The sequence below is a fragment of the Coregonus lavaretus genome, assembly GCF_964263955.1.
Source record: "Coregonus lavaretus genome assembly, contig: HAP1_SCAFFOLD_955, whole genome shotgun sequence".
NCBI lineage: Eukaryota > Metazoa > Chordata > Actinopteri > Salmoniformes > Salmonidae > Coregonus > Coregonus lavaretus.
In genome coordinates this window covers 124,416-191,528 of record NW_028163086.1, presented here as the reverse complement: position 1 = coordinate 191,528, position 67,113 = coordinate 124,416, and the positions used below count along the sequence as shown (strand labels likewise).

Genomic DNA, 67,113 nt, shown 5'->3' with positions numbered 1-67,113 from the left:
TAGCATATCCTTCTCCTGTGTCAAATTGTACTGTACACAGGATTCTCTTGCTACATTGTGACTCCTTCTCAACTTTATTTGTTCTGCAACTTTGGGTCCTGTACTATAGGCTGGCAGAGCAGAAAGCACACACGGGTTCCCGTTATGGATCACTAACACACACACACACACGGGTTCCCGTTATGGATCACTAACACACACACACACACACACACACACACACACACACACACAGGTTCCCGTTATGGATCACACACCATATCTCCTTACACTTCTCAGATGACAGAGCTGCTGTATTCATGCCACAGGGGTTTACTAGGAGGGGAAACCACACTGGCTTTGCCCTTACTAACAGTGATAAAAAAGGTTTCTTGGACCAGTTCAAGAGGGTTAGCTGAAATAACAGCATATTTGACAGCAGAACTAAAACAATATTAAAGTTGTATTCCTACATCATGAAATAAGCTACTCAGCAGTGTTGTGGAAGCTACCAATTACTTCACACTGGAAGAAGTTAAGCTACACTAAAGCTACCCTTAATAAAAATGTAGTTCACTTAACTAAAGTAGTTAACATCCAAACTACTTTGTGAAAAATTACCATATGTAAATCTGAAATGTCAGACTACAAATTGCAAGAACAGATCCCTTTGGGAATGTGTAATTGAGCCTATTAAACACATCAATGGCAGGTCTGATGCCGAAAAAGAATGGACATTCAGCCATATTTTATTTTATTTTTTTGCAAAAAGAGTAGTGTTTAGTTCTAGTAGTTAGCTACACCACTACATGGCAAAAAAAAAGTATGAATTACTGAAAACACTACCTACATTTGAATTTAGTTCAACTACCACCAAGCAACTGCTATATGTAGTTAAATGACTTGTTGAACTACATGTACAGTGCCTTCAGAAAGTATTCATACCCCTTGATGTATTCCACATGTTATTGTTACGGCCTGAATTCAGAATGGATTACATTGTAGTTTTTTTGTCACCCATCTACACACAATACCCCATAAAGACAAAGTGAAAACATGTTTTAGAAATTGTAGCAAAATGTATTGAAAATGAAATACAGAAATATTCACCCCTGAGTCAATACATGTAGAATCACCTTTGGCAGCGATTACAGCTGTGAGTCTTTCTGGGTAAGTCTCTAAGAGCTTTATACACCTGGATTGTACAATATTTACACATTATTCTTTTAAAAAATTCTTCAGCTCTGTCAAGTTGGTTGTTGATCATTGCTAGACAGCCATTTTCAAGTCTTGCCATAGATTTTCAAGCCGATTTAAGTCCAAACTGTAACTTGGCCACTCAGGAACATTCATTGTCTTCTCTGTAAGCAATTCCAGTGTATATTTGGCCTTGTGTTTTAGGTTATTGTCCTGCTGAAAGGTGAATTTGTCTCCAGTGTCTGTTGGAAAGCAGACTGAACCAGGTTTTCCTCTAGGATTTTGCCTGTGCTTAGCTCTATTCCGTTTCTTTTTATCCTAAAAAACTCCCTAGTCCTTGCCGATGACAAGCATACCCATAACATGATGCAGCCACCACCATGCTTGAAAATATGGAGAGTGGTACTCAGTGTCGTGTTGGATTTGCCCCAAACATAACGCTTTGCATTCAGGACATAAAGTTAATTTCTTTGCCACATTTTTTGCAGTTTTACTTTAGTGCCTCATTACAAACAGGATGCATGTTTTAGAATATTTGTTTTCTGTACAGGCTTCCTTCTTTTCACTCTGTCATTTAGGTTAGTATTGTGGAGTAACTACAATGTTGTTGATCCATCCTCAGTTTTCTCCTATCACAGCCATTAAACTCTGTAACTGTTTTAAAATCACCCTTACCCCAACCCAAAGAGAAAAAATAAATAAAAATTGGTTGTCCCACTGGCTATCATAAGGTGAATGCACCAATTTGTATGTTGCTCTGGATAAGAGCGTCTGCTAAATGACGAAAATGTAAAATGAAATCCCTGAGCGGTTTCCTTCCTTTCAGGCAACTGAGTTAGGAAGGACACCTGTATCTATGTAGTGACTGGTGTATTGATACACCATCCAATGTGTCATTAATAACTTCACCATGTCAATGTCTGCTTTTATTTATTTACCCATCTACCAATAGGTGCCCTTCTTTGCAAGGCAATAGAACCCTCCCTGGTCTTTGTGGTTGAATCTGTGTTTGAAATTCACTGCTCGACTGAGGGACCTTACAGATAATTGTATGTGTGGTGTACAGAGATGAGGAAGTCATTCAAAAATCATGTTAAACTATTATTGCAACACATGCAACTTATCATGTGACTTGTTAAGCAAATGTTTACTCCTGAACTTATTTAGGCTTGCCATAACGAAGGGGTTGAATACTTATTGACTGAAGACATTTCAGCTTTTCATTGTTTCATTGTTTTTTTTAATGTTTCAAAACATAATTCCACTTTGACATTATGGTGTATAGTGTGTAGGCCAGTGACACAAAATCTCAATTTAATACATTTTAAATTCAGGGTGTGGAAAAAGTCAAGGTGTGGGGAATACTTTCTGAAGGCACTGTAGTTCACTACTCAGGTCATAGTTTCTTCCCTTAAAACTCCCTTCTGTCTGTTCAACTTCTGACAGACTAGAAAGTCTTTGACGGACTAGAAAGTTTTGTGACAGACTTTGGTCAGGAACCAGTGTTTTGGCAGGGCCCAGCACTACCCCTCTGTGGTAGCAGGGAGTCCCAGCTGGAGAGGGGTTCGGCTGGGGAGCCGCGCCACATGGGGTCCACTGTCCTGTCCGGGGCCTACCCTGGGACTCAGGCCTCAGCTGTGTGTGTGCGTGTGTGTGTGTGTGTCCGACCTGTGTATGTGTGTGTGGATGTGTGTGTTCATGTGTGTACTGCGTGTGTGCATTCATGTGTGTACTGTGTGTGTCTGTGTGTGTGTGTGTGTGTGTGTGTGTGTGTGTGTGTATGTGTGTGTGTGTATGTGTGTGCACCAGGTGCCGACTGGGGATCAGGTGGCCAATGTGTGGGATTGTAGAAACAGTCTGGGGAGAGTGTGATGGAGAATGTCACACACACACATTTCCTCCTCCTTCCAACACACTCCCTCTATCACACTAACATGTGCATCACATTCAATGTGAGGGTTTTGGGAAGGCAGAAATGAACCCAGCTGATTCGCTCTAACATAGAGAAGTTGCCTAAGGGAGATGCTAGCTAGCATTGTATGGAATACTAACCTCTCACTTGCGCATAGAGTATTACCTGTGTACAATCACCCTCTAGGGGACATTTACCATCTATGGGGATTGTCCACACTCATGCCCCGTTTCTTGACCTGGTCGTGCAAAGAACAACAGTTACATCAATGAGCTTTAATTAAACCAATACAATTGAGTAGCTTATACAAGCCAAATTAAGAGACTAATGCTACTAGTGCTTAGAAACTGTATCCATACAAATGCTATGCAGATCATTATGGCTCCTGCTTCAGATCAACATGCGTGCAACTGAATATTTATATGTGACAGAGAGGCGAGCCACAGCACAGTTTAGAATTGTATAGGCTCATATATTAACATTGTGTGTGTGTGTGTGTGTGTGTGTGTGTGTGTGTGTGTGTGTGTGTGTGTGTGTGTGTGGTTTGGGAGGAAGGCAGCACTAACTGGGCACAGTGCCATGGCCACATCAATATGCGCGCTGTTGAAATGTTTTCCCATGCTACACAGCAGACCCCACTGTAGTAGGCTATGGATTGCGTCCCAAATGGCACCCTGTTCCCTATATAGTGCACTACTCAAAAGTAGTGCACTAAATAGGGAACAGGGTGCCACTTTAGACACAGAATATTTCACCGGATATGGAGGTTGGAGATGGAGGACAGTTCTCATAGCAGGGTTAACCTAGCTTAGCAGCCACACCGAGGTCCCTGCCAGACCAGACCAGCGCTGACGACCCGCCCCAGCAACACCCCGGTGGCACCGCGGGCATGCCAGCCAGTCACCACCGCTGCCCTGGATACCATCCAGCCAAGGTATTCTGGGAGCCCGCGGTTGCCATGGAGGCAGCCAAATTGGGGTCCAATAAACGTGAGGAACAGACTGTCAGGGGGGTGGGGGTGGACACGTTGCGGTGGCGAGACAGAGGAGAGGGGGCGGACACGTTAGGGTGGCAAGACAGAGGAGAGGGGGGTAGAGGGGGGTTAGGTGCCATGGCAACCTAGATCATATTGTGGTTCTGATCTGATGCACATACTGCATATTTATTTATTTATTTAATGACTGTTGGTTGAACTAAAAAGATTAAATAGAGCCTAATTGACCGTGTTTAACCAGTGTTTAAGAAGTAGAAGATGAGTCAGAAATAAACTGTTAAAAGCCTCTCCACCTTGGTGTTTCTGTCTCTTTGTGCAGTAGTTGCTAACTGCTTTGGAACCCCATTGACTAATCTATTTATCCCATCTATCTATCCCCTTCCTAATTAAAAACTTTACACTGTGGAAACGCGCAAAAGGACGCATTAGCACCTAGTTTACACCCTGGTCCCTTGGCTCACAGTTCCCGGCATACAGCGACACACACACAACTCACACACACTCAGACTTCAACGCAGGGTGAGTGTCGCACCACTTCACCGTGTTGTCCCTGAGGCCCCAGAGTTCCACTGGCAGTAACCCTGTCTCACTATCAAACTACTGAAAGGACTATCATATAACAAAAAGAGTAACACCAACACCTTGCTTAGAAAAAACCTCCCCGAAAATACACACTTTAACAGTTACATCAGCTACTCCCCCCCCCCCCCCCCCCCCAGTCTGCCTTACAACTAGGCCTACAACACTGCCAAAATTACCCCCCCCACACACACACACCACCCCCTACCAGACAAAACATATACCATATCCAACAAACAATCCCTCCTTAAAACCATCCCACCTGCTCTACCCACTGCCACACACACCCCACCAACCCACACACACACCAAAAAACATACAACCTACTCACCCCCTATACACACACACACAACCTGACTCCCTACCCACCACACACACCACCACCAACAACACCACCCCCACAAACACACCCCTCCACCCCCAGTGTAAAACTCATCCTGTTATCTAAAACAAGTGTTGTCCCCTCCACCCTGCATGGTGTCAGCGGCGTCCTTTCTCTCCCCTCAGAGAAAAGAGCGTCTCTCCTGTTCATCATGAATGGAGCCTTTTGATGAGCCGAGAGCCTTGTTTCCTTCATAATCATGTATCTACCACCGTCCACTGGCCAGGTTGTGGTGTGTATAATCCTCATTGAGGTTGAGGGACAGTAGATGACACACAGAGTGCGATGCACACCACCACGTACACATACTCACGAGCATGCACATTTATGCACACACACACACAACCGACCCACCCCATCCCATGTCGTTCCCTATCCCGTTTCATCCCTCTTTATATCCTGTTTCATCCCTCTTTCTATCCTATTCCATCCCCCTTTCTTCTCCTCTGTCTAGTGTCCTAGATCTGTGTCCAAACTGATTTGAGGCTTACTCTCTTCCACAGACGTACGCCAAATTATGATTCTCTGCATTTTGCTCTGTTGTGGTTCTTTGCTTTTTAGCCCTAGCTAGCTTCCGCCCCCACCCTCTCACTCGGCTCGGCTCAAAACCTCTCTCCTTCTCACGGTGTAACCAACACCAAACGATGCCCTTATCAAGGTTGTCTTCTAAAGTGGATACTGAGAAGGAAGCAAAAGGGACAAGGAGAGAAAACGGCTCCTTGGAGAAAGAGAGATAGATTGAGAGAGAGAAATATACAATTACAGTGGTAATGATACCTGACTATCAGCCAAATCACTATGATACATCATTTATGGTATTTAAATGTAATATAATAACTAGGCCTTTGTTAAAATTCTAAACAATATGAAAGGTTAAAACAGTATTTGCTAATTATGGGAATTCAAATATTTTCACTAATTAACACCCCTCCTTTTCTATAATAACACACCTTGATTGAATGAACAGCTTCCACAGAATATATGAAGGTCAGAGAATGTATCAAAACAAAGGAAAACTAATGACAGTAAAAGCTCCCTATTAACAACAGCAAATTAAAGATGTATAATAAAACCATATTTTCTTTGAGGATTTTTTTAACCAACATTTTTTCATTACCAAAATTGTTGTTGTTCAGATATTTTTTTTGTTGCAACTGACAAACAGTTGAGTCGGTCCATGGTGCTAATGAGCCTTTGAGAGGGCATTCATCTGAACCGCAAGGAAGAATATAAACAAAAGGGGGACAACATAAAGAAACGAAAGAAAGAAAAGAAAGAGAGAGAGGATCAGAAGGACGGAGGTTGGCAAGGATAGTGTGTGAACATTTGGCATCTTTCACAGAGAGCAGCTAAGCTACATGGTGCCAAAAACCAACCGCCGCCGACGACACTACTAGTATTCCTCTCAGTTCTCACCACTAGCCATCGTCCCAGTCCTCCCTCCCTGAATCAGTTCTCACCACTAGCCATCGTCCCAGTCCTCCCTCCCTGAATCAGTTCTCACCACTAGCCATCGTCCCAGTCCTCCCTCCCTGAATCAGGCCTACACTCATTACGCGTCTTCATTCTTTTCTCCACAAATATAAAGCTCATCTTTTCTTTAGTTCTCTCTCTTTTCGTTCAGTAAAAACTGGAGCCCGACCGGTATGTTTTTTTCCCGGGTCCGATACCGATTCAGATTTTTTTGGTGGACAAAACTTACCGATACTGATATAGCTGCCGATATACTGTTTTATAGTGGGGAAATTTAAAAGTTTTCATAAATTGCCATCCAAAAGAGCAATTATCCAATAAATATACTTCAAATGTTGATTTCTAACATTGTGACAATAATGACACATCATGATAATGCCGGCAAGTGTTCAGATAATCATACTTATTGAATATCGATTATCGGTGGAATTATCGGGCGATATCGATATATCGGCAAAAGGCTCTTATCGGCCGATAATATTAGTGAAACGATATATCGGCTGGGCTCTAAAAACATAATATTTTCTATTGTTTTTCTAATATGCAACAAAATAAAATTCTGATAATATCCACTGTGGATCTGATTCTGTATTGTGTAGTATTATCATAGAAAACCTAATGTTATAATAGCTAGCAATGTTAGCTTTAGCCAAGCTGTGTGAGTAGCTAGCTAAGTGGCAGTATTGGGGAACGGGAGACTGCCATAGGTGAACCCACCGAATAGGCCATGTTCCCTGGCTTAACACGCTCAACATGCTCCCTGGCTGGGACTGGGCCTGGACTAGCCTGGAGCTCTGCTCTCCACTCTCCACTCAGTTAGTATCCCTCCATTCCCTCCTTCTGTCTCAGAGGTCAGGGGAACCCTCCTGTGAGGGTATATGGTTTTGGGGACTGGACACATTTCATGCTTGGCTCTGGTACAAAAGCCTGAAAAGAGACCAGGCACAGTGAAGACACATTATTAATACAGACCAACGATACCACCCTCTCACTCTGTTTTTTTATTCTCTCTCTCTCTTTCTCTCTTTCTTTCAATTACCTCTTTATTTTCTCTCTCTCATTCTTTTATTTTTCTCTTTCTCATTGTTTTAACTGCTCTTTCATAATCTCAATTAGGAACCTATTTTTTTTATCTTGATCCTTTTCTCTTTTTCTCTCCATCTTTCTCTCGTTCTCTTACTCAATATTTTTCCAAATAAAACCCAGAAGGGCCTAGTCAGCTGAAGAAAATAATGCTTAGGTAAGTAGCAAGCCTACTACACCCATTTTAATTTAACAACCGTTAATTTGTTCAAACCTAATAGTGTTCACCTAAAAATGCCTGACCAGTCGCTATCAGCCAGTAACTACAATACTGTACAAACACACCTGCTGTTTCTGGGAACGATAAAGACACATTCATAGTAATTCTATTGCAAATGGACTAACTCTCATTATTTCTATAGTACATAACCTGATAAATGAATATATTCATAAAGTGAAAATATCCATGAATTTAAAGTGAATGTACTGCATCTAAGTCTATTTATAGTTTTAAAATGTGGGAAATCTTAAATCCAGCTCCCCTTCCCAGAAAAAGTAGATTTATGTAACCTCAACGTTGAGGAAATATAAATTACAATACTAACAAGGTAAGCAACTGTATCCATAACTCACAACGATACATGTTTTATTAGACTGTGAATAACACACCAATGAAAAGGTAAGTGGGTATTTAGTAATGTAGAAAACATGTGCAGCCATTTATTCTCAGACACGGACTGAAAGAAGATCAGTCTTTTCCTTTGTGAATTTTTAGAACATTTTGGGGCCAAAAAAGCTATTGGTCCGCCGTTGATTCTGAACGGATTAACAGGGATAGTGGTTTTCAAAACGAATTTTATCCAAGGAATAAAGGCGGCTGTTCTGTTTTATTTTTTCAAAACAAATGCCCTTTTCAATTTCTCTAAACACTCTAAATTTCTTTGGACTTCAGAGTCTTGTGAGAGAGAGAGAGAGAGAGAGAGAGAGAGAGAGAGAGAGAGGAGAGAGAGGAGAGAGAGAGAGAGAGAGGAGAGAGAGGAGAGAGAGGAGAGAGGAGAGAGAGGAGAGAGAGGGGAGAGAGGGGAGAGGAGAGAGGAGAGAGGAGAGAGAGGAGAGAGGAGAGAGGAGAGAGGAGAGAGGAGAGAGGAGAGAGAGGAGAGAGGGGAGAGAGGAGAGAGGAGATAGAGGAGAGAGGAGAGAGGAGAGAGAGGAGAGAGGAGAGAGGAGAGAGGAGAGAGGAGAGAGGAGAGAGAGAAAGGGAGCGTGATGGGAGCATAATTAAATAGAAAGGAGATAAGAACAGAGAAACGGCCAAACTGGTTAAAAAACGGCTTCGTTTGTCTCTCAGTTCCGTCACGATTCCGGAATAATCTGTTTACCAGCCAGACATCTCCAACACTCCAACTCCTCACTCACACACTCCAACTCCATCACACAAAGGACGGGGAAGCGGGTATCTAGATAGACAGAGATGCTTTTTTCCTCCGATCCGGACAAAGAGAAGGAGGCTTATGATCGTTATGTAAAACCCAAATTCTGTTTCTAGGACAAAGAGAAGCTGTGAAGGGAACTGCATCACAACCTAGCTACCAGTCAGAGCAATAACAACTTTATTTTATACTGGTCAGTCATTTAACAGGGGAGACCAACCAAAATCCAATGTTAACGGGACACCAAAATACAACTCAAAGGAACACCAAAACCCAACGTTAACAGAACAACAAAAGCCAACGTTATTGGGACACGAAAACACAACGTTGACTTTGAGTCAAAAGCAAACGTTGACGCAACACTGCGTCATTCCTAATCTCTGTCTGGAGTCTCTGTAATAATGTCCTGTTGGATTAATGGAGTCCGTGTTCCTGCTGACCATGTTGGCCTGGTTTATGTCTGTCACACTCAGCCCAGCAAGGGTGTGTGTGTCTTAACGACGGCGGCTTTTGGCTGGCCCGGTTCTGTTAGCGGCGCTCCAGAAACACAGACAGACTATATTCCAAAGATGAGAACACTCTCTGTTAAATAGCGAGGTGTCTTCCTCTCTTAACCCTCCTCGGCTCGGACTCTGTTTCGTATTGGTGTTGTTGTGACAGCCTGTCCCTACTGTTCTGCAGACGTCCCTCTATTCGTCCTGCATGTCCAGCTGAAGACAACACAGGGCCTCAGTCAGTGAGACGCTCCTTGCCAAACCAGCTCTGCATGGGAAGACTGCTTCTACTGGGCCACTGAACACAATAGATCTCCTCAACGGCAACGAGAGCGTCTCACTCTATCCTCCCTTCTCCCTTCTTTTTTTCCCTTCAAGCCTCTTATTTTTTACGTCATGAAACACCAATAAAACCCGACGGTACTTAGCATACTTCACCAATACCGACATAAACACTTGCCCCTCCTGATGATGTCATTCATACGAGACGCGTCGGTTTGGTCAGGGATCCAGGAAGTAATTAACAACAGATTATCTTCATGGGAAAAATAACAAGGAGAACGGAGAACTGGCGGGAACCGAACGGAACCGCAGGAACCTGGTGAATCAATCAACTGGCTGGGTTGGGTTTTGGACCTCGTCAAAACTTGAACATGTCCAGGATCGTTCATCAAGTCTAGCCACAGAACTGAGCTGTCAGGAAGAGCAGAGACACACATAACACACACAGACACACAGATGAACACACTTTTCCCATCTCAGAAACACAAACTTTTTCCTTCATGAATCAAACATTTTGAGCGTTTGGGCGTTTCTGAGACCAAATACCGCTTTTTATTTGAGAATCGTTCCTGTGGTCAGTTTTAGGAACGGAGGGAGAGAGCGAGGGATCAGCGCAGGGAGGGAGAGTCCCAGACTTTCTGGGGTTCTCTCACACTGCCGTCCAAGGCATTACTACTACGATCCTGGACGGGACAGAGTGATGTCTGATGTCTGGCACAAGACAACACACACTTTTCCCGTCCAATGCATTACTACTATCTGTACGGAGCGCTGTCTGCTGTCTGGCACCATGAGGCTCACACACACACACACACACACACACACACACACACACACACACACACACACACACACACACACACACACACACAGGGAGAGGTCATGGCAAAGAAAATGGCAACGCTTTTACTTTTCACACCTCCTTCAGAGTGACTTCAAATTTAATGTGGTGCTGCACTTTGAATTGGAAACACATTGGAAAAATATTTTCATAATCATATTTATAGTGGGAGAAAAAGATAGAGATATGGTTCCAAAATATGATTAATACTCTAAAGAGAATACACACTGGAACTGACACACGTTCTTCTTGAATAAAAGGTATTTTCCAACCGCATATGAATCAGTCTTAAAGAGACATTTTAAATTCAAACAGATCAACCTTGAAAAACATCTAGGTTACATGATGAGGAGTGTGTGTGTGTGTGTGTGTGTGTGTGTGTGTGTGTGTGTGTGTGTGTGTGTGTGTGTGTGTGTGTGTGTATGTGTGTGTGTGTGTGTGTGTGTGTGTGTCTGTATGAACAAGTGGCACAGACAGGGTGCAGCATTGGCAGACCTTTAGCACTTCCGGGGCAAGCGATCGCTATTGCCTGATACGCTCACTAATAAAATGCTAAACACAATGTACCTCAGACAGCACCTTGACCCTTGTCTGCAGTACACTACGCTCCTCTGTTCTCTCCTCCGACCATGTCAATTGCATTGCTTGAAGCGGATGTTTATCTGTCTGATTTTTGGTTGGTTCTATGGCAGCTGTTTGAAACGCAGAGGGAAGGTGGCTTTATTGTGATGCTAGTGAAAAGGGAGCGTTGGTTTGTTTTTCTATACAGTCAGTGTTGAGCTGGCTGGCTGTGCTGGGAGAAACCAGGGAGAACACTCGACAAGGGGATGCAGCTCAGAGCAGAGTTTCACCGTGGTAGCTTTTTCCGCCCTTGTTTCTTTCTTTCTGCCGTAAACAAAACACAAGACGTTGTTGTCGACGTCTTCCCACACCAACGGGGCTGTGGCTCGATCTGGCTGCCAACCCAGAACAGAACAATCAGAGAACGCAAGCCCGCTTCTCTCGCCCGCCTTTTCTCTCTGTCTCTCTATCTCTCTACTGACGTAAACAAAGGGAGATCGGGGGAAGCAGGCTACCTCTGTGAGAGAAGAGGACAATGAGGGCGACGTTTAAGGAGACAAAACAAAGTGTTTGGGTGAGAGAGGAAGAGAGACGTACAGGCTTAAAGACTGACGGAATGCCAAGCTGACAATAAACAAGCAAATAAGCATGTCTCCTCATTCAGGGTACAAAAACACAGACACACACTGTCACACAAAACACACTCAATACCCACACAGAGTACCTACAGTACAGTACTCAAGGTAAGGTAAGTGTCGACCAGAAAGTAGCCAAACTAACATACACACACACACTCTCCTCAAACGACCACAGTAACTACAGTTAAGTACATTCAATGTAATTGTAGTAGAGGATAAACTGCCTACTGCAGTAACTATAGTACAGCTTATTCACCAGTCAATTAAAGGTAAATGTAGAGGAGAACCTAACTAGGTAGGCCCCAGCCTCAGCCCCCAGGGCAGATTGGCACGAGTCGCCCCCCTATAATATCCCAGTATCCCTGTAGTCTCTCACAGTCACACCAGGAGCGCAGGCCTGAGCCCGTCCAGGCCCTTTGGAGGTAGATAAAGCACCGGGGCAACACTGGATTAGCCAGATAAGATAAGCGCACACTGCAGAGTCACATTATGCACGGGCACTGGGCTGGGCAGCCCCGAGCCGTTTAATGCAAACAGAGCCAGTCAGCTAGAGGGGAAATGTGTGTGTGTGTCCACACTGTACCGATGACCGCATAACGACGAGAGGAAATGGACCAAAACTTGGATAGAATAACACCAGATATGGTGCTGAAAAATCACTAATAGCATGTCTGTATCACAAATGTATTTCCGATAATAGTCTGTGAAACATTACTAATTGTAAAAACAAAAATGCTGTAGTGAAATTATATTAGTCTACTCTCCCAACATAAACAAGATATCAACTCTACATTATTCATTGATAAATACAACTTTTGTTTCTCTAATAAAATAGTAATTAAAAAGCAACAATCAAGCCTTTTAAAATATATTTGAAATTACAGACAATAAAATCAAAATTATAAAAAATATATACAGAATGGCATCCTCTTTTATTCCCACACAACATAGTCCCCTACTACCTAGTGGATGTACTGTAGCTAGCTACATACAGAGGCAATCAGAGTGAGAGACTGCCAGTCCAGTGTTTGGCTGGGATAGTGCGTCACTTGAGTGGGTTGAGTTACTGACGTGATCTTCCTGTCTGGGTTGGCGCCCCCCCCCCCCCTTGGTTTGTGCTGTGGTGGAGACCTCTGTGGGCTATACTCGGCCTTGTCTCAGGATTGTAAGTTGGTGGTTGGGGATATCCCTCTAGTGGTGCGGGGGCTGTGCTTTGGCGGAGTGGGTGGGGTTATATCCTTCCTGTTTGGCCCTGTCCGGGGGTTTCTTCGGATGGGGCCACAGTGTCTCCGGACCGCTCCTGTCTCAGCCTCCAGTATTTATGCTGCAGTAGTTTATGTGTCGGGGGGCTGGGGTTAGTTGGTTATACCTGGAGTACTTCTCCTGTCTTATCCAGTGTCCTGTGTGAATTTAAGTATGCTCTCTCTAATTCTCTCGTTCTCTCTTTCTCTCTGAGAACCTGAGCCCTAGGACCATACGTCAGGACTACCGGGCATGATGACACCCTGCTGCCCCCAGTCCGCCTGGCCTTGCTGCTATTCCAGTTTCAACTGTTCTGCCTGCGGCTACGAAACCCCTACCTGTCCCAGACCTGCTGTTTTCAACTCTAAATGATCGGCTATGAAAAGCCAACTGAGAGACCTGAGCCCTAGGACCATACGTCGGGACTACCGGCCGTGGTGACTCCTTGCTATCCCCAGTCCGCCTGGCCTTGCTGCTATTCCAGTTTAAACTGTTCTGCCTGCGGTTATGGAACCCCTACCTGTCCCAGACCTGCTGTTTTAAACTCTAATGATCGGCTATGAAAAGCCAACTGAGATTTATTCCTGATTATTATTTGACCATGCTTGTCACTTATGAACATTTTTGAACATCTTGGCATGGTTCTGTTATAATCTCCACCCGGCACAGCCAGAAGAGGACTGGCCACCCCTCATAGCCTGGTTCCTCTCTAGGTTTCTTCCTAGGTTTTGCCTTTCTAGGGAGTTTTTCCTAGCCACCGTGCTTCTACACCTGCATTACTAGCTGTTTGGGGTTTTAGGCTGGGTTTCTGTACAGCACTTCGAGATATTAGCTGATGTAAGAAGGGCTATATAAAATAAAATTGATTGATTGATTGATTGATTGATTGATAGTTAGAGATGGTGTTTGGCCCAGGCCGAGGAGTGTGTATGCCCGGCCGAGGAGTGTGTGTTCGCTGCCTCGACGGAGAAAGAGTTTGGCTACTTGTGTGTGTCTGCATCTGTGGATGTGGATTGCGGGCAGCGTTGAGTTGTGTGTGTGTCAAAGTGTGTGTCCACGCACAATGTTAGTTAGCTACTAGAGTGTGTGTGCAGTCAATTAATGACAGGGGGTAGTGTGTAGTGGAGTTTTTGGCTGTGTGTGTGTGTGTGTGGCGGCCGCGACAGTGTTTGGCCGTGTGTGAGGAAGCTATGATAGAGACAGTGTTTTGGCCGTGTGTGTGTGCGAATGTGGTTGGACAAATAAGACAATGTTTGTGTGTGTGTGTGTGTGTGTGTGTGTGTGTGTGTGTGTGTGTGTGTGTGTGTGTGTATGCACGATGGTGGCTGAGATACAACAATGTTTGGCTGTATTCAACGCCATCTCAGTTGGTCTTTGGCCGTGTGTCTGTGTGTCTGTGTTTCGTGGCTCTAACAGTAGTGTGTGTGTGTGTGTGTGTGTGTGTGTGTGTGTGTGTGTGTGCGCGACAGCGACTGATACTATGTTTGGCTGTATGTACGAGTGTGTGTGCAACGGTGGCTGAAACGGTGTGTGCGGTCTAGACTACGTTTGGCTTTGTGTGTGTGCAGCATTGACTGTGTGTGTATCTATACGGCGGTGGTGGCGGTGGCTGAGACGGTGTTTGGCAGCCAGGCTCGGCGTGGTGCTGGCGCTCATCGGGCAGACGGAGAAGATGAGGAGGCCTGAGAGGACACCCACACACCGCTCACAACATCCTGGTCCCAGGCCAACCCCAGAGAATCCCAGCAGCAACCAACGGGCCTTCCCAAATACACACACACACACCCTGTCGTAAACACACCCTTTCACTCACATGCACACAATCCCTGTCTCATAAACGCAAAATACATGCTCATATACACACTAGCAAAATAGCTCAGTGTCTCACACACAGAAACACATACTCCCTCTCCAGTGGATGCTGACTAAATTGCTCTTTCAAACACACTAAATTACACACACTCCCATCATTCTCTTTCACATTGCCACTGGAATCTACATTATTAAATTGCATTCAGGTGAAATCAAATTAAATTATAATGTAATGTGTTGGGCTTTATATTTCGTTATTTGTTTATAATCTCTATTAAATCCCCTCTATTTGTACAACACAAATACATTTGCAATTAAGAAGGAACAACTGGTTTAAATAAACATGAGAAAATGACAGCTGTGTGTTTTTCTGTCAGACTGTATGTATGAGAGAGAGAGACAGAGAGAGAGAGAGAGAAAGAGAGAGACAGAGAGAGAGAGAGAAAGAGAAAGAGAAAGAGAAAGAGAGAGAGAGCGAGAGAGCGAGAGAGAGAGAGAGAGAGAGCGAGAGCGAGAGCGAGAGCGAGAGAGAGAGAGAAAGAAAATGTGTGTGTGTGTGTGTGTGTGTGTGTGTGTGCGCGCGCGTTTGTGTATCCACTAACAAACACAGATCACTGACCTGGTGCCTGGACGAAGTAGGCCAGGTAGAGATCCAGCTCTTTGACGGAGACCCCGATGTGATGCGGCTGGACACACAGGCCGTGATTGGAGCACTGGGGCGACTTGGCCAGCCGCTCTCCGTCCGTACTCTCCAGGGGGCTTCCCTTGAATAGGATGACCATCACCAGGTCCAGCCTCCACACCTTGTCAGCCTGGCGGAGACAGTCGATCCTCCTGATCTTGCCCTTCTGGTCGGGGTTGGAGAGCACGCAGCAGGGGGCTTTCTTCCCTGTGATGGTGAGGACAAAGTCCTCCCGGAACTCTGGCCGGATGTCCTTGCGGAGCTTGGCAAGGAGTCTCGACGCCCATTTCTGTTTGATCTCAGATTTTTCTCCCAGCAGTTCGTCTTTGACTGCGCGCTCTTCCTCCTTGGACATCTTCTTCTCGTGCTTCTTGAAGTACTTGCGCTTGCGGGCCTGCAGGTTGAACCATGTGTAGGAGAATGCTCGGACGTGGGGCAGCAGGGCCTCGATGAACGGGTGGAATTCATCCTGGTGGTGGTGGGGGGGGTGGAAACAGGGGGAGGAGGAGGGGGAGAAATTAGGGGGGGAGGAGAAGGAGGGGGAGAGGGGGAGTGGGGGAGAGGGGAAGAGAGAGGAGAGGCAGTTAGCACCGGCGCGCAGCATTGAGGAGCAGCAGCTCCCGCTTTGTGGGAGCGGAGGGAGAGAATGAACGAGAGAGAGGTGCTGGGAGAGAGAGAGAGAGAGAGAGAGAGAGAGAGAGAGAGAGAGAGAGAGAGAGACAGAGAGAGAGAGAAAGAGTGAGAGAGAGAGAGAGAGAGAGAAAGAGAGAGCAGAGAGAGAGAGAGAGAAAGAGAGAGAAAGAGAGAGAGAGAGAGAGAGAGAGAGAGAGAGAGAGAGAGAGAGAGAGAGAGAGAGAGAGAGAGAGAGAGAGAGAGAGAGAGAGAGCAGAGAGGAATCAGACGCACACAGGCTACACACACAATATTATCTACCAGTAATATATAATAATAATACATTGTTGACAATATTTTGATTTGCTGAATTTCATGCCATTCGCCAACATTCATTAACGCGCACATAACAGGCATTTAATTGTGTAGAGTAAAGCTATCCTAACAATACACTAATAATAAAATGACTCAAATAAAATGGTTATTCAAACAGAGCAGGAAATTCAACTTTGCATTAAGTTAAAATCCATGCAGAATACCAACACAAGAGCTAGTACTCTCTTCTGAAACACCCTCATACCTGCTTCCTCTGTTAACACTTACAATAACTCAAATAAAAATAATTCAAGTTCTGAATGAAACATCATTGCCAGTCCTCAATAAAAATCATGTACATGAATGATTTTTGCCAAAGACTGAATTCGCTTCAATACTGAAATTCCATCAACAACAAAAACAGTCATCACAAAACAGAAGAGGATAGACAGAAAAAGAAAACCTTGGTAGTTACCATTTCGCTGTCTCATGATAAATTCACTGCGCCAGACAAAACAGTATCCCAGTTCGATACTGGTTTACTGAGTCAATACACAACTGCCTTCCACAACTACAGTATGTTCGAAATTACTAAACAAATGAAGAAAGGCAGGAAGGGGGAAGAAAATTGTCCAATAAATGCAGGAAGAAGAAAAACAAAGTCAAAAATGAAGGAGAGGCAAAGGAGGGGGTGAGGATGGTGTAATAACAGGACAGAAACACAGGAGGTACTGTAGCAGAAGAGCTGCAAAACGAGGTGATGTTCAAGAACACGAGAGAGAGAGGAGGGAAAGTTAAAAAGTGAATTACAAAACATCAACAAAGGTTGTACGCGTGCAATCAAATATAATACAATTTAAATAAAGGGATGAGATCAGTTTAAAAATGTAAAATAAAATTGCTTCTTTGTTCGCTTTCAAAAAATGAAAATATTTTTTTTGGGGGGGTGAAAAACAAAAAAATATGCTTTGGCAAAGCAGTAGTATCGTGGTATTGGTTCAGATCTGTAGGCTAAGTAAGACTCACGGACAGAGAGAGGAACTGAGAAACGGACGAAGAGAGGGAGGGGGGAGCAGGACAGAGACGAAGAGGAGAAAAAAACAACAAGAGGACTCAAATCAATGTTGGTAGAGTGTGTCCGACCGCTGGCAAACCCGGGCTGCAGCCTTCTTTCTCCCCCCCTCTTTCTCTCCAACTGTCTCTCTCTTTCTCTCTGTTCCTCTCCACTTTCCTTCTCTAACCATTGACTGAGTCTGTGCCAACGCGCACAAGGCCCACCTATTTGGCACAGAGTCCTGCTCAGCCTCAGCCAATACGCACGCTCCCAGCGACTGAAAGGGAGGGAAGATAGAGATATGGCAAAGAGGAGGGGGAGGTTGGGTTGGTCGCTGGTAGTGGAGAGAGTGGAGAGAGATAAAGAGCGAGGGAGCGCAAGAGAGAGAGAGAGAGAGAGAGAGGGAGGGAGGGGGGAGGGAGAGGGATGGAGGAAGGGAGGGAGAGTGGGATTGTGTGTAGAGCAGACAGAAGGCATGTCATTAGCCAAATAGACAAGTCCAATCTAGTGGAAAGGCAAAGTCCAGAGGATATTCATTTTACATGCACCAATCCAGACAGCACCCGCTCCACTCTACTCCCCCCACCCTCCCCCCTCCCTCACCCATCCTGCCTCTTCCGTCACCAGCATGGTCACCACCATCTCATCAAACCAGCACGATCTCTCTGGTTGTCTCCCAAATGGCACCCTCTATTCCCTATATAGTGCACTACTTTTGACCAGAGCCCTATGGGCCAAAGTATTGCAGTAAACAGGGTGCCATTTGGGACGCAGACACCCTCTCCCAGTGCACCCGCCCAGAGCCAATCCTTCCCTCCCCTCTCTCCCCCTCTTTCTCCCTCTCCTCCGCTCTCTGCTCGCGTTTCACCACCTTGGCACAGGATGCCATGAGAAAGCGCAGCCCCAAAATCCCACTAGACCCTCAAACCAAGCAGCTGCTCCTGGATTTACCACACAAACAAAGAGAGTGAGAGGGGGGAAAAGGAGAGAAGAACAACCATTCCTTTCCCCCCTTCTTCCCCCCCAAAATACATCCATCCATCCATCCTCTATCCAAAAACACTCTCCTGCTTTCCTGTTTTAAATCACTCTCTCGCATTTGTTCCAAACTGGACCTTTTTCTATTTGTTCTCTCACATTCATTCCAATTCTAAACTGGCCCTTTTTAGCAGCTGCGTGCTTGACAACAGCGTGTTCGACACACATTAAAAGTTTCTGTTACAAATGTAGAGTGCATTCCAATGAGAGGGGTTTAGTCAGTGGACAATGGGAACTTGGGAACTGAACCGGTCAGCTACGGACTGGACCGTATCTCTGTAAATGTAAATGTAGCCTATTTGCTGTTTATGAATGCAGGGCCGGCAGATACGTGAAACCTTACAAAGGATCCTTTCACTGCAAGTCACAAAAGTATATGGCCTGTCTGTGCCTCCAAAAATACACATCTATCCTTTCTTTGTCATATAAAAACATGCCATTTTTGTTGCTTTATTTTCATACTCCAACATGTAACGTTGGATGTAAAGCATTTCCATCCAGTGACGTAAAGGACATGCAAAACATCAGGTAGGTTAAACTGCAAGGAGTTGGCGACTGACTGCATCACCCTGGCTACCACTTTACTTGCTCTCATTGGCTGTCTGACCCTAGTGAGGAAGGAAGGAGTGTTCAGGAAATAGGACATTTAGGTTCCACAAGGGATATAATTCATACATATACTGTATAATTAATATATATATACTGTATATACAGCATTTCCGAGGGGGGGAAAATGTTAAAAGGATAATTCTCACAGCCATCCCATGATAGTATAATTGTTCATTTTTTTGTGAACACACACACACATACACACAAAATCACAAACCACATAACCCATATCTAAGTGATGTGAAAATAATAAGTAAATTCGGGCCAGGAGGAAATTACAGAGATTGTGTCAAAAATTTGCAAAATGGGAGCAGAATCATGTAGGTCCTCTGGCATGGAAGCGGAACTATTTGATTCCGAGTTCCAACATTTCCAGCCCCCGCTGTGTTCCAGCCCGATGGCCACTCTCTGAACACCCCTACAAAGACCAAGAATCCTCTGGTTCGAGCCCAGGGCCATCAGATCTACACAGCCATCTAGCCCAGCTTGCTCTCTCTGCCTCTGCCTGACAGTGAAGCCACGGCCTGGCTAGCCGGGTGGCTGGCTGCATGGTGCTGGATGGTGGTACTGAGCAAAGACCCAATCTGGACAGGCTGGGCTGGACGGACACTGGTTGACGCACATGCTAATACATAGGCGGGCACCGAATGTGGGAAGGAGAGACAACACAGTTGCTCTGTGGGCACAAAATGTGGGGGAGAGCACCAAATGTAGGGGAGAGAAGTTACAGAGAGAGGAATTTGGGAGAAATAACAAGATGAGAGGATAGATAGAGAGAGAGAGAGAGAGAGAGAGAGAGAGAGAGAGAGAGAGAGAGAGAGAGAGAGAGAATAAGGAATGAGAGAGGTGTGTCTAATAAGATTCTTGTTTAAAAATTATCAGAGAGTATCCATCCAATCTCTTAACTGAGCGTTAGGCATATTGTAATACAAAGAGATGGGGAGAGATGGCTACTTTGCAACCGGTAGTCTACTATTGCCACAAGTATCCATATTGTCATAAATATCATCCATATTGTCACAAGTAGCCTATCATGCTGCAACCACAACCAGACTGGAACAAAAACAGAAAATATAATCAAGTAAATGAATGAAAGCGCTCTATGATTCTGCACAATTAAAAAATAGCCCAGGATTCTATTGCTTACACTATCAATGCAAAATATTCAATCACAGACTGGCCATAACATGTCCATAAATCTGATGAACCAAAGTAAAGAAATCAAGCAAGCTCACATTTTTCATATGTATACTGTATATATATATTTATGTGAATCAATTGATATGACATTAACACTATTTGGTGTCTAAGATTTATTTTATAAAATCCAAAATACCTCAATAAAGCCACACATTTTACAGCTGAAGATTTTTTTCCCAGATTAATCTTAAATGATGCCTTTTATATAGTGCCGGACTGCTGCAGTTACGAACAAACATGGCCTATGTCTGTTTAATATAATTAGCAAAATGCTGAACTTTTATTATTTTGGCCAGGACACCAGTCTATGTGGCACCCTACCATTTATTATGGGGCATTTAATATAATTTTTCAAAAAGTATTTACATGCCTAGTTACAGTGGATCTGTTGGATGCATTTGGCCAATACATACGCTCGCTCGGCAGGCGGTCGGTGAGTGTGTGTCTGCCGCCAACAGCCGCCTGCCATGGGCCTCTTGCCGCGGGCCAGCGGTATAGTTACCGGTATCTCCTGTTCTGCAATCATGTTTTGGTTTTTTTGAGAGAGAGAGCTCATCTTATCTCCGCGTGCCACTCTCTCTTTCTCTAAACCATGACCTTTGTTCGCGAGGCTGCACAGAGACAAGCTCGAGCTCTCTCCTGCGCTTCTGTTTCTCACAAACGAAAAAGAGAGCAAGTGAAGTTAGAGAGACGGGGAAAAAACGAGTGTTTGGGACTGGGAAAGCCGCCTATAGTTTTAACAATGAGTGTATGTATATATGAATGGACAAAGCCATCGATTTTACACAGAAACCGCGGGAAAATACTATACAGAGTATAACAACTGCCAAAAAGGCAGACAAAGGGAAAAGAACGATAACGTTTACCCGAGGCATTATGGTTTGTGTGTGAGCAACACCCACAGTTCCATTGTTGCATTTTTATTTCTAATTGTTTATATAGAATCCTCAACAACCCTGCCCTATAAGCCTACAAGCAAAACACTTGTATATATCCTAGGCCAGCATTTAATAGGCCAGTAGGTCTATTGAGGATATCAGAAGGCCTCTGCACAAACTGCTCTCACACATGAGAAATAGGAAAGGCCTAACATTCCATATGAGGCAATTCAAAGCCTTCTCTCTAAGTTTGATACTATTGAATTATAAATGAATTTAAGTCCTACAAAACGGGTTTCTACTTCATATCTAATCTATAAGTGACATAGAATATAATCCTTTCCTTTATAGGTCTAAACCAATTAGACATTAAATTAAGCTGAAAATTAGCACTAGCAGTCCAGTAAGATACACAAACAAGTCCCCATTAAATTAAAGCTGTAAGGCAAGGACTAAAAATAAACCTTTAAATGTATATAGGCTACTTGAATGTTTAGGCAGACTATCTCTTTATCTTGAAAGGAATACGTAGCCTACTGGCGAAGCCTGCCAAAATGAGTCTCTTTCTTTCAATAGCCAAGGAATAAGCAGGTAGCCTAACGTTGGATGAAAACAGCACTCAGAACAAATGTAGGCTATATTTGCATTGCCAAGATTAACAACGGGCAGAAAAAATAAAATAAAAAGCGTTGCCGAGGGGGAAAATAACTCCTTGCTGTGGGGACCAGTAAATTGTAATCTCTTCCAGAAAACATGTTCTGCTATAGCCGCTTTCTGTGTTTTTGTAGAACTGCTTTAGATGACGACGGCATTTCTGAACTTCTCTCCTCTCTTCTTGTTATATTTGACTCACATAATATAGTCTGTTAAAATAGGAACAAACCTCCTCTCACTTCATCTTTCAATAAAAACAGATCCAAGTGGTGCGAAACTCCGCGTTATCGACTTGCAGGCGCGAGGCTCAACCAAAAGCAGAAACACTTTCAGCCAAATAGGTCAGCTTTTTCTCACAGGAAAATTGAACATTTTACTATTCGTAAACATAAATATAGCCCGTGTGTGTTATCTATAGAGCCAATGTTATACTGCACATAATTTTGCTTTCAGGTTTTTAGTCTGAATAGGCCCCTCTGCAGACATATATAGGCTTAATTACAATGGTTTGTAACAATTTAAACTATCAACCACATATAATAACCCAAATGATAAAGATTGACTACAAATAATCTTTCGGAATAAGATTAATAAAGAAATTGTCTATTTTCATACAGTGGGCCTATGCATTTAGCCTATTTGTAAATTACTTTAATCTTCTGTTTTGTTCTAGTATGGTCTTAAACGAGTAGAGACACATCATGTATGAAAATGGATGCACTCACTAACTGTAAGTCGCTCTGGATAAGAGCGTCTGCAAAATGGCTAAAATGTAAAATGTAAAAATGTAATCATGTAATAACATCAAAATAATCCTAATTAGATAAATGAACCATGAATACACCCCAATAATATATTCAATGTTTCTTTACTGCTTGAAATTACTAAAAAAAGACTTTATTATTTGACAAATTCTGCTACATATTGAGATTTAACAACGGATACATGCAACTAATACACAATACGTCACAATTTCGTTCACATTCTTTGAAATGTCCTTTCAGCCTGGTTGCCATCTCTGTTGCGCAATTACTTTCCACTCCTTGCCACTGCTGTCATTTGCCAAAGACTGGAGTGGAAAGTCAGCTAAAAAAGACTTGTAGATCCGAAAACAAATGATCAAGTTGATTAAATAATGTTTAATTTTCGTGCACTTAACCTTATAGCCTGAATCAGTACGAAGTTACATTTACTCAGAAAAATGCTTTTACTTTACTGGACAATAGTGCAATCCTCTATTTCTAATGTTGGCCAATTTTGGCAAATGATGCTTTAAACAATGAAATGCTATTCATTGGATTCATATGTATTTATTGTTGAGACAGTTTGGTAACCTAAACGTTTTTTTCTGTACATAACATAGGCCTTTTATGTGGTGTAGCAGTTGAGAGTATAGGGCAACATTTTATTTTCTTCTAAAATACAAAATGTACAGTAGAAAAAACTAATTAACCATCAGTATATTTGTATAAGCTAATAATAATAATAATAATACTTTTTCGATGCAAAAATACATTTGGGGATAATATAATTATGTTTCTTTACTCAAATGCCTTGCTCAAACAGTCTGATCATGCAGAAATATTATAAATTACAAAAACACTTCATACCATTGCCATTCAAATATCACTGCTTCTGTCGTGAATGTTTCTTATTTTTCATAGTAACATTTCTAGAAATGCATTACAAATGCATTGTAAAAAATAACACAATTCACCTATCACACAAGTTAACGTGTCGTTGGACTAGATTATTATTTCCGTGTTAGGCCTACTTATAAATAGGGATATGATGTAAAAAATGATGGTTATGGTCAAGTTGTGGAAGGAAATCGAATTATTTTTTTTAAAAATGTGATTGGAATGTATGACTTCATTCTATCTTAGCATAAGGTGAATTCAAGATGGTGAAGCAACGACAGGTGAGTGACACGGAGTACTGGAGATCTGCACGTATTCTCGCCCTCTCCCATAAAACACAAAGTCACTGGAGAGCGCGAGGACGGACGTGTCACAGTTGGAATTGGGAGGACAACATTCGACATCTGCTCAGTAAAATCACATATTGACAGGTACTGCGATGATGTAAGGGAAAGAGTGCGAGAGATTTGGGCCACGGCACCTGTGGATATTTTCCACGTCATATGCTAGTGTGTGTGTGTGTATGTGTGTGTGTTACAGCTTACTTTCTAGGGTGTTCTGTATTCAAGTTTCGGTGTTCTAGAATAGATTGCGAAATTACTATGAGTCATTAAGTTTTTTAAGTGCCTGTGCTTTGCATAGAAAATCCAATGCAAACTTCTTAACTTCCCTCCTAAACTTTGTATAGGGCAGGAAATTCTGCATTAATATGGAGCATTCTGCCATTTTAGGCTATTCTGTGTTAAAAGAAAAAGGGAAAAATGTGTTCCTAAAATGTGTTCCTATAGCTACAGCCAAGTTTCCATGTTTTTATTCCCACGAGGAGAGCAGGAAAAGCAAGGTGTGCAGGACAGCACAACCGCACTGCAGTTGCAGCAGACTAGCATACCATTGCAAGTTTGCAACTGTGTATAGGCCATAGGGTTTAAAACAATAGTCAAAAGAGCAAAGACAGGTTACAATAGCATCACTTCTTCCTCACAAAAACTCTCTCTCTCTCTCTCTCTCTCTCTCTCTCTCTCTCTCTCTCTCTCTCTCTCTCTCTCTCTCTCTCTCTCTCTCTCTCTCTCTCTCTCTCTCTCTCTCTCTCTCTCTCTCTCTCTCTCTCTCTCTCTCTCTCTCTCTCTCTCTCTCTCTCTCTCTCTCTCTCTCTCTCTCTCTCTCTCTCTCTCTCTCTCTCTCTCTCTCTCCTGCCAAAATCCAGAAAAACTCTGTCCTTTCTTTCTTTCTTTCTTTCTTTCTTTCTTTCTTTCTTTCTTTCTTTCTTTCTTTCTTTCTTTCTTTCTTTCTTTCTTTCTTTCTTTCTTTATTTTCTCGTTAGTGAGGCAGTTAGAATGATGATGAACGTGTGTCTGTGCATCGTTTGTAATTATCCCTGTTTACACACTGACGCATTACTATGTGTGAAAGTCTGGAAGCATTTACGTGGCGAGGGAGTGAGTGTGTGAGTGTGTGTGAGTGTGTGTGTGTGTGAGGCCCTGAGTGTATGTGTGCTATAAACGGAACCAGACACACAGGGCCCTGACCGGATCGGAGCCTCTTCCAGCTATACACTACAAATCCCAGAATGCACAGCAGGAGGCTTAGTCCAGACAATGGCCCAGTCTTATGCTAACAATTTCCTGCCTGGTGATAAGACTAAAATATCACAATATTGACAATTGATACAGCAGCCTAACATTACTGAGAAGATTCATTGTGTCTATTGGATGCGAAATAATGCATTCATAACTCATTCATTCAGCCATTCATTGATTCATCCATTCAATGATTTATTTACATTTACATTTGAGTCATTTAGCAGACGCTCTTATCCAGAGCGACTTACAGTTAGTGAGTGCATACATTATTTTATTTTTCATACTGGCCCCCCGTGGGAATCGAACCCACAACCCTGGCGTTGCAAACGCCATGCTCTACCAACTGAGCTACATCCCTGCAGGCCATTCCCCTCCCCTACCCTGGACGACGCTGGGCCAATTGTGCGCCGCCCCATTCAGTGCTACATGACATTATTAAGAGGGTATATTTCAGTGTCGGGCAGGGAGAAGCAGCTAAGCGGATCAGATATGTCACTAAGTCCCCTGTCCATTATTATTGTACCAGTTGCCCCGGGGGCGGCGCTAGGTATTCTCTGTCTGCCCCCCAGCCGGCCGGCTCCAGTAAAAGTGAATGCACAGCATTCCCCCCAGCAGTCCACAAGGGCGGCCATTCCTGAAAAGGTCAAGTGGGCAGTGCCTGACACTCAGGGGGGAGGGCAGGGTGTGTGTGTGTGTGTGTGTGTGTGTGTGTGTGTGTGCGTGTGTGTAGGAGGCGGGGGGACAGACAGTTTTCCAGCTAAAGGAGAGGGAGGGGACTGTCTCACACTCTGAACCTGAGTGTGTGTATATGTCTGTCATGGACACTGTCTGACACACGCATACACACACAGTCAGGTTCAGATACAGTATATATCGTATTCCAATAACAGCTTGACCACAGTACAGCTGCAGGGACTTGATATAAACTTTGTATGAGTGTTTGTTGAGTACAGCAGGAATGAAGCAGATAATTTAACCAGATATCCCCTCTCCTCTCCTCTCCTCTCCTCTCCTCTCCTCTCCTCTCCTCTCCTCTCCTCTCCTCTCCTCTCCTCTCCTCTCCTCTCCCCCTCCTCTCCCCTGCTCTGCCAACAGCCAGCCAGGACCCGGCTCTCCCTGAAACAAGAGATGCTCTATTGAGTGAGTTCCCTCCTCTCTCTCCCTTTCTCTCTATCTTTCTCTACTGCTCTCTCTCGCTCTCCCCTTCACTCACTCTTACTCCCTCTCTCTCTGTTTCTGTATCTCTCTCTCTCCCGCTCTCTCTTTTATTCCTCCTCAGTCCTCCCTCTGCCAGTTAGTGAGGCGAGGTGCCAACCCTTCCCAACAGCCGGGCACGATGCCCTCACCCTTTATGCAAATGCCTCGCCACCATCCCACCAGCCCAACTCACACATTAATTCTGGATCCCGCCAACCCCACCTCCAGCACCCTTCCCGAATTCCACCACCCTTTCCTCGCTCTCTCACTCGGGTCTGCAGTCTCTCTCTCTCTTTTGACATCTCTCTTTACTTCTCTCTCTCTGTAACCCTTACTCTCTCTTGTCATCTCGGTCTCTCTTTCTCTCCCTCCGTTCCCCTTCTCTCTTTTTCTCTCTTCTCCCACACACATGGACCACCCTACACAGCTTGACTCGACCAGACTCCAAACTTGTACAGTCATTCATTCCACCAGTGCCAAACGGACAAGTGCAATGAGACTCCCTTTTAGCCTTCCTAGTTTACCACACACGCACACGCACACACACACACACACACACACACACACACACACACACACACACACACACACACACACACACACACACACACACACCTGGCAGGCAGTAACTCTTCCCTGCCCACATACCTCATTTGACTATGGCTAGTATAAACAGAGATTTGCTCCAACATTTCCCAAAGCCTTTAAAGTGTTACTCTTCCCTCTCTGTTCTGACGACGACATCTTACATAAGATATATCCATCTAAAGAACCCTCATGTTATTGAACTGGAAATGACTCCATTGAAATGTATTGTGTCAGGATTATACACCGTTGATGATGCATTGTACTGTTTATAAGAGGATACTACTTTACCAGTCGGTCATCACCAGTCGCCACTTTTGTAAATGTACTGTGTCAGTTGATGTATTAGTATAGTAATACTATGGGTCTGTCATCACCGTAGAATACATTTATTCGTTGTGAGGGATGGCCGCATTGTCCTCCACCACCTACACTAGGATTAACTGTCCTGTTCTCCTCCTATTGAAACCCTAGTCCTCCACCAACTGTTACACTTGTCACTCTTGATGAATTAAATTGAACTAAAATATATCTTAGTTAGTGCCCAGAGCTTTTCCTAGTAAGGTCATGTTTTCAAGGAAAACGGGCCCTAATCATAGTAAATGGAACTCCACTAAAATCCTGTGGCTCGGTTACAATATCCTCTGTTACAACATCCTCTGTTACAACATCCTCTGATACAACATCTTCTGTTATACATCCTCTGGTACAACATCCTCTGGTACAACATCCTCTGTTACAATGAAGCGATGCATCTGGCATGCAAGTGGTAGCTAAACTAGTATGGACATTGGAACATAGTCCATGAGTCACTAGAGCTAGACCCTGCACTGTTTGTGTGCTGTCTGGTGCTTGGTTGGCAATGCGAGGGTTAAAGGCTGCACTATATATGTGTTGGGGCATGGCCTGTTGGATGGCAGTGCCAGGGTTAAAGGTGGTACTTTTTGTGTGCTGAGGCTTGTGCTCGACCGTCTGCTTATTTCTAGTGAGAAGTTGTTAAAATAGTCGTAATCTTCAAGCAACTCTTTTGTTTGAAATGTGTGTCCCAAATTGCACCCTATTCCCTACATAGTGCACTACTTTTGACCATGGCCTATAGGTATCTCATCAAAAGTGTATATAGTGCACTATATAGGGAATAGGTTACCATTTGGGATGCAGCCAGGGTCTGAGAGGAGACACAGGGGAGGGAATCACATCTCTCCAACAGGGAGGATATAGAACCTGTTTCATTTAATTCAGCCCTAGATCAAAATCCTTTAAAAAAACTACCTAAGAACAGTACTTATTTCAAACACCTTTTCCTACTTCCTAACTCAGGGGTGGGCATCTACGGCCCGTGGGCCCAGCACTTTCAATAGCTAAATTCATGGCAAAAACCACCTAAGATGGGCACTTATTCCAAACACTTTCACTTCCAAACCGTAGTAACACAGTGACAGATATGGTGGTGGTACCGCTGGTTATACAGTGAGTCAGAACAAAAGAGAGAGAGCTGGACTGTTCTCCTATTCTGAGAGTAGTTGTTGCACACACACACACACACACACACACACACACACACAAACGCACACTGTAGCTGCCACGTCAGATGCTGCTCAACTTCTTGGCTGTCAGTCAGGAGACGCAGGGCTGATTCAGGCTGAAAAGAAAGAGCTTGCCTTTAAAGCTACAATCTGTGATCTAAGAATATTTTCAAGAGTTCACTTTCAATTCTAGATTGATTCTTGAGGAATATAACTTGCGTTGTGAGCCTATAGCACAACTGTCCTTACCTTATCGTAAACTCAAAATACACTTTTTTATTACTCCCTTGTTTACAAACTGCCGTTTTGCTGAGAACAAAACCCAGACTGTAGCTTTAAAATGTGCAGTGCAGTAGCCATAGCCGAGCCAAGCCTCACACCACCACTGTGGCCAAATGAGTCAAGCCAGAGCTATAGCTGCTACTCCATCACAAACACAAACAGCCGTGTGGGTTTGACCTCTGCTGTTCTGTTCAATCATGCTTCAGACTGCAAGAGAAGACTGTTTCAGGATGGAGACGAGAGAGTTCCAGAATGTTTACGGTTACCAATTGTCCTGTTACAGTGTGCACGCACACACACACATTCGAGCTTCAGGGCCGAAAAGCGAACACACAGTGTATATAAGAATCAGATGTACAATAGGATTTAGAGTTTACGTCGTTCTCCAATAGGAAGGAATAGCATTATAGAATACAACTGCTGTATTGTGTGAGTCAACAGTACAGTTTCTGGCTTTCAAATATGTGATTCTTCAGGGGGAAAGGAAAGGGAACTCCAGTATGTTTTCTGTCTAAAGCTGCGTCCCAAATGACACCCGATCTTCAAAGGGCTCTGGTCAAAAGTACTGCACTATGTAGGGAATAGGGTGCCATTTGACACACAAGCCCATCAAGGGGGATAGAGGAGGATTGAGAGGAGGTACATTTCCATAATATCTGATTCCTCAGATAGGTACTTGGCTATTAGCGCTAGCTCCCTCTAAGTAGTATAATATGGGCTATGTCCCAAATGGCACCCTATTCTCTATATAGTGAACTACTTTTGACCAGAGCCATATGGGGCCCTGGTCAAAAGTAGTGCACTATATAGGGAATAGGGTGCCATGGTTTCGATGCATTAGCATTAGCATTCCATCACATCACGTAAAGAAATTCAATATGTTCAACCATTTTAGTCTGGAGGGGAAGACAGTGGAGTCAGGCAAGTTGGAGAACCAGGTAGGGTTTAACATAGAGGCTGACTGGGGAGGGAAGTTGGGTAACTGTCTTTGGGAATGAATGGCATTCCGTTCTTAGACAATGGACTAGCAAATGGAGAAATAGTTGTTAGATAGGCTAGACAAGCTGTTTTCCAAAGAAAGTTAGCACAGTTTCACAAAATCAGAGATAAGACCCATGGCTCTTACTGAGAGAGAGAGAGAGAGAGAGAGAGAGAGCGCAAGAAAGAGAGCGCACGTGCGAGAGAGAGAGAGAGAGAGAGCACGCACGAGCGAGAGAAAGAGAGAGAGAGGGTGTGTGTGATATTGTGTGTGTGTGTGTGTGCAGGCACATGTGCAGGTATCTCCTGTACTGAGAGAACTCTGAGACACAGAGACAGTGAGCAGTAGGTTCCAGTACTTACTCTGGTCCAGGTCAGCATTTTATCACCTGTGTAAAAGGCCTGACTACACACTGCCACGCTATGATTCACACACAAACACATCCCAACCCCCCACACACACACAAAAGGCAAATCTTGAAGTAATAACAAATAAAATGGGGGAAGTTTTACATTATTCCGATATTTGTTTAAAAGCGGTCGAGAATTCACTCCCATAAAGCCTCCATCTCAAAATTCCTCTGTTTAGAACACGAGAGAGAACATTCAAACAGTGTAAATTCCCATTGCTGGGAAATTGATCGGCCCTATTCCAGGAGCAATCCATAACATCTGAATATAAAAATAAATAAATTGAGCGCAACTGGGAAAACACAAACTGCCGGGAACTAGTTCGATTCACATTGGAGATGTATGTTTTTCCTCCTCCATGGCTGTGTCCCAAATGGCACCCTATTCCCTAAATAGTGAACTACTTTTGAACAGGGCCCATGGGGCTCACAAACTCATACCACTCTCACTGAGCTGGCTTGTTGTCGCCCCTGTTCCAGTTAACTCACCACAAGCCAGAGGGAGTGCCGCAAGAATGTCTAAATCAGCATCATTAGGCCTGTGTGCTCTAAACACACAAGTTTCCCCTGAGTCTGGAGCCCTGGTGTGTGTGTGTGTGTGTATGTCTTTAAGTCAATAAACACAAACATATCACCATCTCCCACCCAGCCACAACCCCACCTAGCTATCTGCCTCCCTAGTTGTAGCCGCCAGCCCCCCAATACCGACAACCGCCCTCACCCCTGCACCACGGTTAACCACCCGTGTGTGTGTGATGAGAGATGGGGCTCCAAACGTGTTTAATTTGAGGGTCTGACTCCGAGTTGAAGAGTTGCGTGTGTGTGACTGTGTTGAAATTCCACAGGCGAGATTGGTCAAATTAAACTAGGAATAATGTAAGGAGTGTAACAATGGAAAGTGTTAGAAGTGAGTTTGTGGTAAGACATTCTAATCCACATCTGCATGTGTTTTACTATGGTTTCACATTAACTTACAATTGCCTCTCAGCGCATGTTTGTGTGTGTGTGTGTGAGGGTGTGTGTGTGTGTGAGTGTGTCCCTCTCTTCCCCAATCCATATGGGTATTATCAACCGTCATTACGGACAATTTAATAACGATCACCATCAGAGTTGACTGATTCTTACCATGTTATTTAGCAATTGTCAATATTTCTGGCAGTGCCGCGGATGGTGGATTATACAGTGGGGGAAAAAAGTATTTAGTCAGCCACCAATTGTGCAAGTTCTCCCACTTAAAAAGATGAGAGAGGCCTGTAATTTTCATCATAGGTACACGTCAACTATGACAGACAAAATGAGGAAAAAAAATCTAGAAAATCACATTTTTGGATTTTTAATTAATTTATTTGCAAATTATGGTGGAAAATAAGTATTTGGTCACCTACAAACAAGCAAGATTTCTGGTTCTCACAGACCTGTAACTTCTTCTTTAAGAGGCTCCTCTGTCCTCCACTCGTTACCTGTATTAATGGCACCTGTTTGAACTTGTTATCAGTATAAAAAGACACCCGTCCACAACCTCAAACAGTCACACTCCAAACTCCACTATGGCCAAGACCAAAGAGCTGTCAAAGGACACCAGAAACAAAATTGTAGACCTGCACCAGGCTGGGAAGACTGAATCTGCAATAGGTAAGCAGCTTGGTTTGAAGAAATCAACTGTGGGAGCAATTATTAGGAAATGGAAGACATACAAGACCACTGATAATCTCCCTCGATCTGGGGCTCCACGCAAGATCTCACCCCGTGGGGTCAAAATGATCACAAGAACGGTGAGCAAAAATCCCAGAACCACACGGGGGGACCTAGTGAATGACCTGCAGAGTGCTGGGACCAAAGTAACAAAGCCTACCATCAGTAACACACTACGCCGCCAGGGACTCAAATCCTGCAGTGCCAGATGTGTCCCCCTGCTTAAGCCAGTACATGTCCAGGCCTGTCTGAAGTTTGCTAGAGTGCATTTGGATGATCCAGAAGAGGATTGGGAGAATGTCATATGGTCAGATGAAACCAAAATATAACTTTTTGGTAAAAACTCAACTCGTCGTGTTTGGAGGACAAAGAATGCTGAGTTGCATCCAAAGAACACCATACCTACTGTGAAACATGGGGGTGGAAACATCATGCTTTGGGGCTGTTTTTCTGCAAAGGGACCAGGACGACTGATCTGTGTAAAGGAAAGAATGAATGGGGCCATGTATCGTGAGATTTTGAGTGAAAACCTCCTTCCATCAGCAAGGGCATTGAAGATGAAACGTGGCTGGGTCTTTCAGCATGACAATGATCCCAAACACACCTCCCGGGCAACGAAGGAGTGGCTTCGTAAGAAGCATTTCAAGGTCCTGGAGTGGCCTAGCCAGTCTCCAGATCTCAACCCCATAGAAAATCTTTGGAGGGAGTTGAAAGTCTGTGTTGCCCAGCGACAGCCCCAAAACATCACTGCTCTAGAGGAGATCTGCATGGAGGAATGGGCAAAAATACCGGCAACAGTGTGTGAAAACCTTGTGAAGACTTACAGAAAACGTTTGACCTGTGTCATTGCCAACAAAGGGTATATAACAAAGTATTGAGAAACTTTTGTTATTGACCAAATACTTATTTTCCACCATAATTTGCAAATAAATTCATAAAAGATCCTACAATGTGATTTTCTGGATTTTATTTTCTCATTTTGTCTGTCATAGTTGACGTGTACCTATGATGAAAATTACAGGCCTCTCTCATCTTTTTAAGTGGGAGAACTTGCACAATTGGTGGCTGACTAAATACTTCCCCCCCCCACTGTATTAGAGCAGGGATAGGCAACTAGATTCAGCCGTAGGACGATTTTTGTCGCAGCGGATGGTCGGGGGCCCGAGGATAATTATATGAACTTGTACACTGCAAATTGACCACAACTATGCCCAAAAAGAGATTGTATTTGAAAATAACAGTAATTTCATACCTTGATTACATTGAGACGCGATCAGGTTTACTTTTTTCATTTTTGCTGAATTCAAAACAAAAATATATATATATATATATATATATATTTTTTTTTACTAAACTTTGGCAGGCCAAAAGGAATCCCTCCTGTTGCCGACCCCTTTATTAAATCCTAATATAGGGACTAGTCTGCAATCAGACTGAAAACAACAGCAGCAGGCACCTGAATCTAACTTTCTCTTCTCAAAGCATGAGAAATAATAATTTGCAAATAACTAATTTAACCCTTCTTGAACAACATGAACCATCACCAAGCATCTATGTTTAGAGGAACACGTTTGGGCCAATGGAATTTATTCACACTGACAGCCAGAGAATCACGACAATAGCCATTAAGTAGGAATGGACGCATGTACAGTGGGGAAAAAAAGTATTTAGTCAGCCACCAATTGTGCAAGTTCTCCCACTTAAAAAGATGAGAGAGGCCTGTAATTTGCATCATAGGTACACGTCAACTATGACAGACAAATTGAGGAAAAAAAATCCAGAAAATCACATTGTAGGATTTTTAATGAATTTATTAGCAATTTATGGTGGAAAATAAGTATTTGGTCACCTACAAACAAGCAAGATTTCTGGCTCTCACAGACCTGTAACTTCTTCTTTAAGAGGCTCCTCTGTCCTCCACTCGTTACCTGTATTAATGGCACCTGTTTGAACTTGTTATCAGTATAAAAGACACCTGTCCACAACCTCAAACGGTCACACTCCAAACTCCACTATGGCCAAGACCAAAGAGCTGTCAAAGGACACCAGAAACAAAATTGTAGACCTGCACCAGGCTGGGAAGACTGAATCTGCAATAGGTAAGCAGCTTGGTTTGAAGAAATCAACTGTGGGAGCAATTATTAGGAAATGGAAGACATACAAGACCACTGATAATCTCCCTCGATCTGGGGCTCCACGCAAGATCTCACCCTGTGGGGTCAAAATGATCACAAGAACGGTGAGCAAAAATCCCAGAACCACACGGGGGGACCTAGTGAATGACCTGCAGAGAGCTGGGACCAAAGTAACAAAGCCTACCATCAGTAACACACTACGCCGCCAGGGACTCAAATCCTGCCGTGCCAGACGTGTCCCCCTGCTTAAGCCAGTACATGTCCAGGCCCGTCTGAAGTTTGCTAGAGTGCATTTGGATGATCCAGAAGAGGATTGGGAGAATGTCATATGGTCAGATGAAACCAAAATATAACTTTTTGGTAAAAACTCAACTTGTCGTGTTTGGAGGACAAAGAATGCCGAGTTGCATCCAAAGAACACCATACCTACTGTGAAGCATGGGGGTGGAAACATCATGCTTTGGGTCTGTTTTTCTGCAAAGGGACCAGGACGACTGATCCGTGTAAAGGAAAGAATGAATGGGGCCATGTATCGTGAGATTTTGAGTGAAAACCTCCTTCCATCAGCAAGGGCATTGAAGATGAAACGTGGCTGGGTCTTTCAGCATGACAATGATCCCAAACACACCGCCCGGGCAACGAAGGAGTGGCTTCGTAAGAAGCATTTCAAGGTCCTGGAGTGGCCTAGCCAGTCTCCAGATCTCAACCCCATAGAAAATCTTTGGAGGGAGTTGAAAGTCTGTGTTGCCCAGCGACAGCCCCAAAACATCACTGCTCTAGAGGAGATCTGCATGGAGGAATGGGCCAAAATACCAGCAACAGTGTGTGAAAACCTTGTGAAGACTTACAGAAAACGTTTGACCTGTGTCATTGCCAACAAAGGGTATATAACAAAGTATTGAGAAACGTTTGTCATTGACCAAATACTTATTTTCCACCAGAATTTGCAAATAAATTCATTAAAAGTCCTACAATGTGATTTTCTGGATTTTTTTTTCTCATTTTGTCTGTCATAGTTGACGTGTACCTATGATGAAAATTACAGGCCTCTCTCATCTTTTTAAGTGGGAGAACTTGCACAATTGGTGGCTGACTAAATACTTTTTTCCCCCACTGTATTGTGAGGCCTGTACTTGCACAAACTCAAGATTGCGTCAGTCACATCAAAACATAAAAATACCGTAGTTGCATCCCAAATGGCATCCTATTCCCTATATAGTGCACTACTTTTGACCAATAGGGTGCCATTTGGGATGCAGACCTATCCCTCTTATCAAGCCATGATAAGCAGCCATGATTAGAGCATATTATGGGATGAGAGCGTTGACGTGTCAATACTGTCAATGTGTCAAGTGAAAAGCAGGTCTGTTCAACGCGGCCTCGTACTCCCATTTTCATTCTCAGAAACACACACGTATGTACGCACTGACACATCTGTATGCAGGAAGAAGAAGCTTTCATAAATTAATATTCAGCCCAGCAGCTTTGGAAGTACAGTGCAGTACGTTGCCATGGCTTTTCGAATCACACAACAGTATTCTGATTAAAATGTTGTATATAATCAAAATAAATGAATCACAGACGATCTGACTTACTCTATGAGCATCATGATCACTTGGCCAAGTGACTGGGAAGAATCCAGAAAAAGTCTCCTCTTAAGTCTATCTATGCCAACGCTGCTTTAAGAAATACATGACAAACAGAAAGAAAGGAAAGTAGCTAATGTTACAACAGAGTTACAGCTAATTGTGATGTGACCTATTGATGTGAGGGTCTGCAAGTGCTGCAAACTGGCCACAAAGAAGTCTCTCTCTCTAATACAGTACACACACTCATTCTCCCTCTCTCTCTGTTTCTACACAGACACACACACACACACACACACACACACACGCACTCTCTCTCTTTCTCTCTCTCCCTACACACACACAATCTCTTTTCCACACAGGCCTCCCTCCCTCTGTGTGCTCACAGCTGTGGATCTTGTACTGGGTTCACCTAAGGTAAAGATATGGTATATTACGTAATGGCTTATAGATTTTTCCACCCCTGGCAGGCAGCCAAAACCCTCCTCCTCTCTCCAGAGGAGTGAGAGCAGTGAGTTGAGAGTAGAGTAGAGCAGAGAGTTAGAGAACACTTTGTTCTACTGAGACTGACTGACTGTACTGTTCAGGCCTAGCCCAGCCTGGACAGTACAGTTCTACTACGGTGGTGTACGGAATCGTTTTTCAGTATGAAAAGTACTGGACTGACTGACAGAGAGAGAGAGAGAGAGAGAGAGCGAGAGAGAGAGAGAGAGAGAGAGAGTGAGAGTGAGGGGGACAGAGAGAGAGAAGGACAGAGCGAGAGAGAGAATGGGGGAGGGACAGAGAGAGCGAGAGAGAGAGAGAGGACAGAGTGAGAGCGAGAGGGACAGACAGAGTGGGGGACAGAGAGAGAGGACAGAGAGAGAGGGGGGACAGAGAGAGAGAGAATGGGGGAGGAACAGATAGAGAGAGAGAGGACAGAGAGAGAGTGAGGGGGGCAGAGAGAGAGCGAGAGGGACAGAGAGAGAGAGAGAGAGAGAGAGAGAGAGAGAGAGAGAGAGAGAGAGAGAGAGAGAGAGAGAGAGAGAGAGGGACAAAGAGAGGGGACAGAGAGAGAAAAAGAGTGAGAGCGCTGCTCTATATTGATGTGACTGTCTAACATGCCTACAGCATTAGACGCTCCTGTCAACACCTCCCCATGCAAACGCTCCACACTTGTCCCTGTGGTGCAAACACACTAAAATAAATGACCTTCAGTGTGTGTTGTGTCATGCCAATGCAGTGAAGCACTGGTACTCTAGACCTATGGTATCCTATGAGCCATGATCAGATCAACTGGCAAAGGGTACTGTATTACACATACACTAACCTATAGCTAGCTGTGTGGTTGATGAATGGTTGTTCCAACCACAGAATGAAATAGAACACTAATCATATACATGTCTCTCTATGGTCCCATCAAACAGGGATCAAACCAAATAGGCTATTCTACGTGCTTCATATGCTGAATTATTATTTCTAGCAGCAAACAAATCAGATTATTATCTGGCACTACGGCTTTCCTGCAAATCTTCAGATCAACTGTCTAAACTGGATATATACACTACCTGTCAAACGTTTTAGAACACCTACTCATTCAAGGGTTTTTCTTTATTTTTTACATTGTATAATAATAGTGAAGACATCAAAATGATGAAATAACACATATGGAATCATGTAGTAAACAAACAAGTGTTAAACAAATCAAAATATATTTTATATTTGAGATTTTTCAAATAGCCACCCTTTGCCTAAAAGACAAAAATGTAAATGTAAATTGTATCGAAACACATGATACAAATATTGTATCAAGTACTTGATGAAGACGGTAATATTAAGTACAAAATCATTTGAGACGGAAGATTTAGCCAAGTCCTTTAATCGGATGGAGTATCTCTGAACTGAGACATGGTTTTAACGGCTGACTGCCTGGTTTCAATCAAGTCAGAACGATCCATCTTACAGTTTCTTGGCTCACTTCTACTGAGAAGAGTGTGACATGTATTTGTTTAATAAAACCCTTGTATTTGAGTAAACTTTTTTTCTGGTCTCCCACCAGATTTAGCAAGGACAATTTCCCCATAGAATACATAGCTATATAACATAGAAATGCATTCATAGAATTGCTTACCAGCCAGGGGCATTTCTCTGACATAGAATACATATAGAATACACTATAAATGCATTCAATAGAACTGCTTTGGCAGAAATCAAGGCAGAGGTTCTATACATTTAATTGGTGCTCGATGCATGGACATAGTGTCTAGTCACTCTAATTATACATATAAAATACATATAGAATATAAAAATGCATTCAATAGTCCTGCTTTGTCAGAAATCAATGCCTATACATTTAGCTAGTGGCTCTAATTATATAGATCTATCTGTACTGTGTATGTGTGAGTGATCGGTTTATGGATGCATGATGTGTAAAATCCTCTTTGGAGAAAAACTCCACAAAGTAACTAAGAGCTTTAATTTCACGGTTAACTGCATTGTCCCATTCACTGGGTTAGCTACCCGACGAAAAAGAGAAAGAAACGAAAGAAAAGAAGAAAAAAAAAACGGGTGAGGAGGGGGGGGGGGGGGGGGAAGGGGGGAGAGAAACAACAACAACAACAACTCATCCACAGTTGAGGATCCTTCCCAACCGTTGCTCTCTATTCAACAGAGGCGAGTCGACGAGGAGGAGAAGAAGGAGGGAAGAGGAGGAGGAGGGAAGAGGAGGAGGAGGAGGAGAAGGAGGAGGAGGAGGAGGAGGATGGAAGAGGAGGAGGAGCAGGAGGAGGAGCAGGAGGAGGAGGAGGAGGAGCAGGAGGAGGAGGAGGAGGAGGAGGAGGAGGAGGAGGAGGAGGAGGAGGGAAGAGGAGGAGGAGGAGGAGAAGGAGGGAAGAGGAGGAGGAGAAGGAGGGAAGAGGAGGAGAAGAAGGAGGGAAGAGGAGGAGGGAAGAGGAGGAGAAGAAGGAGGGAAGAGGAGGAGGGAGGAAGAAAAAAGGGGCGTTTCTTCTCTCCCAGGGCAGCTGCCAGAGAGCCTCTTCTCATCCCTCGCTCCTCTCATCCTTTACGTCTTTCCGTTATCACGTCTTCTGAAAGTTGGCTCCAACTTGGCAGAATCACAGACTTTGGCTGCGTCCCAAATGGCAACCTTTTCCCTACAGGCCCTGGTCAAAAGCAATGCACTATTTAGGGAATAGGGTGCCATTTGGGATGCAAGCTCTCCCTCCTTACCTTATGTATGTGCTTGGTTGGTAGTTGGCAGACGCAGGCTGGTCTGTCTGTAGACTGTTTGGGCTCAGACTCAGAGGCTGCGTCCCAAATGGCACCCTTTTCCCTAAATAGTGCATAATGTAGGGAATAGGGTGCCATTTGGGACGCAACAGATTCTGTGGCCTTCATCTATCTACACCGTTTCATTATTGGTACTGTATATGTGAACATTTGATTCTGATGTCTGATAGAAGTGAATACCCTACAGTGGGAACTCATGAGTGAATTGAATGATTAGGTTTTTCAGAACTCAACAACACACTTTTATATCTCTAATGTTTAAACTAAGCAAGTAGGTGTTTTATAATGACCACATTTCACCTTGAATATAAAATATGTTTTCTCATGGTGAGCTTGGCTTGGCTTGGCATGGCTTGGCTTGACTGAGGAGAACAGAGAACAGAGAACACGGCTGTCTGTCATCTATTCTTCTCTATATCGTATCCACACACACACACACACACACACACACACACACACACACACACACACACACACACGTTGCACCATAATGAACTAATTATAGTTAACTTCCTCCCTTCACCACAATCCACATCTCACTATGTCTATCTGTAAAGTGTGTGTGTGTGTGTGTGTGTGTGTGTGTGTGTGGCCGCAGCAGTATCTCGCAGACCGCCACCAGACCGCTGTGGGGGCTGCCTGCTACCACTGGCCACGACTCAGCCAAAACCTAATCCATGCTGGGGGGTTGGGGTGTGATACACACACACACACACACACTCGCGCTCTCTCTCTCTCTCACACACACTCACACACAGGGGACAGTCAGCCACCTATTATACTGCCCTGCATGGTGATTGTGGAGCGGCAGCAGTAAAGCATGGTAAATCCATTTTCCAAGACTGCACAGATAAACAGATGAACAGAGGATGGATTTAACTCTTCTTCCTCAAAGACAGGAGGCGAAGAGATGCACCCGGCTTGGCCACCCGGCCCGATGAGCGATACATGGCATCCCACACGACTTCAGCTAGCTTGGGCCTTAGTGATTGCATTATTAGGTTCCCAGTGGTAGAGATGGGGTATTTTGTTTATATGTGTAGATGTATATACGCATGTACATTCATTCTCATTATACAGTTGAAGTCGGAAGTTTACATATACCTTAGCCAAATACATTTAAACTCAGTTTTTCACTACCCCTGACATTTATCCTAGTACAAATTCCCTGTCTTAGGTCAGTTAGAATCACCACTTTATTTTAAGAATGGGAAATGTCAGAATAATATTAGAGAGAATGTTTTATTTCAGCTTTTATTTCTTTCATCACATTTCCAGTGGGTCAGAAGTTTACATACACTCAATTAGTATTTGGTAGCATTGCCTTTAAATTGTTTAACTTGAGTCAAACGTTTCAGGTAGCCTTCCACAAGCTTCCCACAATAAGTTGGGTGAATTTTGGCCCAATCCTCTTGACAGAGCTGGTGTAACTGAGTCAGGTTTGTAGGCCTCCTTGCTCGCACACACTTTTTCAGTTCTGCCCACACATTTTCTATAGGATTGAGGTCAGGGCTTTGTGATGGCCACTCCAATACCTTAACTTTGTTATCCTTAAGCCATTTTGCCACAACTTTGGAAGTATGCTTGGGGTCATTGTCCATTTGGAAGACCCATTTACGACCAAGCTTTTACTTCCTGACTGATGCCTTGAGATGTTGCTTCAATATATCCACATAATTTTCCTTCCTCATGATGCCCTCTATTTTGTGAAGTGCACCAGTCCCTCCTGCAGCAAAGCACCCCCACAGCATGATGCTGCCACCCCCGTGCTTCACGTTGGGATGGTGTTCTTCGGCTTGCAAGTACCCCCTTTTTCCTCCAAAGATAACGATTGTCATTATGGCCAAACAGTTGTATTTTTGTTTAATCAGATCAGAGGACATTTCTCAAAAAAGTAAGATCTTTGTCCCCATGTGCAGTTGCAAACCGTAGTCTGGCTTTTTTATGGCGGTTTTGGAGCAGTGGCTTCTTCCTTGCTGGGCGTCCTTTCAGGTTATGTTGATATAGGACTCGTTTTACTGTGGATATAGATACTTTTGTACCTGTTTCCTCCAGCATCTTCACAAGGTCCTTTGCTGTTGTTCTGGTATTGATTTTCACTTTTCGCACCAAATACGTTCATCTCTAGGAGACAGAACGCGTCTCCTTCCTGAGCGGTATGACGGCTGCGTGGTCCCATGGTGTTTATACTTGCGTACTGTTGTTTGTACAGATGAACGTGGTACCTTCAGGCATTTGGAAATTGCTCCCAAGGATGAACCAGACTTGTGGAGGTCAACAATGTTTTTTCTGAAGTCTTGGCTGATTTATTTTCATATTCCCATGATGTCAAGAAAAGAGGCACTGAGTTTGAAGGTAGGCCTTGAAATACATCCTCAGGTACACCTCCAATTGACTCAAATTATGTCAATTAGCCTTTCAGAACCTTCTAAAGCCATGACATCATTTTCTGGAATTTTCCAAGCTGTTTAAAGGCACAGTCAACTTAGTGTATTTAACTTCTGACCCAATGGAATTGTGATACAGTGAATTATAAGTGAAATAATCTGTCTGTAAACAATTGTTGAAAAATTACTTGTGTCATTCACAAAGTAGATGTCCTAACCGACTTGCCAAAACGATAGTTTGTTAACAAGAAATGTGTGGATTGGTTGAAAAACGAGTTTTAATGATTCCAACCTAAGTGTATGTAAACTTCCGACTTCTACTGTACGTACAGTATAGTAAATGTATATAGATGCATTATTACATGCATACATGCATACAAGCAAATGTACACATTTACTAGCATTGCAGTATATATAACGGACATAGTCCTATACAAATATAATATATGTACCAGCGCAGGGCCCACCAGGCTGAGATGCCCACAAGGATGAGATGCCCACAAGGATGAGATGCCCCCCAGGCAGAATGGTACCAGGGGGGAGATGAATAAGTAACCAGAACACAATGCACCCCAGGGTGTCAGCCTGCCAGGCAGCGTAGGGGCATTCTACCTGTCCATCACCCCAAACCCTATGCTTATTCATATCTCCACCGCCATAGAAATAGAATGACTAGAACGGGCATCTCCAATTCAAGTCAATGTTCCCTGATAGGTGGAGGGGCTGCGGCTCCCATTCTAATAGTTATATTTCTATGTCCACCACCGACACCAGCTCCTGTCCCGGTGTCGGTGTGGTGAAAAGTGACGCCACGGCAGGAACGATGTTACCAGCACGGTAGGCTATGTTACCGGATCCGGGGGGCCACCTCAGCTTACACCAACACCACCGTCACCCCAGTCACCATCCGGTGCTGGTGTAAACAAAACCCACCGCTGACGCATGAGGTCCCTCGAGGACAAGCTGGGTGAGAATAACTCACACTACTGACGACTTATCGCCTGACATCAGGACTAAGGCCTATCTATCTTTGCCTGACGACTCAAACTGAATTCTTCCGCTGCTCTATGTTAGCTCCATACTTCAGTCAGACTGCCATCATTGAAGTCGTTTGTGGTGACGTCAAAATGAGGGGTGTTGTACAAAACAAAGTCATCAGCAATTGGAACATTTCTAACCAATCAGAGTATCAAAGCCAATTATGCATTTTCTAAAAATACATTTAATAAACATTTTATTTTGTGATTTCTCAGCTGTTCCAAATTGATAAATTGCATAATAAATAAGGACATCATCATCAACTGCTGAATCATTCATTGAGATGAATCAATAGTTTGGTGCTTCCAATACTGAAGTGATGAAGGAAGGGGTTAACCTACAAGCATTGACAGGGCTGGCTCCAGGCATACATTACATAAGCAGTCGCTTTAAAACTTTTAAAAATTGGTCTCCAACCCATGGCAAAATGGGTAGAATTGCAGGAAATCTAGCTTAGGGGCTCCAAAAGGCTAGAGCCGGCCCTGATCATTTATCCCTGTGCACTGACCTGCCCAAATCTCATTGCAGCACTTCCCAAACACACTGCCGGAATTGCGCACCGTCTCACTAATATGGACACACACATACAGCAGTGTCCTTGCTTTCCCTTCACACGCAATCAAACTACAACTACATTATTGTTTGAGAGATGCTAATAAACATTATCTCTATCGCTTTATATTACCTAAAGCTCACAGCTATGTTTGGCCTAAACTATTTTATTTATTTCAAGTCCACCACCACGCGGGCATTCATTGCCACACACGGCTCAGTGCATTTTAAGTAAGCCTCTGTATGCATTTGATCTTGATATCAATTCTAAAACACCTTGGGAATAATTAAGCATAAAATATATACATTTTTTTAAACATTCAATCGACCAACAACTATATGCATATCCAGCAAGAGTTAAGTATTTTGTTATCAAGAGTTGCAGAAAACTTGGCACGGTGCGTTAAAGGCAGACTGCAGAAGCCTTGTGAAAACGCAAGCAAATCCAGACTCGACGCAGGCTAGCCTGCACTAAACATCTAATTTGCAAGGAAACTTGAGTGGAGACTGAAGCAATAATTGATATCCAAACACATTACATAAAAACATTATGCAAATGGTTCCCTCCTCTCCCTCCAAAAAATATAAAACGGTGCCATATTCCTCCTCAAAAACCCTCCCAGTGCCACTTTGCAAATGTACTCATTTGGCTATCCATACTGCGCGTCCATTACGCGTCATGCCCAAGGTCCCTCACCTAAGCATGTCCATTCCAACAAAGCTTTTATCCTCATTAATAATGTATCAGTGATTGTTTTCATTTGTTACCACATGTCCCCACTGCTGATGTTTTAATTATTAACAACATGGTCAAATCGAAGAAAATGTAAAGACAATCTCCAGACAAAATGGTTGAGTCCGCAGGAACGCGAGGATAATTCCCGCGGGTGGTATGATAAGCACACACACACACACTCTCTCTCTCTCTAACTCTCTCTCACACACACACACAAGCACCATGCCACTCACCAGAAAACCAAGGTTAATTGGCCCTCTGCAAACTCCGCTCTACACATGCAGGGAACGTTTTAGTCAAAAGATCATATGGCAAGAATTTGCACAACATGCAAACATAAATTATAATATTGGAACAGGCAAGGCAAATATATAATGTATTTCCTTTCATATTTTCACTGCCAAATAATCTGCATAATGTCTCGAGGCCAAGCAACTATGACTGCCTTTTTATAATGGAAATACTGAATATGCTACTAACTTAAATTAGATCAGATCATTATAAAGCTGACAAATCAATTACTGGTAAAAATCAGTCGCGAGGAAAACAAATCATCTCACAGAAGCATATCAAGATCAATATGTATTGCGCATATGGGCAGCATGCACGCGCATATGGGCAGCATGCACGCGCCCGCCGCGCTGCTCCGCTCATGTAGGCGGATCTGTAGCCAATTAATTTTAATTAATGGAAAGAAAGGGAAACATGATGCGCGTAGAGCTCAACCCCATATGCACTTGGCTTGGAAATATATATAAACTAAATAAGCCGTTTTTGAAAGAAGTGCCCTGAATAAATGTATAGGCAAATAAAACAAATAAATTATATAATGCCAAGTCTGAACTCTTACAAGCTAAATTACATTGACCCCAGCTGACCCATATGACAATATCTATCTATAAATAAATAATTCATGTTGTTTATGATTTTCTATAAGAAATACGTTTCTTAAGACTGACATTTCTTCCACAGTGATTTTAGCTGAATAGAAGTGTCTCCTATAAAGAGCTGACCGAGAGGGCCTATATTTTTCTGGAGCCAAACTTGCAGTTACTGTTCCTTAGGCCTACTTCTAAAACGGAACACTTGTTACAGAAAATGAATAGAAATTACATTGACAGCAACACATTCAATTGTATGGTTAAAGTAGGCTATTAAGTCCAATTAAAATAACGAAGGGCATTCATTCATTCATTCATTCATTCAGGGAACTTCGAAAAAAACACTTGCAAAGCTGAGAAGGCCGCGTCTAGAATGTGGACTATTGTGCGTGTAAACGCTTGGGTTGGTAAAATAACATGCATTGCGTGAATTCTGCTATTAAAATTAAGTCAGAGATGCAATTAAAAAATTTACAATTCAACCTCAGCCACATGTAGGCATATAGGCCATGCTGAGAAAACGGGCTAAGGCTCCGTGACCTACAGGCCTACTGCACGGCTATATAGGCTATATTTTAGCAGTCAAGAGAGCGATATACAACAATAGTAGTAAAAGATAAAACAAAATAGAACATAGTCACACACTAAAATAAATAAAATGCCAACGTAAGAATCATGTATTTTTTAGAAGAGATAGCCCTACAGTTTACAGCCTATGGGACCAGACAAAGGAAAAGAGTGCTAAGATTGTGACATTTAAGGCTATATTCAAATCTAAGTGCATAATAGCCCTACTGTGTGTATGTAAGCTACTTCGGTCGAGCTTCAAGGGGCAAACAAGTTCTGTCCTGCGGGTCCTGTGCTGCTCAGCTGAAGGTTTTCGCACCGCTCTGTGCGCGTTTAAACGTTTTTCTCAGATGGCTACAGTGAAGTCCAGATCTACACAACCAAATTCTTTAATCAAAGTTGTAATTTGTTTTTTTTTACAGTAAATTAATACAATAATATGTGTTCTGTTGTTATTTCATATGCATATAAGCATAGGCCTGCTGTCATGAGGCTACGCAACTGATTCCAGGAAAACGGGCCAGTAAATTGCACTGTGACCTAAGTTTAAGATTTTCATCTCAAATAAGTCAAACAGTCACTCAAATTAGTAATTTTCCATTTAGATAAATAGGCCTTCATATAATGCAATGACTTGTCAGCAACAAAACTGTTTCAAATGCATAAAAACATTAGCCAAAGCATATGATCCAAAATCGCTTCCTTGTGTGCCATATTTTTCATTTCTAAAATAATAAATGTTGTATCAGTATATAATTTATTCTTCAACCACTGTCAACACATATCTGAATTCCAAACCAACGAAGGGAAAGGCCTCAATGTTAGGCCTATGTGAATAAATACCACCTTAAATTTACGCACAAAGCAATGACATTTAATTTCTTCCCTTTGCCGTCCACAATAACCCCAAAAGGAATATCAAAACCAACACTCACTTTTGTAGGCCTATTTATTCACCTGTATTCTGCCGTAAAGGTATCTCGTTAAAAAAGCAAAGATCAACTTAACCAAATTAAAATAAAACAAGCAACCCTTACAAATGTATGCATAGGCCTATACAGTCAGCTGGTCAGATGTCAAAGGCCTATAAAGTCCTCATAGTTAAATGGCATATTTCTCCCTTCATTGTCTAGTCCTGTAAGGTTGCCTACGTTGTGTGTCAAATTAAAGAAAACTCTAGGACTATAACTTTCCCCATACTCGACTACATACAAGGTATCTACAAGTATTTTTGCTATAATTGTATGACCCCAACACAATCAAATATTGAGGGAAAACGGGCATGCATTCCCGCCTTCCTCCGAAATAATACACCTCTCCTCCTCTATTTCTTATATCCTTATCAACCTAAAAACGACATTAATCGATTGGAAATGTAAAACTATATTTCAACTAACTCAATACGGACATTTTCATGTGACAACAGAACAGAAGCCTAAAGCTGATAGCCCGGCTACAGCTGTCGTGTGGGTTGAATGACAAGCACAGTGACAGTCCTCAAACACCTCCATAGCCACCACAACTATCGCAACAAAGTTAGAAAGATCGTTCATTTCTACGCTAAAGCTCTCCAAAACTAATACATGCAATGCTGGTTCTTTTACTTAGTTGATATTGTTGTGTAATTATTGTGTTTTTAAATAGCTATAGGACAGCGTAACAGGCGACCAATGTAGGGATACCGCGAGCCCCATTCCATTCTGAGTTCTTCTCTCCCCTCCTTTTTATATCAAATAGATTCAGGAGAAGCGCCATTTTCTCTTCTAACCATGTGTAATGAAACGCACAAGAAAGCCTGTTGGAGAGATGCCATTAAAGAAGGGTAAGAGCGAGAGAGAGCAGAGAGAAGCCGAACACACCATCTGAAACGAGCGGATAGCGAAAAGGTCCCTAAAACCAAATTATTGACAAGCGGCACAGTCCAGGGAGAACGACAACATCAAAAACCAACAACATCCGGAGAGCTAAAGTGGAGGCTGGATACCAAAGAAAGGTAGAGTTTTTACCTGTGTCAAGCAGTAAGGGGAGTACATGGTTATTTTAGAGTTCATAAAGTGGAATCTTATTCAAGTTGGATAGAAGTTGGAAGTCCGCTGCATGTGGTACTGCATTGCAAATCGTTCCGCTGTGCCCTTCGCGCTCACTCTATGCTGTACCACTAACCCCGCCTCGAGAGCTGAAAGTGAAAGCCTACACAAACTTTGGGGGAAAGTTTGTGACCTCTTTCCGACACACACAACCCCCCCTCTCTCTCCCTCTATTTCCCTATCAAATATTCATATGTAAATCTTCGAGCTTTATAAAGATATGATCGTGTTGGAGTTGGAGAGAGAAAAAATCAAACTTAAACATCAACCAACATTGACCGCAATTATAACGTTGAAACAACTACTGACCCTGATCGTGCCAACTGCCAAGTTCTTACCCATTATTAGTGCATTTGAGTGTGTGAGTGTGTGTGACAGGCATTTTAACATCTTTCTCACACACATTGTAAAGACAGATATTCTTCCCTTAGAGTCAAACATACAACACTTTATAAAGTGTAGCCCACTCTAACAATAGGCTAGACAACACCACTCCAATCAAACAGGGGTAGCCAGCACTTACAAACAGCACATCTCACAACTACCAGAGCAACTCAACATGACTTAAGCCTACCATTTTCCCCTCTGGTAGGGTATAATGTTCAATGCATGTACAAATGTACGATCTTAATTTGACCTATATTGTCACAATAAAAAATTATCAGGAACAAAATAGTGTTTTAAATTAAGATCCTACATCTGTAAGTCACTTTGTATAAAAGCATCAGCTAAATATCCTATTACTGTATGAATAAAATGTAAAATGTAATGTAAATGTATATATTACATGATGTATAAGGGGACCTAACTACAGTACTACAGAATACCAAACCTGTTTAACCCCAGCCTTCTGTTATAGTCATCTACAGGCTAATAGAAAGGCTGTTTAAGAGTCAGCCACAACTGGACTTGTGTTGTCTGACGAGAACATAGTTCTGTTTTTAATCAACGACTGGCTGGCTGGCTGGCTGACTGGCTGGCTGACTGGCTGACTGGCTGGCTGACTGGCTGGCTGACTGGCTGACTGGCTGACTGGCTGACTGACTGGCTGGCTGACTGGCTGACTGGCTGGCTGAGTGGCTGACTGGCTGAGTGGCTGACTGGCTGGCTGACTGGCTGACTGGCTGAGTGGCTGACTGGCTGAGTGGCTGACTGGCTGACTGGCTGGCTGACTGGCTGGCTGACTGGCTGACTGACTGGCTGGCTGACTGACTTATCCTTAAACACCCTGGTCCCGGTTCAGCTTGTTTATCATCTTGGGTCAACCTCACGTTCTGTATGTATAGCTGCAGGGAGAGCATATGTTGCACACACCCTGTCAATTACACTGCTTCTCCTGCATCCCACCAATTCACCCTTGAGGTGAGGAAGGAGAATGTGTTCGATTTGTATGTGTGTCTGTCTGTGTGTGTGTGTGTACAAATAGGTCTGTGTGTGTGTGTGTGTGTGTGTGTGTTTAGGGGTGCGGTTTTGGAGGGTTAGAAGTCACCCCGGAGCACGAGCGCCAAGTTACGTTTTTGGGAGCCGTTGAAGCCCAGTAGATTTATGAGACTTCAGCCCCATGCAGCACTGTGCATTAGGAATGCTATGCAGCCCCTACAGGACACAAACACACACACACACACACACACACACACACACACACACACACACACACACACACACACACACACACACACACACACACACAAAACAGAGAGCATGCACATTCATACACACACACTATACTACACTCTGTGGCCAATTAAAGAGAGCTGAAGAGATAGAAATAAAGATTGAGAGAATCCGAGAGAGAAAAAGTGAGGGGAAATCAGAAAGAGGGGGATCCAATTCCAAATCCCCCCTCTCCTCACCACACCCTGCGGCACAAGCCCAACAACTCCTAGTCTTTGTGCTCTGGCTCTCTCTCTCTCTCTCTCTCTCTCTCTCTCTCTCTCCATCTCCCTCTCTCTCTCTGGCTCTTTTTCCCTCTCTCCTTGGCTGTCTCAATCCCTCTCTCTGGCCATGTCCCAAATGGCACCCTATTCCCTATATAGGGCACTACTTTTGACCAGGGCTCATAGGGTTCTGGTCAAAAGTAGTGCACTATGTAGGGGATAGGTTGCCATTTGGGAGCATCATCTCTGTATTCATCACAGGTTGTTCTCTTAACAGAACCTCTCACCACAACCACTAACAACCCAGGAGTTCTAGAGCCCCAAATGAAGGGAATTCTGAACTCCCACAGACACGCACACGTATATGAGCAGACACACACACAGACGGACACACGCATGTGTCACACAAGCCCACGTTTCACACACACACGGACACACATGCACACACAGACATACACACACAAACTCCCATGCATCAAACAACCTATTTTGACCGTTAGTAAGTTACCTCAAACCCCCAAACCCACAGTGCAACGGTTAGAGCTAGTTTCTCTAGGCTAAATCTGCCATTAAAAAGCACATGGGAAAACCATATGTCATCTAACTATAGTTAGGGCCTTGCGGTTGGTGTGTGTGTGTGTGTGCTTGAGTTTTCGTGTGTGTGTGTGTGTGTGTGTGTGTGTGTGTGTGTGTGTGTATGTATGTATGTATGTGAGTGTGTGTGTGTGTTTTTTTTATGTGTGTGTGTGTGTGTGTGTGTGTGTGTGTTAGGGCCTCGTCGTTTCTTCTTTCTACACACTGAAGGAGTACGGCAGTATGCATACTTGCTGTTTACCATTGCCTGTGGCTTGGCTATTACATACTGGAAAGTGATGTAGCATACTGATCAAATCATTAGCACGCTCAATGTGCCAGTCTGGTGGCTGGAGTCAGAGACCTTCAAAAAGAAAAGCTGAGGGAATGTACCGAGCACAAAACAATAGGCCTACATGTATACTGTGCAGAGACATGACACGTAGACATGTAGAATACTTGCAGCAATGTATATGTGAATACACATGGCTCAGACTTTCCAAATAAATAAATAACAGAAGGGAAAACAGTGTACTGTACTGTTGATCAGTAAGTATGATTTGTGTATAAATGACATATGAATATGTGCATTATATGTTTTGAATGCTGAATGTGTTGTGGACATTTTCACTCCATGATGCAATTACCATATAATGGAATGACCTACAACCTATGTGATAAATATATTTTGATACATTTATATTTTGATAAATATATATTTATATTTTGATATATATATATATATATATATATATATATATATATATATATATATATATATATATATATATATTCTGGGCCCTGGTAAAAAAAAAACAACTATAGTGACAGTTGTAGTGACGGTAACAGGTAGTAGGGAAATATTGTGTGTGTGTGTGTACGTACCCTGTAGGAATCAGACACTAGAAAACACTCGGGCATCCCGGGGCCTCTGGAAGGATCTTCATTCACCAGGTACGTGTCAGTGGCCTGAAACACAATAATTTATTAATTGTTGATTGGATTTATATACATAACACAACACAACATAACATAACAACACACATTTCAAACTCACTTGTAGGCCTAAATTGCATTGATGTATTAGTTTAAGGCTTATCGTTAAGCAGTCTGAATAATCCTAGGAAAAACAGCTCCTGTTCAAGGACTTGGTACTATAGAGAACGCATTTTGTTTTACTACTGAAACATTCTGTTCTTCACCTACTTTTTTTCCTCCCATTTTGATTATATATGAATAAATTAACATACAGAACACAATTAAAAATGAAAGAATAACCACAGAAAGATGATGTATAGGCAGTTCATTATTCTATTGTTCACCTTGGTCACCATGAGGTTGGTACAAATCAGAGCTTTGATTACATTTGAATATTATCCCCTACAATAGGGTTTCCCAAACTCAGTCCCACACGGAAATGACAGTTTGCATGCCAATAACTCAAGTCAAGTTTCAACACATCCTGTCTACATCTTGGATGGAGGCTTTTATATCTTCTGTCTGGTCAGTGTACTAACTAGTCTGTATTCAGAGGGGACGTGTACAAAGTAGTCTGTATTCAGAGAGGAAGTGTACAAACTAGTCTGTATTCAGAGGGGAAGTGTACTAACTAGTCTGTATTCAGAGGGGCTTCATTTGTATTCTAAAGGAAGGGAAGGCTCTGGCAATGGCCTGGAGTTGTGAAAACGTGTGTGTGTGTGTATTTGTGCACTTCAGTATGTGCACGCGCTCCAGTATTTGTGTGTGTGTGCGCTTCAGTGTGTTTGTGTGTGTGTGTGTGTGTGTGTGTGTGTGTGTGAGATACAGCTCCCTTCCCTTCCAGTTCTGCTGTGATCGGGCTAACCCACTCCACTCCACTCCACTTTGCTGACTGGAGCCCAAATCCACAGCCAGGTAGCTAGCCGCACAGTTCTGTGAAATCCTATTTACATTTCACAACTTTCACGGATAGAGCAGGAGAAAGAAACACACACATTGTTGCCAAACCGGTCCCCCCCCCCCCCCACTGTATACATACACAGAAAAAGCCTACCTGGTAGTCTGAGTTTATATAATATACGCACACGAGGGCAAACATAATCACTAACACATATATGCATTTGTACATGCCCAAGTATGCCCTCTCTGACACTACACACACACACACACACACACACACACACACACACACACACACACACACACACACGTGCAGTGCAGACACAAAGCCCATAATAAGAGCCAGACGTTGGCAGACCACACAACCCTGAGTTGTGGTGAAAACAAAGGCTATTCATATCCCTCCATTCGCAATGAACGCTCTCTCTCCTTCTCTCGGCCTTTCGCTCTCTCCATTCCTCTCTCTATCCCGCTCTCTCGCTCTCCTTCTTGCTAGGCGGCAGGTAGCCTACCGATTAATAGTGTTGGGCCAGTAAATGAATGGTCGCTGGTTCAAATCCCCGAGCCAACTAGGTGAACAAATATTTTGATGTGCCCTTGAGCAAGGCACTTAACCCTACCTGTGCCTGTAAGTTCCACTGCATAAGAGCGTCTACTAACATGTAAATATTATTCTCTTTCTTTCACTCTCTCCTCCTTTCATTTTTTTATTGGGGATAATCTGTGCCCACAATGTTCTTTTTATTTATTGCGTATTGTGTGATTTCTAATCATCTTTATTAGCACATAAGCTTATTTTTACGGCGAGGCCCTCGTTTTTAATGTAGGCACACTGCTCTCATTGTTGAGAGAGAGGGGGAGAGGGAGAGAGAGGTGGATAGGGGGAGAGGGAGAGAGAGAGAGAGAGAGAGAGAGAGAGAGAGAGAGAGAGAGAGAGAGAGAGAGGGAGGGAGAGGGCGAGAGAGAGAGAGAGAGAGAGAGAGGGCGAGAGAGAGAGAGAGAGAGAGAGAGAGAGAGAGAAGAGAGAGAGAGAGAGAGAGAGAGAGAGAGAGAGAGCGGAGAACACTGAGCTGGGATAAGAGGGAGAGAAGGAGAGGGAGAAGGAGGGAGAGGTGGCCCACTGATAACACAATGCATGATGGGAAAGGGATGCTGCCACCCAGTCCAGTGCCAGGACACGTGTTAGATAGCAGGGCTTGGTCTTATTGGCCAGTGCTCCTCATGGACCTTAGCCACGGCACCTGTGTGTGTGTGTGTGTCTGGGGGTCTGCCTGTCTGAGCCGAAAGCCCACTGCTAACACTGTAGCCGGCCCCTAATGCATCACCAGGTGCACAGGCCCTCTGTGATTGGACGTCCCGGGCAGAGACACTGTCAGTTGCTCTGATTGGCTAAGCCCAGACCCAAAATGCTACGTGTTGGCACTGGGCACATGGGCTTGTCCAATTGGCTGCTGGCTCGTTTACTGGTGTGTGTGTGTGTTTGCGTGTGTGTGTGTGTTTGCGTGTGTGTGTTTGCGTGTGTGTGTTTGCGTGTGTGTGTGTTTGCGTGTGTGTGTGTGTGTGTGTGTGTGTGCGTGCGTGCGTGCGAGGATGCTACCAGGACTGCTGAAAGATGGCGTTCTGCATTTGGATGGAGAAAGCCCAGTTACAGAATGAGGATATTGAAGGATGGCTGAATGATCGCAACAGGAAAACCTTTCTAATCATTCTATTGGGAAACAAATGGAAACCTCATCATCGCACAGTAAGAATAAAGATGAAGCAATCCTATGCTCTCTACCTGCCAAGGGAGGGACAACACAGACCCCACAATATACTGTCTCCCTTTGTACTGAACCAATCCCCCTTCGGTTCCGTCCCAAATGTATCTCCTCTATCCCTCTCTTATCAATGCTCATCCCTGAGCCATGTGTGAATTATATATTGTCCTGTATATACAGAACATATGCTTGGTCCATATGGCCAGCCCTGAGCACAAATATCTCAAAGCACAGGCTAATTAACATTTTAGAGGGAAGATACGGAGGCGTTGGAAACGGAGGCAGCGTCCCAAATGGCACCCTATTCCCTTTAAGGTGCACTGCTTTAGTCCAGAACCCCCTATGGACCCTGGCAAATGTAGTGCACTATAAAGGAATAGGGTCCCATTTGGGACGCTGACAGAGTCTCTGACCTGTTTGGAAGTGGGTCACCAACACTAACCCAATGCAAATGTGTTAATTGAGATATTCCTGAAAAAAAGACGTGAGATGGATATAGGATGAATGCTTTTGTGGGAAGATCCAGTTGGTTAAATAAATTGCCATCCAGCTTGGTATAACTGACAAAAGAGAGATTCTTTGTGGGGATATATTGTGGACCATATGGCCCAACTCTCTGGAGGTGAGATCTCCCAAAACCTGTACTGGAACACACTAATAACCACATGCGCAATCACACAACACTAATAACCACAATCACACAAACACGCACACACACCTCCACTGAGCTTTGGGATTGATCCTCAGATAGTTCAGTTTTAAAGTTAATTACTGGAACTGTATACATAATCACACACGGCCACACACACACACACACACACACACACACACAGCCACAAACACACACATCCTCTTCCACGTTCACACACATGCTGCCCAGCACTGTGCAGACCACACCACACCTGGCAGTTCATGCTGTTCTCTCCAAAACCAGTTATTCTGGCTGCAGAACAACCATCCCAACTATCCAACCATTGTCAGTTTCTCTCTTTAACAACCAGTCATTATTATCAGCATTATTGTTTTGATTTATTATTATCAATTTGGTGGCCGGGATATCACGATGCCAAATAAACACACACACAGAGCCGTACGTACACGCGCTCGCGCACACACACACACAGAGCGGTACGCACATACACTGATAAACCAAGGAAGCCAACCTGCATGAGATGGCAAGCACATCAAAGGCTGGGCCGAAACCGGTCTGTTCCAGTGTGTGTGCATGTGTGTGTGTGTGTGTGTGTGTGTGTGTTTGGGAGAGGGGGGTGTATGAAAGGCAGAAATGTCCTCCGTGTGAATCCCTGCCAGAGCCACCTCAGGGAGAAAATGTTGGAAAAATGTGATTTTTCACACCACTATCTCAGGGGGGTGAGGAGGGAGTATGGGAGGAGGACAAAAGAAGAAGAGGAGGGGGGAGGGAGGAGGGGGGAGGGAGGAGGGAGGAGGGGGTAGGTAGTGGTTGTGTGTATGGGTGGGGGGGGGGGGGGGGTTCTGGAATGGATATGGGGCCTTTGCTAATTATTTCAGTCCACTTTTAAGGGTTTTAACATTATTTTCCTGGGTTCAGATGTTGAAGCCAAGACAGAGTGGTGCTGAATGTTGTTTTCTGGTTAATTGCGTAGCAGGTTTACACAATAGTAAACTGTGTGGTTAGAGATATATGTGGTCCACACATACAGTAGGTGTGTGGGGAAAACTCCTTTAGAAGAAAGTATCTGACCTCACTTCAGTGTAAATTAATGATGTGTGTGTGTGTGTGTGTGTGTGTGTGTGTGTGTACACGTTTACTATACTTGAGTACCAGAAGTCCTCACAAGAATAGTTAACCACCTACATTTCTGAGAATTGATTTTTCCGGACCTCACTTGAAAAGAAGTTAGGGTTAGGATTAGGGTTTGGTTCAAATTAGGGTTAGGGGTTAGTGGTTAGGTTTAGGGTTAGGCTTAGGAGTTAAGGTTAGGTTTAGAGGTTAAGGCTAAGGTTAGGGTAAGGGTTAGGTTTGGGGAAAATAGGATTTTTAATTAATCAAATGTTGGTCCCAAAAATGTCCACACAAGTATATTAAGACATAGCTGTGTGTGTGTGTGTGAGTGTGTGCGTGCGTGCATAGGCGGATGTGTGTTGTGTAGTCACGACAAGTACCATTACCCATAACAAGTGTGAGTGATGTGGGTGGCTGACAGTATGTGGGTGGCTGAATGAATAAAGCATTGACAATGTAGGCTAGCCCAGCAATTACCCTGACGAACTGATTGACAGACATACAGTAGAAAATCCCTCACATCATAAGAGTTAAAGGCAGACAGGACAGGGTGAACAAGTTCATACAGAACTGCATGGCAGCAGGAGAGAGTTACTGTACACCACCACGCCCCAGAAATGCACTATAAACCTGGCATGGTGACAAATACCCATTCTTTGAGACAGGATAGCTAGCTAGATGTAGGGTGAAGTTCCCCCAGCCTAGACGCTGATCTTAGGTCAGTTTTGCATTTCCGCCCCTAATGGTTAAGGTTAGGATTGGGGGAGGGAAAACTGATCCTAGATTTGTACCTAGGAGAAACGTCACCACAGAACAAATAGCTAACTTCTAGCACAGGTTATACCAGGGCTGTATTGTATCAATAAAGATATATTGTATCTATACCACGTGTTAAGTGTTAAGTGTTTAATGGTGGGAAAACGATTGGAACCATTTCCCTGTTTGACCGCTAGGTTTTATGGGTAATATGACAACTCCAATGTGGGGCTCTATAGTATCAATAAATATATACAGTGGGGGAAAAAAGTATTTAGTCAGCCACCAATTGTGCAAGTTCTCCCACTTAAAAAGATGAGAGAGGCCTGTAATTTTCATCATAGGTACACGTCAACTATGACAGACAAATTGAGAAAAAAAATCCAGAAAATCACATTGTAGGATTTTTAATGAATTTATTTGCAAATTATGGTGGAAAATAAGTATTTGGTCACCTACAAACAAGCAAGATTTCTGGCTCTCACAGACCTGTAACTTCTTCTTTAAGAGGCTCCTCTGTCCTCCACTCGTTACCTGTATTAATGGCACCTGTTTGAACTTGTTATCAGTATAAAATACACCTGTCCACAACCTCAAACAGTCACACTCCAAACTCCACTATGGCCAAGACCAAAGAGCTGTCAAAGGACACCAGAAACAAAATTGTAGACCTGCACCAGGCTGGGAAGACTGAATCTGCAATAGGTAAGCAGCTTGGTTTGAAGCAATCAACTGTGGGAGCAATTATTAGGAAATGGAAGACATACAAGACCACTGATAATCTCCCTCGATCTGGGGCTCCACGCAAGATCTCACCCCGTGGGGTCAAAATGATCACAAGAACGGTGAGCAAAAATCCCAGAACCACACGGGGAGACCTAGTGAATGACCTGCAGAGAGCTGGGACCAAAGTAACAAAGCCTACCATCAGTAACACACTACGCCGCCAGGGACTCAAATCCTTCAGTGCCAGACGTGTCCCCCTGCTTAAGCCAGTACATGTCCAGGCCCGTCTGAAGTTTGCTAGAGTGCATTTGGATGATCCAGAAGAGGATTGGGAGAATGTCATATGGTCAGATGAAACCAAAATAGAACTTTTTGGTAAAAACTCAACTCGTCGTGTTTGGAGGACAAAGAATGCTGAGTTGCATCCAAAGAACACCATACCTACTGTGAAACATGGGGGTGGAAACATCATGCTTTGGGGCTGTTTTTCTGCAAAGGGACCAGGACGACTGATCTGTGTAAAGGAAAGAATGAATGGGGCCATGTATCGTGAGATTTTGAGTGAAAACCTCCTTCCATCAGCAAGGGCATTGAAGATGAAACGTGGCTGGGTCTTTCAGCATGACAATTATCCCAAACACACCGCCCGGGCAACGAAGGAGTGGCTTCGTAAGAAGCATTTCAAGGTCCTGGAGTGGCCTAGCCAGTCTCCAGATCTCAACCCCATAGAAAATCTTTGGAGGGAGTTGAAAGTCTGTGTTGCCCAGCGACAGCCCCAAAACATCACTGCTCTAGAGGAGATCTGCATGGAGGAATGGGCCAAAATACCAGCAACAGTGTGTGAAAACCTTGTGAAGACTTACAGAAAACGTTTGACCTGTGACATTGCCAACAAAGGGTATATAACAAAGTATTGAGAAACTTTTGTTATTGACCAAATACTTATTTTCCACCATAATATGCAAATAAATTCATTAAAAATCCTACAATATGATTTTCTGGATTTTTTTCTCATTTTGTCTGTCATAGTTGACGTGTACCTATGATGAAAATTACAGGCCTCTCTCATCTTTTTAAGTGGGAGAACTTGCGCAATTGGTGCCTGACTAAATACTTTTTTCCCCCACTGTATTGTATTTATACCAGGGCTGTATTGTATCAATAAAGACACAATGCCTTTGGAAGGTATTCAGACCCCTTTACTTTTTCCACATTTTGTTAGGTTACAGCCTTATTCTAAAATGGATTAAATTGTTTTTGTTCTCTCATCAATCTACACACAATACCCCATAATGACAAAGCAAAAACAAATTTTTAGAATTATTTGGTAATTTATAAAAAATAAAAAACTGAAATAGCACATTTACAGTGCCTTGCAAAAGTATTCATCCCCCTTGGCGTTTTTCCTATTTTGTTGCATTACAACCTGTAATTTAAATTGATTTTTATTAGGATTTCATGTAATGGACATACCCAAAATAGTGAAGTGAAAACAAAATAATAACTTGTTTCAAACAATTCTAAAAAATAAAGAACGTAAAAGTGGTGCTTGCACATGTATTCACCCCCTTTGCTATGAAGCCCCTAAATAAGATCTGGTGCAACCAATTACCTTCAGAAGTCACACAATTAGTTAAATAAAGTCCACCTGTGTGCAATCTAACTGTCACATGATCTGTCACATGATCTCAGTATATATACACCTGTTCTGAAAGGCCCCAGAGTCTCCAACACCACTAAGCAAGGGGCACCACCAAGCAAGTGGCACCATGAAGACCAAGGAGCTCTCCAAACAGGTCAGGGACAAAGTTGTGGAGAAGTACAGATCAGGGTTGGGTTATAAAAAAATATCCGAAACTTTGAACATCCCACGGAGCAACATTAAATCCATCATAAAAAAATTGAAAGAATATGGCACCACAACAAACCTGCCAAGAGAGGGCCGCCCACCAAAACTCACGGACCAGACAAGGAGGGCATTAATCAGAGAGGCAACAAAGAGACCAAAGATAACCCTGAAGGAGCTGCAAAGCTCCACAGCGGAGATTGGAGTATCTGTCCATAGGACCACTTTAAGCCGTACACTCCACAGAGCTGGGCTTTATGGAAGAGTGGCCAGAAAAAAAGCCATTGCTTAAAGAACACGTTTGGTGTTCGCCAAAGGGCATGTGGGAGACTCCCCAAACATATGGAAGAAGGTACTCTGGTCAGATGAGACTAAAATTGAGCCTTTTGGCCATCAAGGAAAATGCTATGTCTAGTGCAAACCCAACACCTCTCATCACCCCGAGAATACCATCCCCACAGTGAAGCATGGTGGTGGCAGCATCATGCTGTGGGGATGTTATTCATCGGCAGGGACTGGGAAACTGGTCAGAATTGAAGGAATGATGGATGGCACTAAATACAGGGAAATTCTTGAGGGAAACCTGTTTCAGTCTTCCAGATATTTGAGACTGGGACGGAGGTTCACCTTCCAGCAGGACAATGACCCTAAGCATACTGCTAAAGCAACACTCGAGTGGTTTAAGGGGAAACATTTAAATGTCTTGGAATGGCCTAGTCAAAGCCCAGACCTCAATCCAATTGAGAATCTGTGGTATGACTTAAAGATTGCTGTACACCAGCGGAACCCATCCAACATGAAGGACCTGGAGCAGTTTTGCCTTGAAGAATGGGCAAAAATCCCAGTTGCTAGATGTGCCAAGCTTATAGAGACTTGTAGCTGTAATTGCTGCAAAAGGTGGCTCTATAAAGTATTGAGGGGGGGGGGGGGGGGGGGGTGAATAGTTATGCACGTTCAAGTTCAGTTTTTTTGTCTTATTTCTTGTTTGTTTCACAAAAAAATGTATTTTGCATCTTCAAAGTGGTAGGCATGTTGTGTAAATCAAATGATACAAACCCCCCAAAAATGCATTTTAATTCCAGGTTGTAATGCAACAAAATAGGAAAAATGCCAAGGGGGGTGAATACTTTCGCAAGTATTCAGACAGTCAGTACATTGTTGAAGCACCTTTGGCAGCAATTACAGCCTCAAGTGTTCTTGGGTATGACGGTACAAGCTTGGCACACCTGTATTTGGGGAGTTTCTCCCATTCTTCTCTGCAGATCCTCTCAAGCTCTGTCAGGTTGGATGGGGAGCATCGCTGCACAGTTATTTTCAGGTCTCTCCAGAGATGTTAGATCAAGTTCATGTCCGGGCTCCGGCTGGGCCACTCAAGGACATTCAGAGACTTGTCCCGAAGCCACTCCTGCGTTGTCTTGGCTGTGTGCTTAGGGTCGTTGTCCTGTTGGAAGGTGAACCTTCGCCCCAGTCTGGGGTCCTGAGCGCTCTGGAGCAGGTTTTCATCAAGGATCTCTCTGTACTTTGCTCTGTTCATCTTTGCATTGATCCTGACCAGTCTCCCAGTCCCTATCGCTGAAAAACACCCACACAGCATGATGCTGCCACCACCATGCTTCACTGTAGGGATGGTGCCAGGTTTCCTCCAGACGTGACGCTTGGCATTCAGGCCAAAGAGTTTAATCTTGGTTTCATCAGCCAAGAGAATCTTGTTTCTCATGGTCTGAGAGTCTTTAGGTGCATTTTGGCAAACTCCAAGTGGGCTGTCATGTGCCTTTTACTGAGGAGTGGCTTCCGTCTGGCCACTCTACCATAAAGGCCTGATTGGTGGAGTGCTGCAGAGATGGTTGTCCTTCTGGAAGGTTCTCCCATCTCCACAGAGGAACTCTAGAGCTCTGTCAGAGTGACCATTGGGTTCTTGGTCACCTCCCTGACCAAGGCCCTTCTCCCCCGATTGCTCAGTTTGGCCGGGCGGCCAGCTCTAGGAAGGGTCTTGGTGGTTCCAAACTTCTTCCATTTAAGAATGATGGTGGCCACTGTGTTCTTGGGGACCAATGCTGCAGGAAGTTTTTGGTACCCTTCGCCAGATCTGTGCCTCGACACAATCCTGTCTCTGAGCTTTACGGACAATTCCTTCGACCTCACGGCTTGGTTTTTGCTCTGACATGCATTGTCAACCGTGGGACCTTATATAGACAGGTGTGTGCCTTTCCAAATCCTGTCCAATCAATTGAATTTACCACAGGTGGACTCCAATGAAGATGTAGAAACATCTCAAGGATGATCAATGGAAACAGGATGCACCTGAGCTCAATTTCGAGTCTCATAGCGAAGGGTCTGAATACTTCTGTAAATAAAGGTATTTCTGTTTTGTTATTTTTATAAATTAGCAACATTTTCTAAAAAACTATTTTTGCTTTGTCATTATGGGGTATCGTGTGTAGATTGCTGAGGATGTTTTTTTTTTTTTAATCCATTTTAGAATAAGGCTGTAACATAACAAAATGTGGAAAAAGTCAAGGGGTCTGAATACTTTCTGAAGGCACTGTATATTGTATTTATACTAGGGCTGTATTGTATCAATAAAGATATATTGTATTTATAACAGGGCTGTATTGTATCAATAAAGATATATTGTAGCTGTGTTTCATCCCAGGAAGCTGTTCCCTTCTTTCTGTCCTTGTTCACTTCACTTGTCTCCAACTTCAGCCCAGCACTACCACACCTGATTCCTGTAATCATGGTCCAGACTAAATATCATGATTACCGAATATTTGAATGATTATTTGAAACAGGTGTGTTAGTGCTGGGCTGGAACAAAACCCTGCATTACCCACCCAATATACTGTATCTCCGGCACCATGTAGTGAGAGAGATCCCTATAGGCCAACACTATACATTTAGTTACACAGTAATGAGGGAGATCCCTATAGGCCAACACTATACATCTAGTTACACAGTAGTGAGGGAGATCCCTATAGGACAACACTATACATCTAGTTACACAGTAGTGTGGGAGATCCCTATAGGACAACACTATACATCTAGTTACACAGTAGAAGGCTGGTATTAATGTATATAACACAATAACTCTGTCCCTACATGTCTGTCTTTACCCAGATACTCTTACTAGTGAAACCACACTCTCTAACAACATGAAACCACACTGTGGTAACTTACTAATGAAACCACACTGTGGTAACTTACTAGTGAAACCACACTCTCTAACAACATGAAACCACACTGTGGTAACTTACTATTGAAACCACACTGTGGTAACTTACTAGTGAAACCACACTCTCTAACAACATGAAACCACACTGTGGTAACTTACTAGTGAAACCACACTCTCTAACAACATGAAACCACACTGTGGTAATTTACTAGTGAAACCACACTGTGGTAACTTACTAGTGAAACCACACTCTCTAACAACATGAAACCACACTGTGGTAACTTACTAGTGAAACCACACTCTCTAACAACATGAAACCACACTGTGGTAACTTACTAGTGAAACCACACTCTCTAACAACATGAAACCACACTGTGGTAATTTACTAGTGAAACCACACTGTGGTAATTTACTAGTGAAACCACGCTGTGGTAACTTACTAGTGAAACCACACTCTCTAACAACATGAAACCACACTGTGGTAACTTACTAGTGAAACCACACTCTCTAACAACATGAAACCACACTGTGGTAACTTACTAGTGAAACCACACTCTCTAACAACATGAAACCACACTGTGGTATGTGCAGTCCACAATAATGTTTCTCCTGGTTACAATCACCTCATTGTTTCCCACAATAGGCTGATCCTGTGGAGTAATTTGCTTCTGAGCTCTAACACAGGGAGAGTTTACCACAACGCATTAGATTACAAAACACAAGCGTTTCAATGGGGCATATAATGTTAACACACGGGTGAGCCCATAGAAATAGAATCCAGATATTCAAATCAGTCAAATGTCATGGTGATGACGTGATGTCGAGGTTCACGCCCCCTTGCCAACTCACCAATGACAATACTGCACTTGACAGACGAGGCAGTTCAAAGTCCAAATCTGAGACTAATAATAAGCACAATATAGACTACAGGAAATCTTGTCAATGCTGTTAATGATGTTTTGTGTTGAATTATCGTGCTCATTGATGCATGAACTAACCATTTGTTAGGATACATTTTTCTATCTCTCAGGAACTTATTTTTACAACCCTGGCCCTCTACAGCAGGGTTTCGCAAACTCGGTCCTCGGGATCCCAAAGGTACACATTTTGTTTTTTGCCCTAGCAGTACACAGCTAATTCAAATAATCAACTAATCATCAAGCTTTGATAATTTGAATCAGCTTTGTAGTGTTAGGGCAAAAACCAAAACATGCCCCTTGGGGTCCTGAGGGCCGAGTTTGAGAAATGCTGCTCTACAGTATTTGCTAAGTCACCTATAACTTAGGGCTGGCACAATTACCATATGGTTAAGGATGAAGACCCTCGTGAAAGTAAAATAACCGTCATAACCGTTTAAAAAAAAAAAACTTTTGTGTGGAACAAACAGCTGACTGAAGACGGGAAGGCTGAGCATTCGTGCTGACTGAAGACGGGAAGGCTGAGCATTCGTGCTGACTGAAGACGGGAAGGCTGAGCATTCGTGCTGGCTGAAGACGGGAAGGCTGAGCATTCGTGCAGTTGAGTCCGTTTTGGCCTTAACATGGACTCTTAACAACGTGATGAAACTTTGTTGCTCCTTGTTGAAACAAGCAAACTAGTCTTCGGTTGCCTAGGCACAATGCAGCAGCAGCACATAGAACTAGAATGAATAGAACAGACTTGGAACCTCTAACACTGGAAATTTGACTGGTAAACTCATGGGTACACTCAATAATGTATATGGTAATGTAGAATGTTCATTCAAATGATGTTAACTGATGTGGCTCATGCAATGGAGCGTATTTTTTGTAATGTCAGTTTAGTTGAATCAACAAATCACAGCACATATTTTAGCACCTATCTTTACTTCCTGTTTTGCTCCTATTTGCTCCTATGGGGCTATTTGAACGGTTATTACGGTGACAGCGGTCATTTGGCTGGCCAATTGCCATCATCCAAAATGCCATGACCGTCACAGCCCTACAGTATAACGTGTTAATGTATTGTATTATGTTTGTATGTTTGAGAGTCAGTGATGTGAGATTCCATGTGTGCAGGTGAGAGCCAGTCGGACTGACGGATTGTGTAGACTGAATAATGCTTGGTGCCGTAGGGCCAAATCACATCAGACACTATCCACACACACACACACACACACACACACACACACACACACACACACCACACACACACAGCCTATCAAGTAGTACATTTCAGAGGTGGGTGTTTGCCTCAGAAAGCAGGCTTCAAGAGAAGGCCTAGGGCTAGGCTAATATAACTCCTAATGTGACTGGGGTGTAGGTTACAGTATACTATTACTGATGCTGCCTGAATAATATAAATAAAATGCCATTTTTTCATTCATGGTAACTATGGACTTAAAATACATTATTATTAGTGGCCTCTTGAATAATAATAACTTTTCTATATACACTGAGTGTATACAAAACAGACAACAAAATAAAAAACTCAACAGAGCTATCAAAAGACTAATGCATCTGTCCCTTTACATATGAAATCATATATTAACGAAGAGTTATGATACAGAGATTATAATGGTAATCCAATATGGTTATGAACAGTCAGAGTTAAGGAGAGGAACACCATCCTAATATTGAGTTGCACCACCTTTTGGCCTCAGAACAGCCTCAATTCGTCAGTGCATGGACTCTACAAGGTGTCAAAAGCATTACACAGGGATGCTGGCCCATGTTGACTCCAATGCTTCCCACAGTTGGGTCAAATTGGCTGGATGTCCTTTGGGTGGTGGACCATTCTTGATTCACACAGGAAACTGTTGAGCGTGAAAAACCCAGCAGGGTTGCAGTTCTTGACACACTCAAACCGGTGCGCCTGGCACCTACTACCATACAGTACCCCGTTCAAAGACACTTAAATATTTTGTCTTGCCCATTCACCCTCTGAATGACACACATACAAAATCCATGTCTCAATTGTCTCAAGGCTTAAAAATCATTTTTTAACCTGTCTCCTCCCCTTCATCTACACTGATTGACTGTAAGTCGCTCTGGATAAGAGCGTCTGCTAAATGACTAAAATGTCAAATGTAAATTTAACAAGTGACATCAATAAGGGATCATAGTTTTCACCTGGATTCACCTGGTCAGTCTGTCATGGAAAGAGCAGGTGTTCCTATATAGTATTCCTATTAAATTTTATTCAATGTCATATATTATTCTAGTTATTATTAGCATATTATTATTATAGCTTGTGGTAAGGTAACCACGTGCTTCTGGCAATAAAAACAAGTCTGATATCCATTGGATGGTTTGAACGGCGGGCCTATGAACTATAAACACTCCAATACTGAAGGCAAACATATACCCGCTTCCCCCTCCCTTTGCGCGAGGCTATATGAAGTGTCATCAACCACGCAACTCAATTAGCCGACCATTGATGAACATACAACCGACAGGCTACAGAAAAAAAGACAATTCAGCAAGTAGGAGGAAGAGAGAAAGAGATTGGGATTATTTGTGTATTAGTAGGCATATTGTACTCTTAGACATTTACTGCACTGCTGGAGCTAGGAACAAAAGCATTTCGCTGCCCCTGCTTTAACATCTGCTAATCTGTTTATACATACACGACAAATACACTTTGATTTGATTTGAAAGAGATGCACCCCAGACACTGAAGCTTCTAAAAGGTTGAACATTGGGTCTCCAACACACAAGAACCACCCGCACTGTCCCATATTCTGGCCTGTCAAACTGCTCTCTTAGAACAATAAAACATGCTGTCGTCGCATGTGTTATTCGTTGGTTATTCCTTTTGATGTAGGCTAACCACCGCAGAATAGACCCAGTTTCCCGCCACTTTGTCATCACATGGATTTTATATTCAGATGACTATTTTGTTCTCAATGTTTTTTTAGTGTTTTTTTTTATATAGCCTCATATTTATTTTGACTTCGATAATAATAAATAATAGGCCTATAGGCTAAATATTATAAATGTTATAATAAATGTATAATAATTTATCATAATAAATTATCATATAAATAATAACAGGCCTACATTAAATCAAAATCGTGGTTAAATAAAAAAGTGTGAGAAAATAAATGTGGGATAATAAGCAGTTTATGATATTCAGACACATCACAATAACAAAACGGAGTGGTTACCACTGGCACCTTGTCTAGCCAATTATAGCAAACACGATGGATACAGGTGAGCTTTGCTTGCATTGTGGTGCTTCACTTTTGACAGTTTAGTGACAAGCAATTTCACTCAACTCTCTGAATCAACATACGAACCTGCACACATACACACACAGTAACACACACGCGCGCGCGCACACTAAATAAAATAATATTACTTAAATAATAAAATAATACACCTGCAGGCCTATACTAAAGTAATTCGTCTAATCAATAACAAATACTCCACTTTTGACTGACTGAGAGGTAGATTTTTACTGACGTGAATCAAATAAATCCCCTCTTATATTAATTGTAACATAATGAGAACATATTGTTAAAGTGTAAAGGTATTCTACATTTCAACCTTAGAAATAATACGGCAATACTTTGAAAGGCTTTCTCCAGTGATATTATTAATTTACATCACGTACCATTATAGCGCAGGGAGATGTGCCAACTCTCTCAAAGACCCATTTTACTTTAAAAGTTCTGCTTCCAGAAAAAGTGAGAGAGAGGGTGAGGGAGCGAAGAGGGCGAGAGAGCGCGACTCGGTTTTTTCTTCGATGTTACCGGAAGCAAAAACAAGTCCTTTAAACAAGTCGGCCTGTGGCCCAGAAAACGGTATTTGAAAAAGTTAGTCTTCTCTTCTGCGAGAGAAATGGAAAGGAAAGACAGCGTAGCAGCAGCCTCCCTCCCTACTTCTCGTCGTTATTCTGGGTTCTTCTTTTCACTTGTTAGCACAAGTTGCATCCATCTTCAACGCTCGTCGTCGGCCCAAGAAGTTCGGGAGACGTTTGAGTCCAAGTCCTGCTGCCTTCAACACCGAGCGGTGAAAGAAAGTTCTGCAACAAATCAGTGACGTGAGAGAGACGCCGAACCACCAACAAACGTCTCACAAATAGGCTAAATACTGTGTGGACGGAGATAAGATTGAAAGTAAGTTTTTGTTTATGTATTTTCTCCCCCTTCAAAATAACAGCTCTCTCTGCTCCCGTTTCCAAAATATGTATCCAAACTAACACCAACACCCCTATCTCTTCCTCCACCGTCTCTCTTCTCCCTCTCTCTCACTCTTGATCCACAATCGGAGAGTCCCCTGGTCCCTCGCCTCCTCCTCCTCAAAGCGTACGAGATGAAAGAGACGTCTTCAAAATCATTATTGCATTGCCGAGATACCAGAATGCCTACACTTCAGCAACAAAGACCTGTCGAAAAATCCTCACGTAAAATGCTGACTGCTGAGGCGATAGCCTTAGCCTACGTTCCAATATCAATGCTGATGGTCGGTTTATTCCCCAATATCAGCGACACAAAAGGAGGTTAATGTCCCTTTAAAATTGAATAAGAATGAGGGCAGTTGTATAGCGTTATTAGCGTATGGGCTGGTCAGAGCGATCAGCCGGTCGTGGTCTCGTGGAAGCGTCGAGTTGGTTGAATTATTAATAACGCGAACTGTTCGCAGTCTGTCGCGGGGAGCAAGTGGCCAGGGTAGCAGCTGGGGGTTTAGGAGCATTATGCGGGCTCGGGCTAAATCACGGGCAGCGGGGATTACGGGCTGCCTGTACTGTCTTGCGCTACCGTTACCAGCCGCAGAGGAACGGAGAGAGAA

At 43.3% G+C, this 67,113-nt stretch overlaps 1 protein-coding gene across 1 annotated transcript; it reads right to left on the bottom strand.

Annotated features, from left to right (window-relative positions):
- Positions 1-14,619: 14,619 nt before the first annotated feature.
- On the bottom strand, positions 14,620-66,810 carry LOC311118500 (nuclear factor 1-like; the record flags this gene model as incomplete). The annotated part of the gene is made up of 4 exons (XM_084193293.1): positions 65,936-66,810; positions 50,343-50,426; positions 15,459-15,990; positions 14,620-14,709 (listed from the first exon to the last, which is right to left on the bottom strand). Coding segments are annotated over exons 1-4 (709 nt in total), but the record flags the coding sequence as incomplete, so codon positions are not given.
- Between the last annotated feature and the right edge of the window lie 303 nt (positions 66,811-67,113).